This window comes from Humulus lupulus, chromosome 2, assembly GCF_963169125.1.
Source record: "Humulus lupulus chromosome 2, drHumLupu1.1, whole genome shotgun sequence".
Classification (NCBI taxonomy): Eukaryota; Viridiplantae; Streptophyta; class Magnoliopsida; order Rosales; family Cannabaceae; genus Humulus; species Humulus lupulus.
The window spans coordinates 47138389-47210477 of record NC_084794.1 but is presented as its reverse complement, the minus strand read 5'-3'; the positions used below and the strand labels follow the sequence as shown (position 1 = coordinate 47210477).

Genomic DNA, 72089 nt, shown 5'->3' with positions numbered 1-72089 from the left:
GAGGATTAACGATGTATGTAATGATTATATCAATGGATAGTTTATTCTTAATAAAGTACTCAGTAAATATATGTTTATACTTATCAAGAGTTCAATCTCATATTTTTAGTGAAGTAATCATGAGATTAATAAATATGATTATTTAATCAAAGAGCTTTGATTAATAATGTAATATTTATTGGAGCTTGATATTATAGGTCCATAGGCCCCCTGGGTGGCTCTATCAACACTATATCATGGTAAGAGTTGATACAAGAGTATAACTATAATTTCTGAATTTGAGAAGTATTTTATTCTTCGAGTCAAGTATGCAATTATATGATAATTGAGGTTGAATAATTAATTTAGAATTAATTATTAATTTTGAAAATATATTTATTAATTTAAATATATAAATTTTTGAATTTCATAAATATAAATAAATAAAATTTTGAAATTAATTATTTTATGTGAGTGGAAGAAAATAAAATTGGTAAGTCAAAAATAGTTTTTGATTTATTGAATTTTAAAAGATGATGATAATGATGATCATCAATTTGAATTTTGAATTTAGAATTTACATTTTGAAATATGGTTGTCATCTTTTCCTTAAAAATATTAACACCTTATTTTGTGGGAGATTGATTTTAATTAAATAGTTAAATAAAATAAAAATGCAAAATTCCTGAAAAGGGAATAGCAGTACACGCCTGACACAGTCCAAGGACTGTGCCATGCGTGTACCACTCTACAGATATTGTATTTGTATAGTTTTTTATTTTATTTATTTAATAATTTTTAAATATGGTAAGTTAGATAATTACCTAAGATCAAATCTTATCATCATTATTATATTATTATTATTATTATTATTATTATTATTTGGAATAATAATGTAATATAAATATCTCTATATATATGATATAGAAGAAGAAGAAAAATGTAGTACAACACACTACAACAAACATCAGATACAACAATACACAATTCATAATAGTTCTCAGAGTTTTTGTTAGACAAAACCTTTCTCTATTTCTTCTTCTTTATTCTAGCCATTCTCAGACCATAATCCAGGTTCTCATTCGTTAAGAAATACTTGTGATTCCTAAAATACAAACCTACGTTCTCTATGTGCGCACACACATCTTGAGGTGTGGAGAACACTCTAGAAGATCATGGTTTGAGTGCTCAAAGCTTTGGATAGGAAGATCAATAAAAATACGAAAAGACTCAACGACACTTGATAGGCTTCAAGAGGTAAAAGTTTATGTTCTTGATTTTTTGTGTTTATACGTTGTATATATATATATATTTGTTGCATGATTAATAGTATTGTATGATAATGTTTCTGGATTGTTTTCTTAGTCATATAAATTGTTTATATGATTAATGAAATTTTTTTATTGTTGTTGTTCTGTTGTTCAATAATAAACAAGAAAATGGGCCCGCCACGCAAATTTTTCACTGCGTGCTCTGATTGGTTTTCCAACATATGTTATGTTCCAAAGCTATCTTCATAACTGATACATCTCCTCAGTGAACAATATCCCTAATCAAGTGATATTTCCTTTCAATATGATTTCCCCTATTGTGACTTCTCAGTTCCTTTGAGTTAGCTACTGCCCCACTATTGTCACATTATGGGACAAGTGGCTTATTCATATCTGGAATAATTTCCAGATCGGAATAGAACTTCTTTAGCCACATAGCCTCTTTAGCTACTTCACAAGTCGCTGTTGACGGTGAGAACTCGTCAACTAAGTCAAGTTAGAAAAATAGAAACGTAGAGATTATCAAAAGAAAAACTTTAGAAATCTAAGTAGAAACTCCAAGAATAATTGCACAAGAAAAATGGTGAATTCAGTTTGTATTGATTATGGTGCAATGCTACAGTAATTTTTCCAACCCCATTCCGTGTGGAAGTGGGGTTCATTTTATAGTAGGCTCTAATGGCCCTGTATACATGGTGGTCTAGGGGACCAAGTGGTACACAAGTACACTGTCAGGAAAGTGGTCTCAGGGGTAGTGGTGTTGGTTCCAGTACATGGCCAGGTACCATGAAGATGTCTCCACTACTTGATTCGTACGAATGTCAGAGGAGCGGTAACAGGCATAGTGGTGCAGATCGTGGTGGTGTCGACTTTGACATCTGGCCATGGACACACAGGCCATGTCCCTTCTCCCAGCACTCCTACTACTCGACTGGCATGAGCGTCCATAATTGACATATGGGGTCTTAAAGGCCGTACCCCGTACAAGATTGTACCAGCATGATCCTTTTGAATCATACTTGGGCTTTTTCCTCTAAATGCTAGTGTCTTGATAGGCCTTCATAAGGGATATCACATCGAGGTGTAGGGAGTGAGTCACTTGATGTATGTAAGGGTCGTGACGCGAGGTGGGGCTCTCGGGTCCTTGGCGCGAGACGCCCAAAGCACCTCAAGGCCACCCCCAAACATAGGTGATAGGTGTGCGAGATGGTCCCGGGGGCTTGAGACAACGTGGCTTCGCCAGATGGCTGGGTGTGCAAGTCTAGATGCCTCCCTTGCAAGGCCCTTGGTGGTGCATCTCACGTGACACTCGTGCGACTCCTAAGGACACGCGTCTCGCAAGGCCATGGGCGCAAACCTGTGGGGCGCGAGGCCTTGGGGCACGAGGCCATGGGCGCGACGCCATGGGGTGCGACGCCATGGGGCGCGAGGCTGTGGGGCGCGAGGCCGTGGGGCGCGAGGCCATGGGCGCGAGGCCGTGGGGCGCGAGGCCATGGGCGCGAGGCCATGGGTGCGAGGCCGTGGGGCGCAAGGCCATGGGCGTGAGGCCGTGGGGCGCGAGGGCATGTAATTAGGCATTTATGGGAGCTTATCACGCGCTCTTGGCCTTTCTATAACTATTGAATTTTGAGCATCCACACTTGTCCCCAGTCTAGGAGAGGACCTTTAGGTGCTTTGGTAGACTCTTCTTTTTAATCCTTATAAATAGGCCCCCATGCCAAGTCTATTAGTTACACTCAATGTTCTTAGCTTAGTGGAATTTAGATCCTTGCTCCTTTCAAGAGGTAAGGTGTTCAATCCCCCACAACCGCACTTTTGTTATAGTTTCCTCCTTTCTTTTTTTTTTTTACATATTTGGGCTAATTTTTGGTATGTCTATACCCCTTCATATATTTGGAGGCTAACACATATTTTCTATTTATTTTTTCAGACGCGCACTTTCAACCATCGACATCATTCTGAAAATATAAATCGGTGTAGCCTACACGGTTCAAAACACCACCCTTGTAGACTAACATATAATCCATAGTTCACCTTAAATACTTCAGAATATGCTTAACTGCTATCCAATGTTCCGGTCCTGGGTTTGACTGATACCTGCTCACTACTCCCACTACATAGCATATATCTGGTCTAGTACACAACATAGCATACGTGAGACTTCCATCTGGAGATGTGTAAGGGACTTTTCTCATTGCATCTTCCTCTTTAGGAGTCTGGGGAGACTACTTCTTTGACAGATGAATTCCATGGCGGGACGGTAGACGTCCTTTCTTTGAATTTGTCATTGAGAAACGTTCAAGCACTTTATCAATGTAAGCTGCTTGAGATAGAGCTAAGAATTTGTTTTGTCTATCCCTATTGATCTGGATACCTATAACATAACTTGTTTTACCCAAATCCTTCATCTGGAATTAAGTGTTCAGCCAATTCTTCACATCTAACAATTTCTTAACATTGTTTCCAATGAGTAAGATATCATCTACATAAAGAACCAGGAATACCACTATTTGATTTGCCTTCAGTTGGTAAACACAAGGCTCATCAATATTTTGTTCAAAGCCATAGGTTTTGATTATTTCATCAAGCCTAAGATTCCAGGAACGAGAAGCTTGCTTGAGTCCATAGATGGACCTATTCAACTTGCAAATTTTTCCTTCTTGTCCATCTACTTTAAATCCTTCTAGATGATCCATATAAATGACTTCATCAAGCTTTCCATCAAGAAAAGTTGACTTGACATCCATTTTCCAGATCTCATAGTCGAGAGTGACTGCTATGGATAGGAGGATGCGAATGGACTTGAGCGTGGCTACCAGACTAAAAGTTTCCTCATAGACCACACATTCTCTTTGGGTATAACCCTTTGCCACTAATCGAGCTTTATAAGTTTCGATATTTCTATCAACACCTCATTTCTTCTTGTAGATCCACTTGCACCCAATGGCCCTAAAGTCACTAGGTGCTTCCACAAGATCCCAGACGGAATTTGAGTACATGGACTCCATTTCTTGTTTCATGACTTCAAGCCATAGTTCCTTTTTAGGGCTAGCCATTGGCTGTTTGAAAGACAACAAATCATCATCACTAGTGTCACCAACAACCATATTGGTTTCACCACCCAAACCATAGCGAATTGGGTTCCTAGATACCCTCCCACTACGACGAGGCTCCGTGACTTTTTGCTCAGGAACAGTGGTACTTTCTTCATTTAAATCGACATGCGTCGGTTGGACATGAAGAGTGGGAATTTCATCATCACCTTGCGTTGATGACGATGGAACATTGGTTGGAGTCAATTCTTTAACCATCTCCTCTAAAACTACTTTGCTGCGAGGTTTAAAGTTCTAGACATAGTCATTTTCAAGAAAAGTAGCATTTGTAGAAGTAAACACTTTCTTTTCTGAATGACTATAGAAAATTCCACCCCGAGTACCTTTAGGATAGCCAACAAACATGCAAACTTCAGTTCGCGGTTCTAGCTTTCCCTCATTTTTCCTCCGGACGTGAGCGGGACACCCCTAGATTCTATAATGGCGTAAACTAGGTTCACGACCATTCCAGCGTTCTAAAGGTGTTTTGGGGATTGATTTAGACTGCACGACATTGAGAATGTCGTTCGTGGTTTCAATTGCATGTCCCCAGAATGAAGTTGGTAGATTTGAGTAACTAAGCATGCGTCTAACCATTTCCAATAAAATTCTGTTCCGGCATTCCGCTACACCATTTTGTTGCGGAGTACCTGGGGCAGTAAGTTGTGATAAAATCCCAAGTTGAGTTAAATGATCTTGGAACTGGATATCCAAATATTCTCCACCCCTATCAAATCGCAAGATCTTTAACGTTTTACCTAATTAGTTCTGAGCCATTGCTAGGAATTCCTGAAACTTTGAAAATGTTTCTGATTTCATATGCATTAGGTAAAGACATGAGTATCTAGAGTAATCGTCAATGAAAGTGATGAAATACTCAAAACCACCCCTAGCTTGTACATTCAAAGGTCCACAAACATCTAAATGCACAAGACCAAGTGGTTCTTTGGCCCTATCACCCTTTGCAGAGAATGGATGCTTGGTCAGTTTGACTTCTAGACAAGATTAACAGACAGGTAATTCACCTAAGGTGAGTTCCCTCAAAGGTCCATCCTTTGTAAGTCTTTGAATCCTATCATAGCCAATGTGACCTAGTCTCAAGTGCCATAAATACGTCATATTATTGTTATCGGTCTTTTGACGTTTATTGGTCCTAGGTTTAGCTACTTTGAATAAATCATTATTAAGAGCGAGGGATTCGTTAGGTCGTAGAATATAAAGCCCGTTTTCCAAACATGCAATACACAATTGTGATCCATTGAAAGAAATACATATATTAAAACTTGTCAAAGTCATAACAAATCGTTCTAATTGCAACATGGAAACTGAAATTAAATTTCTACTAAAATCTAGAATAAAAAATACATCTTTTAAAATTAAATATTTATTTCCGAACTTCAGACGAGCTATTCCTCTAGCTTGGACCTTAACGAACGCTTTGTTCCCAACTCTAAGCTTTAAGCCGCCTTCATCCACTTCCTCCCACGATTCAAGATGTTGTAAAGAGTTACAAACATGGTTGGTAGATCCATAATCAATAATCCAAACTAATTTATCATTCTCTAAAACACATGTTTCTAAGATAAATGAACTATAATCATTACATTTGTTTTTCGCTGCTAGAAACTTGGGGCAATCTCGTTTCCAATGCCCCTTCTCTTTGCAGTGAAAACACTTATCTTTACCTTTCTTTTTTTTCATGTTCTTCCCCTTAGGCGTCTGTGCACGTGGTTGTTCACTCGTCTTTGCAGGCTTGGGGTTGTTTATTTGTCCACATTTCCTCTTGTTTCCAGCTTTCGAAGACAAAGCTTGGTTAGCTTCAGCCTTAGCTGGATCAGCAGCAACAACAGTAATCTTATTTTCACCTCCTTTACTAGGTCCACCCATGACAGGTTCAATAATATGAATCTCGTTTATGAGATGCGTCAGACCATAGTTGAGTTGAGCACGAACGTGCAGACACGGTGCCATTCGAAAATTTACAGTGCCATCATGAACGTGCAGAGACGGTGCTATCCAAGCATTTACGGTACCATCACGAGCATTGACGGTGCCATCACTAACGTGCGGACACAGTGCTCGTTTTGGGGATTCCTCAATCATGAAAAATTCAGAGTTGTCACCAATCAACTCTATGTTGATATTCTGCTTCTAATTAAGGAAGTTTTCTCCAGTGAGTTTCTCCATCGAAAGTTTAGAAAGGATGGGAGTAGACACAGACACTACTTAGCTTAAAACTACAAATTACCAATAAAATAAAAATCAATCACATTTGCCCAATAAAACTTCTATTCACACAAATTTCAAGAAATAGCACACATATACCAAAAATATGTAAGATATGAGAAAAAATACTAAAAACAATCATATCTCTATTCCTTTAGATTTTTAACTAATCTATGATATCATTGTCCCGGTTGGCGAGAGTCAAAAATATCACTAGCTAAATAGAGTTGTAAACTCATTTAATAATGGACACGACTATTAACAACCTACTATTCGATCAAAATAAGAAAACAAAATCTCTTATTTTATGAGCTAGACCCACGGTTTCAATAATCATAGATTTAGTCCTAGTAGTCACCGTAGGGGTGAGTCTAGTAGAATTTGACCTATAATTATCTATCTTTCGAAATCTAACATTGTCAAAATAACTAATGAACACCTTCCATAGGGGGACGAATCAAAGTGCCTCGAGGCCCCATTAAGCTATTGACTATGTTAAACCAATAGTGGAGATCGAATATAATTCTTAAAATAAGCTCATTATAAAATTTAAAAAAATATTATTTTTATAATTATTTTTTTTAGAAAATTAATGACTATGGTTTTCCAAAAAAAATTAAACAGATTAAATTTTTAAAACCAAAGTCCTATAATTTCTTATTAATTCTAAAGTGTCACATTGAAACAAATTCAATTAATTTGTTGCTAATCAATATTTAGGTTTAACTAATATAATGAACCTATACAATTAAGTCCAACTCAAGCAAATGGGCATTAACAATTGGGCTTGTATGGAGGAGGGTTGGGCCCAGTATGTCGTTCCCACTACAAAGGCCCCATATCTTCCATATAAGATCCAAAAGACAGGAATTTAAACCTTCGTTTTATTAATTGTTATTAATTGATTAGGCTCACTATAGTCATGCAAAGCAAATGGGTCTTCACAAGTGGAATCACCCACAAGAGAGGAATTTAAACTTTACATATTCTAATGGGCCCAAATAAAACCTATCATTTTATGAATATTTTATTTGGCAAGATACCATATATCTAACAAACATATGGGCCACTATATGCATCTAAGCCCAGTTGCAAAAATACCACATATAGTGCAAACAGACATGTAATAATTGGATGTGCCTAATCATGTTACTATATGAGCAAATCTATGAATTTATGCAAAAATACCACAATTTATTTCATTTGCAAAATTACCACAATTAATTATCTAGAATTTATCAAAATATTCAAATTAATTAAATTTGTACAAAAAATAAGTCAATTTAAATTAAATTTATCAACAATCAACTTGGTTTTAGGTTAATTTGAAAAAAAAATATATTAATTTAATTTAAATAGGATTTATCAACAATTAACCAAAGTTAATTTAAATCTCATTTATTAAAAAATATATTTTATTAATTGGCTGAAAAAAAATGATATTTTTCAAAATTTAACCAATTTTAAATTTTAAAATCAATATCTTAACTATTTTCCAAAAATATCTTGTGTTGTTACAACTATTAGCTAATATTTTAATCATTTAAAAAAATAAAATATAAATAGTTATAACAACCCTAAAATATCTCAAAATAGTTAAACAAATTCAAATATCCATAAATATATCTAACTAACAATGTTCAAATTTCAAATAATTTAAATATTAAAAACTATAGAATAAAAAAGATAGGCTATTTAGGATTTTTACCCCCCGAACTATTACATGTGCATTATCGTGCCCCCCAATTTTTTTAGGCCGTTAAAAAATCTCCCCGATCTATTCACAGTCATGTAAATAAGGACTTCCGTCCAATTCCGTTCATTTTTTGTAACAGGAGGATGATGTTCAAGATTGAAAACTTTGTTTGGGGCATGTGTAATGTTAACTAATCATGTAAACTTTGTTATAAGAGTGAAAATAAATAAATATCTATATAAATTTATATATAGAGAGGGATTGTTAATTAATTATTTAATTATTTTTGTACACTTTAGAGTCTCACGTGTCATCCCAAATTATGTAAAAAAACAGGCCACATCATCCTCCTGTTGCAAAAAATGAACGGAATTGGACGGAAGTCCTAATTTACATGACTGTGAATAGATCGGGGGGATTTTTTAACTGCCTGAAAAATTCGGGGGGCACGATATGCATATGTAATAGTTCGGGGGGTAAAAAACCTAAATAGCCAAAAAGATATTTACATTTTCAAATAAAGATTTGATAAAAAAAATCAAGAATTTAAATGAAAATATCTAAATATCTATATCATAATTCTAATATTTTAATATATTAAAATATTTAAAATTAAGTTGTTAGTCTATTTTTAAATTTGAATTTGAATCTTTGTAGAAAATTTCTAATTATTTAAATCTTAACTAACAAAAATATCTTATTTAAAAAAAACAATTTTAAATGATAAAACAAAACATTTTTGTTTTAATTATAAATAATAAATGTCCACAATTTTAATTTTCTTTAATTTTAAAAAAAAAAATTGGGGATGAATAGTACCTATGGGTACTGTTCACCGTGGCTGGTGCGCGTGGGCGCGCACAGGGGGGTGCGCACGCATGGGGAGCCAGGCCAAAATTTTTCCAAAAAAAAAAAATTTCAGCAATTTTTCAAGCCAAAACCATTTTCTAATTAATTTTTTAACATGTTTTACACAAAATAAAGCATATATAAAAATTAATAGCATAGAAAACACAATAAAATAACCTAAAAATTGCTAAAATTCACATAAAATCAATATGCTTCATAAAAACATGAAAATCATCCAATTATTCAAACATATCAAATAATCCAATTGTAAACATGTTCATGCATGAAAATAAAGATTATCAAAGGCTCTGAGGCCAATTGTTAGTGTTAGATTAGCTTATACAAGATCTTTATTTATTTTCATGTATATCTAATATTAAACAAATTAATACGAGATAGTCTAAAACGTGTTTCTAAAATTGAATTCAAAGAGAAACAAAGAATAGAATACTTACAGTATACGCAGCGGAATGAAACAGTCCTTCCTTCAGTTTCTCTAACTCTTGTATCCTCTCTGTCACAGAGTATTATCAAGAAACTGAACTGATCTTCTATTTTCTTCACAATCTTTCAATGTATCCTTAGAACCACCTAGACAAGTGTGGGCAATTCTCAACACATTAGATAGATATAGAGAGAAGAAGAGAAAATAACAAAGAGGCTTAGAAAATGACTTGTGTTTAGAGAGAATCTAAAACTATTAGAAAACCAGTGATTAAACTTATATTTTGACTTCTCTCTAAGCACTCCTTTTATAGACTCAATTAGGCCATTTAATTTAATTAAAAAATTAATAAAATAACAGCAATTTTGAAGCCCTGAGTTGAAATTATCATGGGCTTTAGGCCCGTGAAATTTCCCATTTGATTATAAGCCCATTGGACTTAAAATAAAGGCATGTATTATTTTATATCAATTTAATTAATTACATAATTATTTAAATCCTTTATCAAATTAATTATTTATAATTTGAACCTTGATTTAAACTTATTTATTAATTTAGATACCAATTTATCTTAATTAATAAATCTGCCATAATTTCTCTTTTCTTCTCACTACTACAAATATAGGTTTTCTCTGCGGTTTTTTTTTAAACAATAAATAAAAAGCGCAGTGAAAATGTTTGAAAGAGTAAAAAAATGTATATTTAATGTCCGCGCCCTGTTTTATTGCGGTTTTTAAAAAAAACGCAGTGAAAGGTTTGAACGGGACACTTTTCTCCGCGGTTTTGGGTATAAAACCGCAGAGAAAAGTGTACCACCTTTCTCCGCGGTTTTATACCCAAAACCGCAGAGAAAAGTGGACATTTCTCTGCGGTTTTGGGTATAAAACCGCGGAGAAAGGTGGTCTCCACCCACTAAAGCCCAAAAACCTATTTTTCCCACTCATTTCCCATCTTCTTCTTTGTTGAAGGTCACGGCCGAAGCTCTCTCCCCACGCTGTCCCTACCCACGGTACCCACATTGTCTATTTCTTTTTGTTTTTTTTCCATTTCCTTGCATATTAAAGCTTGAAATCATGTATATATAGTTAATCTTGAGTTATTTTGAAGTTTTAGGGTAAAAATGAAGAAATATTGTGTGGGTTTAATGGTGGTTTCTATGTATGATCATATGGTTATTTTTTGTAATATTTTTGAAATTTTATATAGGATTGGAGGACATTTTCATTGTTTAAAACGTGTATTGATCACTAAAACTTGATTTCTTTAATGTATATTTCGGTTTAGGGTATTTTTGTATTATTTTATTTAGAATAATGTTGTTTACAGAATCTTTTATATTAAAAATTAGTGCTTGCATAATTTTGTATATTATTTAGGTAATGATTTTTTTAAAGTATATTTTTGTTAATTATATTATTTTAGGATAAATTCAATTACCATATATTTACTAATGTTTAACTTTTTATTGTAGGAAATATTTGTTTGAGTGTGAGCTCCCACTCAAGGTTGAAATATTTGTTCGAGGTTGAAATTGGTGAATATTAATTTTTAAGGTAAGTAGTAATTACTACTTAATTTTTTATTTTTATTTTTTATATTTACAAACTATTGTTAGAGGAGTTTGAATATATTAGATATTCATCCATAGTGAAGTAGGTTCTGAGATAAAATTGTGTGCTGCGGAGATAACAGAAGGTTGAGAACATGTGTGCCTTAGTGAAGTAGGATCAGTGAATTTTCTGTGTGCTGCGGTGACTTATGGTTGAGAACATGCATGTTGTTTGTTATATGTTTTGTTTGATGTGAATTTATAGGTAGATAACTTGGGAGATGCTATAAATACAGAGGAAACTCTGCCCAATTTTTTTTTTATGATATTAGTTGAACATGTTTTATAAGTTACTATATATAATAATAATGTTTTTGTTTTTGTTGAAATTTTAAATACATATGAATTTTGGATATGTCATAGAAATAAATGAAACTCTGTCCATTTCATTTTATAATTTAATAATTGAACATAATTTTAGAGTATTACTATACTAATTTTCTTTTCATTATCAACTTAGGAATTAGGTAGATATTATCATTATGGATAAGTCATGGATTCTTGAGAATAGAGAAACACAACAATTTCAAGACGGATTCAACCAATTTTTAGAATTTTTCCAAACAAATTGTAGTGATCCGGAAAGAATTCATTGTCCATGTATAGATTGTGGTAATGGAACAAAAGGAAATATTACCATGATAAAAAATCATGTATTTTGTCGGGGATTTGATACAAGTTATCGTACATGGTATTGGCATGGGGAATCATTGAAAAATAATAACCCATATCCATTCGGGAGGCGAGGGGTTGATGATTTGGGTTATAGTGATTTTGACGATCATCCTATGGAATTGCTCGATGAAGCACAAGAAGAGTTTGTTGATGATCCTTCAAAATTTGATAAATTGGTTAGAGATGCAGATAAACCATTATTCAATGGTTGTCTGAAACAAAGATTACCAACGATGGTAAAATTTTACAACATAAAAGCAGAAAATGGAGTTAGTGATAAATGTTTTAGTCAATTTTTAGCTGCTTTTAAAGAGATTTTGCCGTTAGATAATTGCTTCCCTGAGTCTACGTATGAAGTGAAGAAAACTTTAAATTTCATAGGCTTGAAGTATGAGAAGATCCATGCATGTCTGAATGATTGTGTGTTATATCGTAAAGAGTATGCAGACATGGACACTTGCCCAGAATGTGATTCACCCCGCTACAAACCTAACAAGAGTAAGGAGATCAGGAAACTTATTCCTCAAAAAGTGATGTGGTACTTGCCCTTGATTCCGCGGCTAAAGCGATTATATCGAAGCGCAGAACACTCTGAAAACTTAATATGGCATGAGACTAGGCGAGTGAAAGATGGTAAACTTCGACATCCTGCAGATTCGCATGCTTGGAAAAAAGTTAATAACTTAAATCCAGAATTTAAAACTGAAGCAAGACATCTTCGTCTAGGTCTAGCTGCCGATGGTGTAAATCCACATAAATCTCTAAGTAGTAGGCATAGTTCGTGGCCTGTCTTCCTTGTTATGTACAATCTTCCTCCGTGGTTAGTGATGAAAAGAAAGTTTTTGATGCTCACGTTAATGATTTCAGGCCCAAAACAACCGGGACACGATATAGATGTTTATTTGGCACCATTAATTGATGATTTGAAAGATTTGTATGAAAATGGTGTTGAGGCATATGACGGTTTTAAGAAAGAAGTCTTTAACTTAAAAGTTGTTTTGTTGTGGACTGTTAATGATTTCCCAGCTTATGGTAATCTATCAGGGTTAAGCACAAAAGGTTACGAGGGATGTCCAATATGTTGCACTAACACAAAGGCTATTCGTCTGTCTAATGGGCACAAAATTTGTTATATGGGTCATAGACGATATTTGCCCCTAAATCATCATTATAGGGACAAAAAAAAAGCATTTGATGGTGATAAAGAACAAGGTGTTGCTCCTTTGCCACTTTCGGGGCAACAAATTCTTAAAGAAGTAGAGAAAATTGATTTCAAGTATGGAAAAATGCAGAAAAATAAGAAAGTAAGTGGATGTTTCCAAAGGAAATCAATTTTTTTTCGTCTCCCTTACTGGAAAGATTTACTTGTTCGACATTGTTTGGATGTCATGCATATAGAAAAAAATGTGTGCGAAAGTATTATAGGTACATTACTTGATATTCCCGGTAAAACTAAGGATGGTTTAACTAGTAGTTTAGATCTTGTTGAAATGGGTATACGAACTGATTTAGCACCTGAACAGAAAGGTAAACGCACATATTTACCTCCTGCTTGTTTCACGTTGTCCAGAGAAGAGAAAAAAGTTGTATGTAAATCATTTGCAGAGATGAAAGTGCCTGATGGCTATTCATCCAACATTCGAAACTTGGTATCCATGGGAGATTTGAGGCTGATGGGTATGAAATCACATGACTGTCATATGTTGATGCAACAATTACTTCCGATTGCTATTCGGTCAGTATTACCGAAAAAAGTTCGAGATTGTTTAACGAATGTTTGCATATTCTTCAATCATTTATGCTGAAAAGAATTAGAATTGAAAAAATTGGATTAATTGCATTATAAGATAGTGGAAACTCTATGCAACCTTGAAATGTTTTTTCCACCATCCTTCTTTGACATTATGATTCATTTAATGGTTCATCTAGTAAGGGAAGCCAAGTTGTGTGGACCAGTTTGGGCGAGATGGATGTATCAATTTGAAAGAAGTATGAAGGTGTTGAAAAGTTATGTGCGTAATCATTATCGTCCTGAAGCTAGTATGGTTGAATGTTATATATCGGAAGAGGCAGTAGAATTTTGCTCAGAATACATGAGTGGGGTTGAAGCAATCGGAATCAGCAAACCACGAAATAACTCAGATGGAGTTGATAAAGGACTACGAGGGAATGGAACAGTGACCACCGTGTCTAGGGCAGAATTAGATCAAGCTCAATTAGTTGTGTTGCAAAATAATCCCGAGATTCAATCATATATAATGTAAGTAGAAAATATATTTCAATCATATATATTAGAGTAGTGATTTTCTTTTTGTTGTTTAAACTTTTTGTTATTTCTTTTATGTTTCAGTGATCACATAGAGTTATTACGGTCGATGATTCCAAACAAGATTAAAAATAAACAAAAATGGGTTATAGATGAGCATAATAAAACATTTTGCCAGTGGCTGAAGAATACAATTTTGACGAAGTTGGGAGAAAAAAATCATGGACTGTCGACTGAGTTAACAGATACCAATGGGACAAAATTGATCTGAGTCTAAAATTTATAGTGAAGGAGTATTATTCCAATAAAGGAATAGATGGGGTTGTACAAGTTCCCGTTGACCCGGAGTTTATAGGAGAACGCGAGGCTATCTTCATCACTTCGGAAGACGTTTATCAAGCAGCCTCCATGGATAATATTGGATCCTCAGCTATGCTGTTTGGTATGAGGTATGTATCAATCCGTTATGTCATTACAAACTATTAGAGGAGTTTGAATATATTAGATATTCATTCGTAGTGAAGTAAGTTCTGCGATGAAATTGTGTGCTGCGGAGATAACAGAAGGTTGAGAACATGTGTGTCTTAGTGAAGTAGGTTCTGCGAATTTTGTGTGCTGCGGTGGCTTATGGTTGAGAACATGCATGTTGTTTTTTGTATGCTTTTTCTGAATTGAATTTATAGGTTCTAATAATTTTGGATATGCTATAGAAACAGAAGAAACTCTGCCCAATTTTTTTTTGATGATATTAATTTATTAATTGAAAATGTAATATGAATGATTGATTCTCTACAGATGCATTTGGGAAAGCATGCACCCAAATTCACGACAATTATATAAATTTTTTGACACCGAACATCTTTCTATTGGCAATGATGAAAGTAAAAACTATACGGTGGATCTTATAGCCAAATGGATGATGACTATGGATAGACAAGGCCAAATATATTTCATTCCTTGGATTGTTGAGTAAGAACGAACTACTTAAACATTATCACTACTATGGTTGAATTTTAATTTTATAATAATCATATTTTATTATTATTTTAGTCGACATTGGATGTTGGTGCTCGTGATGATGCGGGGGATGACCATAATTTTGGACCCTTTAAAAAATCATAAATCTCCACCAATAATTACGGAGGTTATGGAAAAGTAAGTTCTTCATTTGTAATGTATGCATTATTAATTTTTAAAAGTTGAGAGCATAATATGTATTTAATTGATTTTAATTTTTGTAGAGCATACGCACAATGTTTGGAAAATAAATACATCGGCACATTTACAAAATTGGTGAGAGGTTCTTGTCCAAAACAACATGAAAGTCATGAATGTGGTTATTATGTACTAAGATACATTTATGATCTTGTAAATGCACTGAATCCAGCAGAAGTTATCAAGAAGAAAGTATGTTATATTTTAAACTCTTTTTTGCTTAAGAAAAACTAGATATAGTATTTAATTATCTAATCTATATTAACTTTTCAACTTTGCAGTGGTTTGACAAAAAACAATTCAATGTCAAAGAGGATCTACTACCACTACAAAGTGATTGGTTAGCTAGATTAATGCCATTTGTTTATGAAATCTAAATTTTTGTATGTATGTAAGATTAAAGTGCTAACTTATATTGGTTAGAATGATTAAAGTCTTTGATTCATTACTAGCCAATTATTTTTTATTAGATATGAAATGTATATATAATAATTTAACAAATTAGTTATACTATTGAAAATAATTATTTATTAAAATTGAAAATTAATTTTTTTTTATTAAAAATGCTCGGTTATCAACCGAAATTAAATTTTTTTTTTATTGAGAAAGCCCTTTTCTCTGCAGTTGTAGTAAGCCAACCGCGGAGAAAAGAGAGCTTTCTCTGCGGTTCTAATAAACAAACCGCAGAGAAAGCTCTCTTTTCTCCGCGGTTTGCTTATTAGAACCGCAGAGAAAGCTCTCTTTTCTCCGCGGTTGGCTTACTACAACCGCAGAGAAAAGTGTAGCTTTTCTCCGCGGTTTGCATAACACTTTTCTCTGCGGTCGAATACACTGCGCTTTTCAATACTCTCGAAAACCGCAGTGTATTGAGTAAAAAAACCGCAGAGAAAGGCCTTTTTTGTAGTAGTGTCTCAAAATTACACAACTCTGTGAAACTATCCAAAATTGACCTGGTCAACTTTGATAATTCTAATTGATAATTAAATCAATTAATTGAGACTATCTAGATGATTTTATCCAAGGTACAATGGGGACCATGGGCCTATGAAATTAAGCTCCAATAAGTTATCATAAATCTAACAAATAAATTTACTAACTTATTAATTCCTCGTGACTCCACTATAGACTCGGAATTGCACTCTTGAATTCATAAAACGCTCTATAACAAATATAGATACGCTATTAATTATCCATTGTTACAACCATAATTGTTACTCAATCCTCTATAGACGGTCTACAATGAGATAGGACTAAAATATCGTTTTACCCCTCATTGTATTTTATCCTTAAAACACTTAGTTCCTTGTAAATGATATTTCAGTAAACTAATTTAATTACTGAAATGAGATCTCTATCATTTAACACATTGAACCAAACTAAAAGGAAACCATCGTTTCACTTCTTCATCAGAAGCTATAGATGTTCATATCTGATTAACACTCTCACTCAATTATACTACCGAGTTCCCAAGATGTAAGTATGGGCTAGTCCTTAAGGTAAGCTGGTAACGAACAAGTCAAAGAATTTAAATAATACAATCAGTTAGAATACTAATCACTCATAATTGAGATTGAATTGACCTATGGTCAACTATATGATATGACTAGAATAGATAATAACGGTATGTTTACTTATCTTATCAACTGTCAATATCGGTCTTGTCCGATATAACAAATACATCCGATCTTATCTACTTTGCTAATGTTCTGGAAAGAACATAACACTATAATGTTTAAGTAGATCATATCGTAGATTGGCAAGTCAGTGTAAATTTTGTGCACTGACTAATCTTAGGACTAACTTATTTTGAACATGTAATCATATTTATATTCCACTGTGATTACGTCACTATAAATAAGATTAGTTATATGCTCGAGATTTAATAGACGTTTATATTAAACAAATAATCATGAAAATAAAACATGTGAGCAAAGTGATTGACCAAATCAAAAAATTATTTCTATTCTTTTATTGATAATAAAATGAGATTACAAAGAATTTGGGTTTTAATTAGGGCATAAACCCCCAACAGTTAGCTGCCTGCCAATGCTCATACTCATCTCTCACAGACTTGGTGGCTCCTTCAGCTGGAACTTCCAGGGATTCCTCAGTCATGACGAACTTGGAGTTGAAACCAATCAACACAATGTTGATGTTTTGCTTCCATTTAAGGAAGTTTTCTCTAGTGAGTTTCTCCATAGAAAGTTGAGAAATGATGGGAGTAGACACATCCATAATGATACTACAAATTATCAATAAAATAGAAATCAATCACATTTTCTCAATAAAACTCCTATTCACACAAATTTCAAGAAATAGCACAACATATATCATAAATATGTAAGATATGATAAAAAAAATACCAAAAAAATTCATATTTCTATTTCTTTAGGTTTTTAACTAATTATGATATCCTTGTCCCAGTTGGTGAGAGTCAAAAATACCACTAGTTAAATAAAGTTATAAACTTATTTAATAATGGACACCATCATTAACAACCTTCTATTCGATCAAAATAAAAAAACAAAATCTCTTATTTTATGAGCTAAACCCATAGTTTCGATAATCAATAGATTTAGTCCTAGTAGTCACCGTAGGGGTGAGTCTAGTAGAATTTGATCTATAATTATCTATCTTTCCAAATTTAACCTTGTCAAAATAACTAATGAACACATTCCGTAGGGGAACAAATCAAAGCGTCTCAAGACCCCATTAAGCTATTGACATTGTCAAACCAACAGTGGAGATCGAATATAATTCTTAAAATAAGCTCATTATAAAAATAGTATTTTTATTATTAATTTTCAAAAATTAATGACTATTGTTCTCCCAAAATTATAAGAGTAGACTTTTAAAACCAAAGTCCTATAATTTTCTGTTAATTCTAAAGTGTCACATTGAAACAAATTTAATTAAATTAGAATTAATTTTTTGCTAATCAATATTTAGGTTTAACTATTATAATGAACTTATACAATTAAGTCCAACTCAGGCAAATGGGCATTAACAATTGAGCTTCCATGGAGAAGGGTTGAGTCCAGTATGTTGTTCCCACTACTAAGGCCCTCATACTTTCATACAAGGTCCAAACGATAGAAATTTAAACCTTCGTTTTATTAATTGTTATTAAATGATTAGGCTCACTATAGTCATGCAAAGCAAATGGGCATTCACAAGTGGAATTACCCACAAGAGAGGAATTTAAAGTTTACATTTTCTAATGGGCCTAAATAAAACATATCATTTTATGAATATTTTATTTGGAAAAATCCATGTATAAAGCAAACATATGGGTCACTATATGCATCTAAGCCCAATTGCAAAAATACCACATATAATGCAAACAAACATGTTATAATTGGATGGGGCTAATCATGTTACTGTTAGGAAAACTTATACAAGATCTTTATTTATTTTCATGTATATCTAATATTAAACAAATTAATATGAGATAGCCTAGAACATGTTTCTAAAATTGAATTCAAAGAGAAACAAAGATAAGAATACTTACAGTATACGCAGCGGAAAGAAACAGTCATTCCTTCAGTTTCTCCAACTATTGTATCATTTCTATCGCAAAGTATTATCAAGAAATTGAACTATTCTTCTAGTTTCTTCACAGTCTTCCAATGTATCATTAGAATCTTCTAGACTAGTGTGGGCAATTCTCAACACATGAGATAGATACAGAGAGAAGAAGAGAAAATAACAAAGAGGCTTAGAAAATGACTTGTGTTTAGAGAGAATTTAAAACTATCAGAAAACCAGTGATTAAACTTATGTTTGGACTTATGTTTTCAACTCTCTCTAAGCACTCATTTTATAGACTCAATTAGGCCATTTAATTTAATTAAAAAAAATCAATAAAATAATTTCCAATTAGAAGCCCTAGGTCAAAATTATCATGGGCTTTAGGCCCATAAAATTTCTCATTTGATTATAAGCCCATTGGACTTAAAATCAAGGCTTGTATTATTTTTTATTGATTTAGTTAATTAAATAATTATTTAAATCCTTTATAAAATTAATTATTTATAATTTTAACCTTGATTTAAATTTATTTATTAATTTAGATACCAATTTATCTTAATTAATAAATTTTCCCTAATTTCTTTTTTCCTCTCAAAATTACATAACTCTGTGAAACTATCCAAAATTGACCGAGTCAACTTCGATAATTCTAATTGATAATTAAGACTATCTAGATGATTTTATCCAAGGTAAAATGGGGACCATGGGCCTATGATATCAAACTCCAATAAGTTATCATAAATCTAACAAATAAATTTACTAACTTATTAATTCCTCGTGACTCCACTATAGACTCGAAATTGCACTCTTGAATTCATAAAACGCTCTATAACAAATATAGATACGCTATTAATTATCTATTGTTACAACCACAATTGTCACTCAATCCTCTATAAATGGTCTACAATGAGATAGGACTAAAATACTGTTTTACCCTTCATTGTATTTTTTCTTAAAACACTTAGTTCCTTGTAAATTATATTTTAGCAAACTAATTTAATTACTAAAATGAGATCTCTATCATTTAACACATTGAACCAAACTAAAAGGAAACCATTGTTTCACTTCTTCATCAGAAGCTATAGATTGTCATATCTATGATTAACACTCCCAATCAATTATACTACAGAGTTCCCAAGATGTAAGTATGGGCTAGCCCGTAGGGTAAGCTGGTAACGAACAAATCAAAGAACTCAAATAATACAATCAGTTAGAATACTAACCACTCATAATTTAGATTGAATTTACCTATGGTCAACTTTATGATATGACTAGAATAGATAATAACGGTATGTTTACTTATCTTATCAACTGTCAATATCGGTCCTGTCCGATGTAACAAATACATCCGATCTTATCTACTTTGCTAATGTTCTGGAAAGAACATAACACTGTAATGTGTAAGTAGATCATATCGTAGATTGGCAAGTCAATATAAATCTTGTGCACTGACTAATCTTAGGACTAACTTATTTTTAACATATAATCATATTTATATTCTACTGTGATTACGTCACTATAAATACGATTAGCTATATGCTTGAGATTTAATAAAAGTTTATATTAAACAAATAATCATGAAAATAAAACATGTGAGCAAAGTGATTGACCAAGTCAAAAAATGATTTATATTCTTTTATTGATAATAAAATGTGATTACAAAGAATTTAAGTTTTAATTAGGGCATAAAACCCCAACAGTTACTATATGAGCAAGTCTATGAATTTTATGCAAAAATACCACAATTTATTTCATTTTCAAAAATACCACAATTAATTTTCTATAATTTATCAAAAATTCTAATTAATTAAGTTTTTACCTAAAATAAGTCAATTTAAATAAAATTTATCAACAATTAACAATAGTTAATTCAAATATCATTTATCAACAATCAACTTGGTTTAGGATAATTTGAAAAAAAAATTAATTTAATTTAAATCCCATTAAAAAAATATTTTAATAATTGGTTGAAAAAAAATGATATTTTTCAAAATTAACCAATTTTAAATTTTAAAATCAATATCTTAACTGTTTTTCAAAAAATGTATTGTGTTGTTACAACTATAAGCAAATATTTTAACCACTTTAAAACAAAAATATTAATAGTTATAACAACCCTAAAATATCTTAAAACAGTTAAAAAAATTCAAATATCCATAAAAATATCTAACAAATTTCAAATTTCAAATAATTTAAATATTAAAAACTATAGAATAAATAGATATTAATATTTTCAAATAAAGATTTAATAAAAATAACAAGTATTCAAAATAAAATATCTTTAATATCTGATATCTGATATCTTAATTCTAATATTTTAATATATTAAAAGATTTAAAATTAAGTTGTTAGCCTATTTTTTAAATTTTAATTTGAATCTTTGTAGAAAATATATAATTTTTAAATATAAAACAACAAAAATATCTTATTTCAAAAAAAAATTTTAAATGATAAAATAAATCTGATATTTTTGGGTTTGTTACAAAAAAATCAATTTCAAATTTTTTATTTTCTTTAAAAAAAATATTGGGATGAACAATACCTGTTTCGGGTACTGTTCACTGTGGCTTGGCTACAGGGAGGCGCGCGCAGTTTGGTCTAGCTATCGAGGGTGATGCGCTGGTGCGCGCGCGGGTGATAGGTGACGCATGCTGGGGCGCATGCGCGAGTCGGAAGCCAAAGTAAAAAATTTTGATAAATAAATTTGTGCAATTTTTCAAACCAAAACCATTTTCTAATTAATTTTTACCACATTTTACACAAAATAAAGCATATATAAAAATTAATATCATAGAAAACACAACAAAATAACCTAAAATTGCTAATAATCACATAGAATTCAATATGCTTCATAAAAATATGAAATCCATCAATTACTCAAACACATCAAATAATTCAATTTTTAACATGTTCATGCATGAAATAAAGATTACCAAAAGCTCTACGGTCACTTGTTGGAAACTTAGACAATATCTTGTTTATTTTCATGTAGATCTTATATTAAACGAATTAATATAAGAAAGCCTAAAACATGTTTCTAAAATTGAATTCTAACAAAAATAACGATAAGAATACTTACATTATACGTAGTGGAATGATAGAGTCATTCCTTCAGTTTCTCTAACCCTTGTATCATTTATGTCATAAAGTATTACCAAGAAACTGAACCATTCTTCAATTTTCTTCACAACCTTCCAAAGTATCCTTAGAATCACCTAGACTAGGGTGGACAATTCTCAACACATGAGATAGATACAAAGAGAAGAAGAGAAAATAAGAATGAGGCTTAGAAAAGGACTTATTGTAACGCCCTGGTTAGCCAGGACTGCTACACTGTGTGTTTATAAAGTGCCAGACTCGCTAATCAAGTCATTAAAGTAAAAACGTGTTATTGAATTAGTAGAGAAACGGGCCCAGCAAGAACACATATCAATAATAAAACATGCACATTTAGCTGTCAAGTCAATCTCACATATGGCATCTCATAAACTTCAAGTATATCAATAGTCAAGTATTTCATATACAAAGCTTATCAATGGTCAAGTATTTCATATACAAAGCATATCAGCTCATATAACACAATGCACAGATGATAACCAGGGCTAGCGCTCTCAAGCTGCTCCCTCTGTTATCTTTCGTTTCTGGCTCCCAGTGGCCAATTCGCGTCCCATGCGCTAAATTCATGAACGGTACTCTTAGACCGCTTACACGTGTCCCTTGGCATAATACCAACGATGACACAAAACAATTCTCGGGAGCACTTAGTCCCATCACAATCATATATTTCGGGTGCAGTGTTCTTACCTTTCAATTTACTGGTTTCCGATGCCACGTAGCCACAAGCACGGTCCTCTACCCCGAGCCTCTCCAAATTCCTAATCACAACATAAATATAATATTCTTTGTCATTAACCAATCCAAAACTACCTTCCCGGTACCTAATCCACACTCTCGGAACCCCCAAAACCTTAGAACAACACCCCGGAGGCATCCCCCGAACCCCCAGAGCAAAGACCAAAAATTGCAAAATATCACTCCCTGAAATTTGCCTTGTGCCGCGGCACCCACCTCCAGAGACCCCTAGGCCGCGGCAAGCAAAAGCTGTGTCGCGGCACACCATCGCAGACCCAGATTTCTGGGTTTTCCTTCGCATTTTTCCCGAACCTAACTCATTCCAAATCATCCCAAACTCTATCCTAAGCCCCAAAACCAACTCTAAACCCCTAACAAACCTCACAACAACCCAAAGACATCATGCCCAAGCTCACTCACACCTTCAATCCTAAAATTCACTCTTGAATTTCCCACTTGACAACTCCAACCAGAGAAATTATGAACTGTTTGAACTCAAGCACAACCCACACTTCAAACTCCCTAAACCTTAACAAAACAAACCTAATAAACATACAGAGACCTTACCTTAAGCAGAAATTCGACCTGAGCTTCCTCCAATTCAAGCTTGAGCTAAATTCCACCTTAACAAACCAGCTGAATCCCACACAAGAAAAACCATGGCTATTTCTCAATTCTTTCAAAAACCAAATTCAAAACTTAACAAAACAGAGATCAATCCCTTACCTCAGTATAAACCTTGATATAAGCTTGATTCCACACCCTTAAGCCCTTCTTTAGCCTCAAAGAATTCAGTTCAGCTCCTCTCCCACCTTGCTTCCTAAGTTCTTGATTCCCCCTTTCCTTCTTGCCCTTTCTAGTCTTCCAAAAGCTTAACTTCAGTTATACTTTGCATAAACAAATCGTACCTATCTTTTTCTTTCAGCCAAAGACTCTATAACACTGCCAAAAGACCTTCTTAACCCTCTCCAAATATCATTTTCTAACTAAACCTCAAGGGTACACTTGTCTTTTCACCAGTTTTGCAATTCTACCACTTTCCCCTTAAAGCTTGTTACTCTCTAAGGTTACTAATGGTTACACAGGTTACCAAACCACCAGTTACCTTTATCTAGTTTCCTAGGACCGTCTTGGCACGTGCATCACGTTTGTTTCACAGCACCCACGCAGTACAATTCACAAATCATTATTATCACATAATATAATTCACATAGTCATATAACATGCTTAAAATCATAATCATACGTCTTAATCATAATAATCACACATAATTCCCATCATGCCCTCCCGGCATACTAATCAAGGCCCTTAAGCCTTATTAGTGAATTTGGGTCGTTACACTTATGTTTGTAAAGAGAATCTAAAACCTAATAGATCTTCTGATATTCTCATAAACTTGTGTCTGTCATTCCTCACTTAGCACTCCTTTTATAGGCTCAATTAGGTAATTTATTTAATTAAAAAATCAATAAAATAATAGATAATATCAACCATTAGGTCGAAATTCTCATGGGCTTTAGGCCCGTGAAATTTCTTATTTGATTATAAGCTCGTTGGACTTAAAATCAAGGCTTGTATTATTTTCTATTTATTAATTAATTAAATAATTATTCAAATCATTTATCAAATTAATTATTTATAATTTAAACTTATTTATTAATTTAGATATCAATTTATCTTAATTAATAAATCTGTCATAATTTCTCTTTTCTTCTCTAAATTACATAATTCTGTGAAACTATCCAAAATTGACTTGGTCAACTTTGATAATTAAATCAATTAATTGAGACTATCTAGATGATTTTATCCAATGTACAGTCGGGACCATGGGCCTATGGAATCAAGCTCCAATAAGTTATCATAAATCTAACAAATATATTTACTAACTTATTAATTCCTCGTGACTCCACTAAAGACTCGAAATTGCACTCTTGAATTCATAAAACACTCTATAAGCAATATAGATATGTTATTAATTATCCATTGTTACAACCATAATTGTCACTCAATCCTCTATAGACGGTCTACAATGAGATGGGACTAAAATACATTTTTACCCTTTATTGTATTTTATCCTTAAAACACTTAGTTCCTTATAAATGGTATTTCAGTAAACGAATATTAATTACTAAAATGAGATTTCTATCATTTAGCACCTTAAACCAAACTAAAAGGAAACTATCGTTTCACTAGTTCATCAGAAGCTATAGATGTTCATATCTATGATTAACACTCCCAGTCAATTATACTACCGAGTTCCCAAGATGTAAGTATGGGATAATCTGTAGGGTAAGCTAGTAACGAACAAGTCAAAGAACTCAAATAATACAATCAGTTAGAATACTAACCACTCAGAATTGAGATTGAATTAACATATGGTCAACTATATGATATGAATAGAATAGATAATAACCGTATGTTTACTTATCCTATCTACTGTGAATATCGGTCCAGTCCAATGTAACAAATACATCCGATCTTATCTACTTTGCTACTTTTCTGGAAAGAACATAACACTGCGATGTGTAAGTAGATCATATCGTAGATTGGCAAGTCAGTGTAAATCATGTGCACTGACTAATGTTATAACTAACTTATTTTGAACATATAATCAAATTTACATTCCATTGTGACTACATCACCATAAATATGATTAGATATATGCTCAGGATTTAATAGAATTTTATATTAAACAAATAATCATGAAAATAAAACATGTGAGCAAAGTAATTGACCAAGTCAAAAAAATGATTTCTATTCTTTTATTGATAATAAATGAGATTACAAAGAAATTGAGTTTTAATTAGGGCATAAAACCCCAACATGTACTACTGTCGGCACCACCACAGGTGGCACCTTTGGCTGAACGTTCCCTGTAGGAACTTATTGCTATTTCAGGAGGCGGTTCTCTTCTTCCTGTCTCTGTAATATGGCTTACATATCAGCAAGCACTTGTTGCTAGTTCTTAGGAGCTAGCGGAGGGGTCTGACCATGATTGTCATTATCGGCATGTTAATCCTTGGCCGGCTTGCAGATCTGACTGCACTGGAAGCATACTTCCAAGCTGGTACCTCGCTGCAATAATCAATTCATCTAGTTAGGTAGTAATAACTATACCTCTTACCGCCCTATGGTCCAAGACCGAATAAACAAGCATTTACACTCAACAATCATACTAATAAGCATGTCGATTCCTATTCATACCCAAACATGGTGCTAATAAGCACTCCCTGACATTCATAAACAAATAACAATGTTAATAAGCATTTTTTGACATTTATAGACTAATAGCGATGCTAATAAGCATTTCTTTAACATTTACCAGTATTAACAGTGCTAATAAGCATGTCTTTATCAATCATTCAACAGTCAAGGGCCAGACCTTATCAGAATATATCATGCTCCCTAATAAGGTAGGCAAATAAGGCATTTATATCCAATTTAAGCAGTTAAACACATAACCAAATAAATAGTTACCAAACCCTAAGTCGAACTTGTCTTTAGTGGCGAGTGTACATGCCCAGCCAGTCTTCAGGAACCCTTAACATTGGCATGCTCTGATACCAAGTTGTAACGACCTAGATAGCCAAGATTGTTACACTGTGTGTTTTAAATAGTGTTCGATTCTCTAAACGAGTCCTTTGGTCATAAATGTGTAACTAAAGGTGATTAACGGTTTAGGGTTAAATTTTTGGTCAAAAGGAATAACCATTTCATTAAAATATTTACGTTCATACATAGGATCCCAAAATAATGTTTAAAAGGGCTAATTACAATTCAAAAGTTACAACCAACCAACTTAAGCGACAAAATAGGGTTTGACCCTAGTTTCCTTGAGAAATGCCGACCGTGGTGGTCGAGCAGCCGCATATGTACACGTCGCCACCGAAGCTCTCCAACTCATGGCTGGTCCAGCTTCCCTTTCCCCTTACTTGCACCACAAAGCACCCATGAGCCGAGACTCAGCAAGAAAACTTAAACATGCTCATAAGCAATTAATGACATATGAAATAATCATAATAAGCATGCCTAGCAGTAATAACCTTACGCATGCATGAATTATATTCAGATAAGGGACTGTAGTGTCACACTAGGGCCCGTTGCCCTAAATAAATGAATAATAAGTCATACCGGGGCCCAGTGCCCAAGGATATGGGACTATGGAGTCACCCCAGGCCCATTACCCTATCCTCTGTATAACCAGTCTTGTAGGTAGCCTAGCGTACATGGCGCTTTAATTTTCTAACGACCACTGAGTCGGTCAAGCGTATGTCACGCTCCTGATTAGGCCTAACTATATCGATCAGCACTCCACACATGCCTAATCAAGCAATCACAGGAATAATCATAATCATGCTCATTCACAGGGGCTTGAGCCCTAATCAATCTATATTTAACAACCGGGCCAAGCCCTAATCACATATATCACGTGTTGGGTGCAATTTTCTTACCTCTGTTCCAAGCGCAAGTTAATCAACAACGACCCTAAGCACAATCCCATCCCTAGCTCTAGTGGTACCTTAGTCACAACCATAATATACGATATCTATCAATATTGAGTAAATAAAGACATCTGAACCGAGTCCTAGTCTCCGAGAGATTGAATTGTACTAAACCGGGTAGTAGAACCCTTCCCGATCCCTTAGGTTTGAGTTCCCACCACCCAAAACCTAATTTGGGCAAAATTTCCATTTTGAGCTGTAGCGCTCCTCTCAAGCGACGCGGCTCTCCTCAAGTCAGAGAGCCCAGCCCTCAATATACTGGACACGGGCCGCAGCGCAGCCCACCAGGCACTGCGACGCGATGGCAGTTCAAGGAAACGCCTTGGCTTCTTGGTTCGTGAGGACTACAGCGCCCTAATAACAGGACCGCGGCACGACCCTGCGAACCCAGTTTTCAAACATTTTCTCCGAGCCAATTCCTTCAAAACTCACCCCAAAATGGTACCAAATCCATAATTGAGTCCCAAAATATCATCAGTACATCACAAGTAGCAAATCCCAACTCAAAATCGAATCAAACACTCACTAAGATCATAAAATTCAATCAAAGCTTAAGAAACTTAAAAAGACAAAACTCAGAAACTTGAAAGCCCAAATTACCTCTGATAAATTCATTTTCCAGCTAAATCCCCAGGCTATAAAGCTTCTAATCTTCCCTAGAATCGCTAACGAGCGTAGAGAGAGAAAGGGGGAGAGAATGATAGAGAGATTTTGTGTTTTTCTGAGTTAATGAACTCAGCCGTAACCTTATATTCGAACGGTCTCAATGACCAAAATACCCCCACTCGACCCGCTTCTCTCTCAACACCCCATTAGGGTAAAAATGTCATTTTCACTTTCTAATCCCTCTCTATATCCAAATATCCCCAAATAATTCCTCTATACCCGGAATATTGCTATTTCTCCCAAAATATGACTCACGCTACAATGAGTCCCGGTGACTCTCCATATCACCCAAAATGCCCCTTGGCTTGCCCCGAGCCGGATATTTCTCCCCGTTGTGACTAAACCACTAACTTGCTCCATAGGATCGTCTCGTTCCGAATAACTCAAATATATCTACATAATAATGTGGTCTCAATCAATATGCACATATATATACAAATATATCATCAACGGGCCAAAATTACAAAAATATCATTCTAATAAGAAACAGGCGCACATGCATGTTTTATACACCTAAACATACCAATATGGTCATAGTATAATATAACTCACATAATAATTCAATTAAATCAATTATTGCCCTCCTGACTCCCTAATCAAGGTACTATGCCTTATTAGGAAAATTGAGACGTTACAATTATATTATGATAATAATATATAATCCTAATTTTTTACTAATTATATTAATATGAATTCAAATATTATAAAATATTATTATAATAATATTTAATACAAAAATATATATTTAATAATTATATTAATATATATTAAAATATAATAAAATATCATTTATGTTTAAAATGGTTCCACCAGTTCTCACCTCTCTTCTGCTACATAGTATCTATACATTATTATTTATTATATGTTGCAGCTTTTTGAAGAAAATCAGTACTTCTTAAAAGAAATTGTATAGACCTTGGTCCCACAACAAAATAAATTAAAGAATTTATTACCTGTTACAACGGGTTTTACATACTGGTTAAGTTTATTTTATTAAAATATTATATGAAAGTGAGGTTATATTTGTAAATGTAAACGATTCTTGATAGTTTATCTATTATTTTGAAACTCTAACCAACTATATTCACGCAAAAGAAACACATTAACTCGTACCAAAAACACATTTTCTTTAAAAGAATACACATTTATTCATTCAAAAGTAAAGACAAAAAAAGAATTATGATAGAAATAGTTTTTAAGCCCAGGTAAAGATGTAAATTCCAAATCGAAGAATACAAAAAAATATATATACATCGCTAATTGAAGAATCCATATATGCACAGTTTTTATATGAATTGAAGTTGAATCATCACTAACAATACCAAAAGGAGTAATTGAGCGAGGGGATGTATACAAATCAACCAATAATCCCAGTCACTTTTTTCATATACACACAACTTAAAAAATTGTGCTGCTTATAACATGATGACATATTTCATACAAGAACATATTAAAATAACAAGCCCATATATGGTCACGCCAAGCATAATATAATTAATTAAGAAAAACAATTGGCATTCTCCGTTTCTTGTATATATGCCAATGCATCAGGTTAATCATAAGTATTATGAACATGCAACCAGCCAAAGTCATATGCCTATATAAAAGTTACATGAAACACAAGACTGCCAAACTTACTTAAGTCTAGTCTTTACAACCTACTGTGCTAACATGAAAATATACCATGGAGTTGGAAGATTAACAGAGTGCAATTAAGTCAAGTAATAAAGTGCGATCGAACCCGGAAACCAAATCGAAATTGAGCTTGAACAGAATGTTCTCATCAGAAACTTGTAGGGAAGGGTTATAACTGATAAGGACGTAATTGTGCCACTAATATTCTTATGTATTATGACGGAGACACTCGTTAAAGCTTGAAGAAAATTGAGAAATTTGAGAAGGAAAGCTAAATATTTGTAGCAACAGTTTGGGTGCCCAATGTTTACTTCTACAAATTGAGAAGAAGAAGAAAATCCTAAAGTTGATGCTAGTGGAGAGATCCGAATTTGTAAATTAGTGTTACCAAAGAAATAAATATTTTTGAGGATCCAAGAACACTATCATCTAAACAAATTAGAAGCTAACAAATAAAAAAAACTTAGCTCTCTTTCTTTGGTGGAGAAGTTAATAAACTTTTTTTTACTTTCTTAGTCACCAATAATAAATGGTATCAAAAATTGTGTACATTATAGCTACCTCTATTTTATTGTCGTAAATTGTCTGACAATGTCAGTATTGCACTTTTCAAAGCTTTTTTCTAACCACACGATCTCTATAAAATGATTCATCAGTTGTGATTGCACAACTAAGTTTACATTGTCACCATTGGATTATAAATAAAACATTGGACGCCTAAGATTAAAATGAGACACAAATCTCGCCGCTTCCATAGTTAGCTGGACTATATATCCATGCACTTAAAAAGTTATCATATTATATATATTAAAAAAAATTATAATTAATATTTTAGTTTAATTTTTTATTTAATAGGGTTATGTCATTTTTTTATATATATATTATTTATATATTTAAAATTTATATAACAATAATACAAATTTAATTAAATATTAATAAATTTATAAATAAAGCTAAATAAACGTACATTGTTACTTGTATCTAGTATACATATAAGATATTAATTTAAGTAGAAAAGAAAAAATTGAATAAAAATGACAAAAGTAATAATTTATACATGATACTAGAAAACATAACCGCGCTTCGCGCAATCTTTTATAATTATTAAATAATATACATATTTTAAAATATTTTTTGGAAGATTATAGGATAGGGATTCATTTTCACCCTACTCTTACAACATACCATTTATATGGATACGTGAGGGTGTTTTGACCACAATTTTTTTTTCATAATGGTGTTCATTGTATAGCAAACCTCTTGCGGGTTTTTGAAAAATTCTGAATAATTAAAGTGTCAAAAACAGTACATGTGCTTTTATTTTTTATTATTATTATCATTATTATATGCTTAGTGTGATTTTTTTTTTTATAAAAAGTCTAAATTATGTATAAGAAAAATTATGTTTTGTGTAAGACTTATTTTGGCCGATTACTCTTTTGAACCATTTATTTTTAAAAATTAACTTTTAGACCTCGTGTTTTGTCAAAAAATTAAATATAGGAATGGATAGATCGATTATTTGAACATTGTATTTTGGTCGATTACTCGTTTTGACCCTTTGTTTTTAAAAATTAACCTTTGGACCATGTATTTATTCAAAATGTTCAAAATTCTTTATAAAAAGTAAATAATATAAATATACGATTATCTATATAATTTATGATTTCTATAAGGGTTCATACCACTTTGAACTTTGTATTTTAGCCAATTACTCGTTTGAACCTTTATTTTTTAAAATTAACTTGTGGACTTTGTGTTTTGTCAAAATATTGATTACCCGTTTGGATTCTTTATTGTTAAAAATTAACATCTGGATCTCATGTTTTGTCAAAAAGTTAAAAATACAAATAGATAGATTATTTATTTATTTATTATTATTATTATATGGATATTTTTAATTGACATCTATTATTATTATTAAAATAAAAATGAGAAAAAAGAGAAAATAGATAGAATTTTTTTCCCTAATTAATTAATAGCCATAAATTAGAAAAGTAAAATAAAAAATGAGAAATGCTAACAGTTATTTATATTTATAATTTAATTTAACAGTTGGCGTAATTAAATATCTAATCAAATTTGAATTCAAATTAAAAAATGTGAAAATAGAAAGAGTGTTTGTAGCAATTTTAAAGTGCCACATCATATAAATTGTTACATCCAAATTTCGAGATTAAATAAATAGTCTCAAATTGTAGGCTCGTAAAGAGTAAGCTCGAGAATAACAAGTGTTAGCAATACACTTGTATAAATTGACAAACAAATCTAGATCTGCGATCAGCGTTCGAGCATGAGTTGCAAGCTCGAAGATACCAACTTTCTCCGAGGAATGAGTTTGACTGAATTAGTGAATGAGGAGGAGGCAACAACTGGAATGATGAGCTCGAAGCGTGGTTAGTCTCGAAAACACGTTAACACAACGTTTGAGCTCAATCACGCGTTTACCACACAAAAAAGTTGCTAGGAAATCCTTATTTCATAGGGATTCGTTAGAACTGTGTATTAAATCCCTATTTTCATGGGATATTACTTAATTAGCGCATTTAATTTGTATTATTCATGTGGATATTTATTTAAATTTAAACATTTTATTGTAACTGCCCTGAATTGGGGGGAAGATATTCCAACAACCAAGTCTATAAATAGTCTGGACTGGGTCATTTGTATTCACACACAAATTTGTACTGAGAAGAAACTCTGCCAAATTGCTTTCATTTGAAACTTTGAGAGAGTGTTCCTAATAACAGTGACTCGTGAACGCAGACATATTTTAATTGCTGAACCATGTTAAAATCTCTGATTTCTTCTGTTCTTTCTAAATCATTACTTATTGCTCTACATAATTTAGTTGACGACAACATTTTGGTGCTTTCGTTGAGAGCATTAAGCAATTAATTATATTGTCTAGTAAAAACCTCCTGCATGACATCCTCGGAACTAGTGGGCAACCATTACCTCAAATCCTTCAGGAGTGTACTCCTCATACTGAGAACCACCCTTGAAGGCCTGGAAAGCAACCCGTAGTGGATCAGAGCCCCGATGAGGGGAGTGCATCATCAACTTCTAGGGGACGTCCTGATTAGACCCCCAGGCCTAATGAAGACTTATATTATAATCCTTAAAGGTACATACCGATCGTGGAATTGGAAAATCGCAGATTGTACGAAAAGCTAGCCGAGGCTACACGGCGAAACGAGGAGTTAGCGAGGCAAGCCGCTAAAGTATAGGTATCACCCCAGAGGACGACCCCAAGGGAGTACGGCTACCAGGATGGCCGAGCAAAGGGCCCAGCAAGCTCAACCGAGGCCAAGGAAAAATACTGACAATGGTCAACCTGGAGAAAACGCTCAAAACTCTGTCAAGAGCAATCCTACGAGAGGCGTCTCTGTTAGGAATAATCCTACAGGAAACGTCCTTGCTAGAACTGGGAATAACCGAGCTACTTCAATAGCTCGAAATGATAACCCAGAACTTGTCAAGAACAACCCGGAACCTGCCCAGGCTAACTCTGGACCTTCCAGACCAAATAACGGGAGGCCACCACCATTGCCAATAAGGCATCCACCCTTTCCAATAAGACATCCCTCTCCAGCGCATGAGGTACCCTAGCCAGTTCCTAGTGGGAACCGGGCAGGGGATTGAGCACCTTTGAGGCCCTCTCGGAGCGCTCGAAGTGGGAGCCAAGACAAAAGCCATAGGTCTCGACCTGAGCACTAGGGTGAATGTGAGGCCCCACGAGAGGCTCATCGAGGACATAGAGCACCTCAACCATCTGGAAGTCGTATGTCGAGGTCACAAATAGAGAGGGTGTGGGTGCAAGTAGAGAACCCACCTCGTAATAATCAAGTCGCGCAGCAACAACAACCAGAGAGGAATGTCAGCTTCCTTAGTGGAAGTCAAGACTATAGCCGGTCGGTGAGTGTGTATAACACCGAGCCCGGAAATAACAAAAAATTACAAGAACAATTATCCTGATCTTCGAGATCATCTAAATCAGAACCGAGGGCAATCTAATCTGCCAAACCCGGACTTACGGACACACATAAACAACCGGAGAGAGCCTTTGCAGCCATTATATGGGAATCAATATAACCCTATACTGAGGCAAGGAGCTGGAATTCTTATGAACAATAACAAGCTACCACTAGTGCAAGCTGCCCCTTTGGTGGATTCGGTCCAAGAAAGGATCAACAAACTTTAAGAGGCATTCAGGCTTCTTCAAGAAGGAAAAAATAAGGACAAGGCTTACGATTTTGATGAGTAGCTCGAGCCTTTTGCTCCCCATATCTCAAATACCCCATTTCCTCATGGCTTTAAAATACCCCATGTGGCACCCTACGATGGAACTTCTGACCTAGACAGCCACATGAGTATGTTTAATATAGTAATGTGAGCCAGCAATGTCAGATACGAGCTAAGATGTATGCTCTTTCCGACCACACTCACTGGACCAGCGAAAAACTAGTTTGACAAGTTCTGAAGATACTCGATCTTGTCATGGGAACAACTGTCTCAGGAATTCAAGAAGCAATTCTAGGCCGTGAAGAGTATCAAGCTCGTGGCCTCAACATTGACTAATGTTAGGCAGCAGCCAGGTGAGTCATTAAAAAGTTACCTGGCGAGATTCAACATAGAAATGGCACGAGCTCGAAATGTTGATGACAGTGGTCATCTCATGGCAGTATGAGCTGGAGTATTGCCAGGGAGTCCCCTTTGGGACGACATGCAAAGAAAACCCGTGAGGACGATAACCAAGTTCAATATTCGGGCTCAAAGGTTTGTCAATATAGAAGAGACGAGGTCAACACTCAAGCTGACTCCTCAGCTCGTAATGACTACAATGACAAACGTTAACTCAGCCACCACCTCGACTACGCCCTCCACGTCGCGACCTTCAGGGGATAACCCTTCCAAGCGAAAGAAGAATGAAGGGAATAGCTCGGACACTAACGGGGGTAAGAAGAAAAAAATGAGAAAAACACTTCTCCATTTACACAGTTTATACCAAGCTCATAGATACTCGGGAGAACATTTTTATCGCAAACGAAAAGCAATTCCCTTTCAGACAACCTAATCCGATGCGAAACTAGAAGTCCAAGAGGGATGCCAACAAATTCTGCAGATTTCACAGGGACATTGGTCATACCACTGATGAATGTAGACAATTAAAGGACAAGATCGAAGGTTTAATCTCGAAAGGATATTTCAGGCAGTATGTCTGAAACAAAAATCTGGCCCAAGCCTCGCTTGGACAGAAGGTAGCTCCTACATAGCCTGCCCAACAAACTATGGCCCCATATGTGAGGGAGGATAACCGACCTCCCCCAATCGATGGAGAAGATGTAATAACCATCGCAGGGGGACCGCATATCGCGAGGTCAGGTAGAAATGCCAAAAAGAAGTATGTTAATGAGCTCTAGACGAGGATGCATCTCACTATGAACCTGAACCCCAAGCTTCAAAACAACGGAAGGTTGAGTCCCAACCCATTACATTCACCGAAGAAGACGCCTCGCACGTCCAATTCCCCCATAATGATCACTTGGTCATTACCTTTCAGCTCGCCAATAAGAGGGTGCGCCGAGTCCTGATCGATAACGGGAGCTCGGTCAACATCCTCTATAAGGCCACTATAGAAAAAATGGGACTCTCTGTTTGAGACCTAAAGGCATGTGCGATAACGTTATATGTGTTTTCAAGAGAAGGAATAGTCAGTACGGGATCTATCGAGCTCCCCGTAACCTTGGGAGACTATCCGATCTCAATAACCAAGATAATTGAGTTTATCGTAGTAGACACCCCATCTGCCTACAATGTATTGGTCGGGAGACCAACCCTAATTGGGCTAGGGGCAATTACATCTGTGAGGCACCCGGCTATAAAGTTCCCAACCCCCAGTGGCATTAGGATGCTGAAAGGAGACCAACTGGTCGCTTTAGAATGCTACAACATCTCGATGAGGGGAAAGAACCAAACAAGTGCGCATGCACTTATTGTCATCCAAGAGATAAGCGAGATAGTATATGAGGTCGACCCAAGAGTAGATGAGGACAAGGCTGATCTTGGGCCAATTGAAGAGCTCGAAGACATTGAGCTCGATGATAAGGACACTGCTAGGGTGGTAAAAATATGGAAGAACCTTTCAAAGGATGCGAGATAGCAATTAATCCGCTTCCTGAGGGAAAACCAGGATGTGTTCACATGGTCGCACTCGGATATGATTGGGATCAGCCCAAACATTATAAGACATGTGCTGAACATAGACAAAAGCTTCCTACCTAAGCAACAAAAAATGAGGCTCCTAGATGATGAGAGGAAGAAGCCTTAAAAGATGAGGTCGAAAGACTAAAGGCAAATCTGTTTATCCAAGATGCTTTCTATCAGGATTGGATAGCCAATCCAGTGTTGTGAACTTGCATTGAATATTCAAACCTCAACAAGGCGTGTCCAACGGATTGCTTCCCCTACATCGAATCCATCAGCTCGTGGATGTTACCGCAGGTCACGGCATCATGTCATTCATGGACGCATATTCTGGAAATAACCAGATTGCCATGCATGCACCCAATCAGGAGCATACGAGCTTCATGATCGATAAAGGGTTATACTGCTACAATGTGATGCCCTTCAGACTCAAGAACGTCGGAGCCACATATCAAAGGCTGGTAAATAGGATGTTTGTTGAACAAATAGGGAACAACATGGAAGTATATGTGGACAATATGCTGGTTAAGTCCAAACACGATTGTAACCATGTTGACGATCTCGCTGAACGCTTTGCTACTCTGAAAGTACAACATGAGACTCAACCCACAAAAGTGCTCATTCGGAGTATCTTCGGGAAAGTTTCTCAGATTCATAGTAAATGCTTGGGGCATAGAGGCAAACCCGGATAAGATAAAGGCACTAATTGATATGCCTTCGCCTTGAAAGCATAAAGACGTCCAGAGTTTAACCAGATGAATGGCAACCTTAAGTAGGCTCATACCAAAATTTATAGACAGATGCATTTCGTTCTTTAATCTTCTGAGGGGAGGCAAGAAATTTGAATGGTCAGACGAGTGCGAGCTTGCTTTTCAAGCCCTTAAAAAGCACCTCACTGAACCACCAGTCTTATCCAAACCTGTGATAGGGGAAATATTGTACTTTTACCTCGCTACAACCGAGCATGAAATTAGCGCAGTACTTGTTCGGGAAGACAAGAAAGTACAAAAACATGTTTATTATGTCAGTAAAAGGTTATTGGGGGCAGAGTCAAGATATCCATTAATGGAAAAGCTAGCCTTATGCTTGATACATGCATCTCGAAAACTCCAACCTTACTTCCAGGCGTATCCTATACACGTATTGACCGATCAACCATTGAGACAGGTGTTGTCGAAACCTGAGGCATCCAGGAGACTGTTAAAATGGGTGGTCAAACTCGGACAGTTTGAGATCACATATCACCCGCGAATGACGATCAAAGGACAAGCCTTAGCAGATTTCATAGTTGAATGTACAGGAATTACCAACGAAGAAGTCATAACCCCAGCCCATGAGCTGTGGAGACTTTATGTCGATGGGTCTTCGAATGAAAATGGATCGGGGGCAGGAATTATCTTAATCACTCCGACAAGAAATTGTTTTCACTCAGCCTTACAGTTTGGCTTCGAGGCATCAAATAACGAGGCTCAATACGAAGCACTATTAGCAGGACTTCAGATAGCTTCCGAGCTTTAAACAAAAGTCATCCACTACTACAGTGATTCTTAGTTGGTTGTCAACCATGTTTTAAGAGAATATCAGGCTCGTGGAATCAAAATGGCAGCTTACTTGGAGAAGGTCAAAACAGCAGTCGGGCAATTCGACTTTTACGCTATTGAACAAGTTCCACGAAAGAAAAATTCGAATGCAGATGCTTTGGCTCGACTCGCCACGACCAAGGAAGCCGATACACTCAATGTGGTGTCAGTCGAATTTCTACCAGTACTGAGCATAGCCAAGCCTAAAGAATATGACATCAACATGATAGACTCGTAGCCTACCTGGATGACTCTCATTATAGACTACCTCGAAACCAGGAGCCTCCCAGCAGACCGGAATGAGGCAAGAAAATGTATGTACAAGATACCAAGGTACACTATCTTGGAGGGAATATTGTACAGAATGGGATATTCTATGCCATTGTTAAGGTGTGTAACTCCACCCGAAGCTAGAACTTTTTTAGAGGAAATCCATGAAGGATTTTGCGGAGACCACACTGGGGGGCATAGTCTATCAAAAAAAGATAATTAGGCAAGGATACTTATGGCCTACAGTTAAAGCAAAATTGTTCGAATATGTCAAGTGTTGTGACAAGTGTCAGTGGTTCGCTTCAATCCTGCGAGCACCACCAACCGAACTCACCATGATGAGCTCCCCGTGGCCATTCGCAGTATGGGGAATCGACCTCATAGGATCCCTACCAACAGAAAAAGGGGGAGTAAAATGTGTCGTAGTCGTTGTTGATTACTTCACTAAGTGGACACAGGCCGAACCTTTGGCCAACATCACCTCGAAGAAAGTCTTGGACTTCGTGGTAAAAAATATAATCTGCAGATACGGGGTACCAAGGAAAATAATATCAGACAACGTAACCCAGTTCGATAGCGAACTATTTACACAGTTCTGCGAAAAGAATGGGATAATCAAGAGTTTTTCCTCAGTAGCCCATCCACAAGAAAATGGGTAGGTTGAAGTTGTGAACAAGACTCTGAAGAGCTCCATTAAGAAAAGGCTTGAAGAGGCTAAAGGAAAATGGCCAGAAGAATTACGACAAGTCCTATGGGCTTATAGGACAACAACTCAAAGCTCGACAGGCCACACCCCCTTCTCCCTGGCTTACGGTTGCAAATCTATGTTGCCCATTGAGGTCGAAATCCCAACAATCAGACGCGAAGCATACTACCAGACCTCAAACCAATCCCAACTCAAAGAAACTCTGGACCTAACTGAAGAAAAACAAGATGAAGCTCAACTTAAAAATGCCACATACCATCAAAGGGCTACAAGGTATTTCAATAAGAGGGTTCAAGGTAGACACTTTGGATTGGGAGATCTGGTGCTTAGGTGCGTGTTTTTGGCCATACGAGACCCCTTAGTTGGCGTGCTCGAGCCTAATTGGGAGGGACCCTACCAAATTGAATCCATTATTCGACCTGGTGTTTATAAACTAGCAAGATTAAATGGAGAATTGGTCCCACGAGCTTGAAATGGTGAACATCTACGACCTTATTACCAGTATTGTAGGAATGATGTTTATTCAGTTGTAACCAAACTTGTACTTAATTCTTGCCTTTCATTAATAAAGCACTGATTTTTATTCCAATTTTATATTTTTAATCGTTATATTTTTTGCATACTCTCAAAATTCAATAACCTAAGATTACAATCATAGGATATTAAGGGGGCATAAGTGGTATATAATCATACCATAAGCTTGAAAATATAACATCAATAAAAACAAAGTCAATAGCGGTGTATGGATTATTAACCAAGCACGAATTAAACAATAGCAGTGTATGGATTATCAACCAAACACGAAGTAAAAATAACAATGTATGGATCATTAACCAAACTTGAATTAAATAAGTCTGGAACAAACCAGCAAACTCTAATCAGCACAATTAATAGTTGGAATTCTACATGAACCAACAAAATTCACGAGTCGAGACAGAGCTGGACATTTTTTGCAAATAAGTTTCGATCTCGTAACCTCGAGACCATACTTGAGGATGAGGAAAAGTTACTATAGTTAAGAAAGAAATAACTAGACTAACGAGGTTACACGCCAATAAGTATTTTCTAACAAAAATATGTGATAAAAGTAACATTCGACCTTGATATTAACGAAGTCGAAAAAGTGCAATCAAATATAAATGCAAGTACTTTGTAGTATGCTCAAAATATTTCGAACTACAAATATGACGTATGTTATCAAGGAAAAATAAAGGTAGATGATATGCATAAATATTTCGAGAAAGAGGTTTAAGAATAAAAAACTACCATTAAAATATAAACTTGTCAAATAACTCAAACTTAGAGTTATAATTGTATTTGCCCCAAGGGCATCAAAAAGGATAGTTATAGAGGAAATAAAAATTTATGGGTCACAACCCATGTGTTGGCCTTCAAGGATTGGCAGGTCCGTCAACCACCGTCCTGATTTTCTCGGTGGCCTCCGCCGCTTCTTGAGCTTCGAGCCTGGCCTCTTCCTTCTCCAGTTGAGCTTTCCATTTGTTGACATACTCAGTCTCCTTGACGGACAGGAAGTTGGTGTCAAGGTTGGGATTGGTGGCCCAAATGCGATACATCGCCATGTCGACGGCGTGGTCTTTCTTAGCCCTAAATTTCTCAAGAAGACGAGCCTTCTCACTCTCAATGAACTCGAAAGTCATCTTCTTGTCCTCCTCCAGCTTGGCATTCAGCTCTTGGACCCTCTTGATCTTCGTGTCCTTAGCCTCCACTTCCCGCTGAATCATTTCCAGCTCTCGCCGAGTCGCTTCCTGCTCATGCCAAGCCTTTTTAAGGTCGTCTTTATTCCTGAGTTGTGCATCCCTGGCATCTTGGACGTGCACCTTGCTCGTCACAACCTCGTGATTCAGGACATAATTGTGCTAAATGAAGGTCGGAAGGGCCTGCAATTAAAAACTGATGTTAGAGGTAAAGAAAAAAAGAGTTGGCATGGAAACGTGAAGCCTATTAATTCTTAAAGAATAACTTACCGAAGAAAGCAACTCTCCACTCTTATCGAAAAGAGTGTTGGCACTCTGGCATGTTGTCAAGAACTCCCACTGGGGAGCCCCAAGGTTGGTGAGGCAATGGCCCACTCAAGTCAATGCATCAAAATCGAGCTGAACTCTGGGAGTACCGGCGGCATTGTCGACCACAAACTCAGGAACGTAGGTCGAAATGGTGAGTTTGCGGTCTCGGATTGGAGGTTGGGCAGGGCAAAATTGCTTTCGATTGCTCATAGAGGGAGGGGCCACAACCTCTAGAAGTGTTGGAGGGTCGATGACAAGGCCTAGGTCGGGTTGCTTCGAGACCAACGAGGGTAGCTCGGATCTTTTGGTGAGCTTAGAAGGGCGATCCCCCTTTCGAGCTTGGGTTCATAAATTTATCACTTAGTATTCCAAGTTCGTTTTCTTGCACCATCTAAAATAAAAGGAATGAGCCTAATGCCCAGCAAGGAAAATTTACTAAAAACATATATCATAAATCATAAGACTATATCATAAAAAATATACTATAAAACATATGACATAAAAACGTATATCATATAGGACTACAATATTAATGGCCATTAACTCATTACCGTAGCATGTGATAAAACCATCTAGGTCCTCAGTCTACTAATCGAGGTAGGTTAGATCACAAGGTAGTATATGATAACCCATCTAGGTCCTCAGTCTACTAATCGAGGTAGGGTAAATCATAACTCTAAACCACGATAATGATAAAAATCTAGGGGTTTGCTATATAAGCAACTAGAAGCCCCAAGTGACTACAAAACATATTCATATACATATATCCATAACACATACTATAACATATAAACATATCATATAAACAAATATAATCTAACCTATTTTCCTTACCAAAGACTGGGATATGGAGACAAGAACTGGATTGGAACACTCCTAAAACCAACAGTAAAAACCATGAGTTTCTAAAGAAAAGAAGATGAAAAAGAGAACTAAACCATCAAAGTAGAAACTTATCGAAAACCTTAATGTTTCAAGGAACTTAAACACCTAACCAAAAGTCATAATAATGAGTTGAAAATGGAAGAAAATAAAAGAACTACGAGGAACTGAACTTGAGGATAAGAATACCTTGAATGAACTAGGACTTCGATCTATACCTCGACACCAACATATCACTCTATCTTACTTCCCAAGTGTTTATAAAGCTTAGATTGAAAAAGCTTTTAACCAAAAACCCAAGTGTTTTCTCTCTAGAGTAATCTTAGCAGCTTGGATGCTCTGATGAATGCTTGAATGATGAGTGAAATGGCTGAGTACTAGGTCCTATTTATAGAGTTCAAGGAGTGAAACTAACCCCTTTTAAAATGAATAAATAAATTAATATAAATTGAAAAGATTTGAATCTTCATTTCAACAGATGCCCAGAACCTGGTAAAAAACGTTCAAGAGCAAGTCCAAGTGGTTGAGGGCTATTTCTAGCTTGGATTCCACAAAGTTTCAAAAACTGACCCAAGGGTCGATATATCGCCCTACCCTAGGCGATATATCGCCTAAGCCTATGCCCTGAGTCTTCATGGTTTCGTTCGTGCAAAGTTGAAGTGTTTTCTGTATCTTCCATAGGTGATATATCGACCCCTATAACTGCGATATATCAAACACGTTTTTGCACTCTTTCAACATATTTTAAAATGATTAAACAACTTTGACTGAGTAAAACGTAATCCTAACAGCTGCTGGAAGGTTCTAAAGCTTCTAGATTCATCCATTATTAAATTATTCATCCAAAATGCTTAAATCCTTAATAAACATGCTTGTGACAAGCTATATTAATCTAAACCTTGGGTTATAATAAATAATATTTCTAGGACCAGCTATATTAATCAAACCTTATGTAATAATTAATATTTCTAAATTATAGGTTAAACTTATAAAATCTATAAAACTTATAAAATCTCTAACCAACTAACTCCCGGCTTGAACCAATATCCACGAAAACTAAAACTACAAGCTACTACTACTACTACTACTACTACTACTACTACTACTACTACTACTATCTAGCCAGCTAAGTAAAATTTCGAGACGCTACAATTATATTTTACAATATATGATTGAGACTTCTAGGTGAAAGAAACCTAATTGGAAGATTATGTTGAGCTTGAGCTCGGGGACCAGGAAATCCCTCTGCCTTCAGATGATTCTAAAGGGGTTCCCTCTCTATAAGTAGGGGACATCCTAGACGGTCCCTATAATCATTGGTCCCGTACTGGACAACTATCCCATCCCAAACTTCATTTAAACTATACATAATTTGGTATTTTCCTAACCAACTATCGAACCTATGCACCTTAAGATCTACCCTGGAACAGACCATAAAATTATTCCTAGGATCGTTAAAAAGGACTACAACATTAGGCTCTCGTCTAAGAAGACTGGGAGACCACTTGGACAAATCTAACACGGCTTTACCTCCGTCGGATGAGCTCGGTGAAGCCTCATCCAGAGCTTCAGTTCTCGAGCATGGAGGCTCAGCTAATCTAAGAATAAAGGTCCGGGTGTGTGAGCTCGAGGGTCTTTTTTTGGAGGGAAGCTTGGCGGACGAGATAGGGACATCTTCCCATCTCGCAAACTTGTGGATTCCCGAGTCATCTGTGGACTCGCCCTCACGAAGGAGACCGCATAGTCAGAGCTTATCCTCATGAAGAAGCTAATTGAGGGATCTCCGACCATAAGGGAGCTTGAGAATTGCCTCCTTGTGGTCCTTCATAGCCTTTGTGGGCTATGGGAGGTGATAGTTGGCTGCGTGAAAAGATTGAATGAGTGTTTTGAGCTCGAAAAGAAAAAAGAAAAATCAAAGAAAACTATGACGAGATACTTACGAATATGTTGAAAATAGTATAATCGACAAGGAGCAAGACTGTCTGTTAAAAAAAAAGATAGTTTTGAAGTTGGGAGGATGGTTAGGAATGTCCTCAAACAACCGCCTCTCCTTTGGGTAGCTCAAGAGGTAATAAAAGCCATCCCCGCCATGAGCTCGAAAAGGATTTCTTTTAAGGCAGAAGAGGTATAGAATCTCATGTGTCGAAGCTCCCTCTCACTTTATCTCGTGGTATAACGACCTCAGAGCGGCCAGGACTCTGTATAAATTGAATTGGAGCTGGAACAGGGTGATACTGGCGTAATTAGTGGAGCTCTGAAAATAGTCCTTCGGGGGCAGTAATGCCCCAGCTTGCATATGTTCGCAACTCCAGGCCTCGAGTTTGACCTTCCTTTCAGAGTCGTGTTCACCTGGAGCGAAGCAACTCCTCTCGTAGGAGCTTGCGCGCCGACACACCAGTTTTCCAGATAACTTTAACCCATGGCAGGACAGCAATTCTGAAATCTGCCTAGTGGAAGTGACGGAGCTTTGATAATGTTCAGCCTCAAAGAAAGAACTCTCTGAGACTGGTATGGATAGGGCTTTGGAGGCGGTGTGTGCGATTGGCTAGTTCGAAGTGCTCTCCATGAATTTAAAAGAGAGTTCGCCTGGGGAAAAGGCTATTGTGACCTTACACTTGGGATCTAATGGAATCGGTCGAATTTCGAGGTCTGGGTCAAGATACACGAAAAATCGAAGCTTCTTTCTTTTTTTTCTCTTCAACCTCATCGATCTGACGTCGAAAGTGGGCATGGATATCTTCCCGTTCGAGACATTCCTTGTGTTCCTGGATCAGTCGCTTGTTTCGAGAAAATGGTGACTCAGGTTGAGGAGGCGGTGGGTGATAAGGGATCGCAAGCTCGGGCCCCCACCGATTCTCTGAAGACTACGACATCTAACAAGAAAGAAAAAGGTGAGGGCCCATTATTTAAAAGAATGGAAAGAATTAAGGCTCAATAACTCGAGTTTGCAAGCTTGAAATAACGAGATCGCATTAATCGAGCCTGAAGGTTTGAAATAGTGAGATTAACTCAAATGCCAAAATCAAGCTATTAAAAGTTCAAGGCATCGAGAGTGGACCCACGCGAGAGTGGGGCGGTTACTGTCAGTTTGGAGTATCCCAAATTTCTAGGAAAAAATGGGTAGTTACCCAAAAAAGAGATATTATCGGGATACATCCATTAAAACCCTAATCCAAAGCCCTTTTTTCTTAAGCTACACGAAACGTATAACCTATTATCCCATAACCTAAAGAAAGGTTCCATTTTTATCTGTTTTTAGCAAACCTTTTTGCCTAAACATATTTCTGATCACTACAAATCTACACAAATCAAAAACTACATCTTGGAAAGAAAATTTCAAGAATGTCGAACCAGCTTTCTTACGTACAGACGCACAAAAAAAACATGTAAGAAATACATGATAAAGTCTGGTGAACTTACACAAGGTTGATCTTGGGAATGTAGAGATTATAGACTATAAAATGGGAAGTAGAAACGATCCCACGAAGTCGAAGGTGGTGAGATTACGTTGCTTCTTTGGCTTGGAGAACATGCGAAGAGTTGAGAGCTCTAGTTCGTGTTTTTTATTCTAAAAATTAAAAAGCAAAATGAAGAGGTAGAGGATGGTCAATGGATTTAAATAGGCAAAAATGTGCTGCTCAAAGGGGAGTCTGAGCCCTTGATTTGGGTTAAAACGTGATCTGAGGGACCACGTTCGATTTCAAAAAATTGGCGGCAAAAAGGGAATAGGAAAGGACGTGTGCAAAGAAAAGAGTACTCGAGAACTCTTAGTATGCAATTCCCTAATCACACATGTCCACACTCGAGTGTAGTAGGTGGGCACGTTTTTCGAAAGTGAAGTTCAAAAGTTTCCTTCTTAGAGGATTCGAACCAATTCTTTTGAGGGGGCAAAATGTTACACCCAAATTTTGAGATTAAATAAATAGTCTTGAAATGTAGGCTCATAAAGAGTAAGCTCAAGAATAACAAGTGTTAGCAATACACTTGTATAAATTGACAAACGGTTCCAGATCTGCTATCAGCGTTCAAGCATGAGTTGCAGGCTCAAACATACCAACTTTCTCTGAGGAATGAGTTTGACTGAATTAGTGAATGAGGAGGAGGCAACAACTGGAGTGATGAGCTCAAATCGTGGTTAGTCTCAAAAGTGCATTAACACAACGTTTGAGCTCAATGACGCGTTTACCACACGAAAAAGTTGTTAGGAAATCCCTATTTCATAGGGATTCATTAAAACTGTGTATTGAATCCCTATTTTCATGAGATATTACTTAATTAACGCATTTAATTTGTATTATTAATGTGGATATTTATTTGAATTTAAACATTTGATTGTAACTTCCCTGAATTGGGGGGAAGATATTCCTACAACCAAGTCTATAAATAGTCTGGACTAGGTCATTTGTATTCGCGCACAATTTTGTACTGAGAAGAAACTCTAGCGAATTGCTTTCATTCGAAGCTTTGAGGGAGTGTTCATAATAATAGTGACTCGTGGACGTAGGCAGATTTTAACTGCTGAACCACGTTAAAATCTCTTAATTCTTCTGTTCTTTGTAAATCATTACTTATTGCTCTACATAATTAAGTTGACGAAAAACGACGTCAACATAAACATATTAGAAAATATACATGCCTTCGCATAATTTTTTTTATAATAATTTTAATTATATATTTAAGGTAATTTTATATTTGTTTGATAAATATTATAATTTGAATTTATACATTTTGTAATTCAACTATATATATTTAACGCAATTCTATATTTATTTGATTAATTTTATAATTTGTATAATGTGAGTGAGAAATTTATACTTTTTCTAATTCCTCAATTTTTTTTTTAAGTTATGCTCTAATAGTAAAATTGTATTAAAAGTATCTAATTAATCAATTATTTGTTTCTCTCTCCTTTCAAGAAATGGATAGAATGTATAATAGCATTTGAAAAGCAAGAGATGTGAAAAAATTAAGCTAACAAACAATATTAACATCAATTTTCATAATTATATACTTTTTAATTCATCATATGTTCTTTGTTTCTAAAAAAGAATTTTTGTGCTTCACATCAACCTCTGCATCTTTTATTGCTGCTGGAATGTCTACTAAATTACAATTTAGAAAACAGTTATTAACTATAGTGAAAACAAATCACAAATCAAACAATATCATTAATAATATTGTTTTGTTACAAGCATGAGAAAATATCAAATGAGAGAAAAATACAATTATTAATATTGATAATTAATGATAATAATTATAATATTTTGTACAACTATTCACTTTTGAATAAAAAATATAATTATATTATAATAAGAAAATAGATATATAGAGAACCAAAATTCAAACAATATTAATACTAATACCAATACTTGGTCAGCTAATTAAATTCGAAGATACAAATATACTTTTTTCAATACATATAGTAAACAATATCATAGCACCATGGTCCACGTTCAATGTAATGCCCTGGGTAGCCAAGACCGTTCCACTGTGTGTTATAAAGGTGCAAGACTTGCTAATCAAGTAAATTAGTTGAAAACGTGTCGCTAAGATCATTAGTGAACTAGGATTAAAGGTTTTGGTCATAAAAGATACATCTCATATAAATAAACGTTTTGTACATGGGATCCCAAAAGAAATAACGTTTAAATGACAGTTTACAAAATTTTCCAGAGTATATACATCAATTAACCACTCTAAGGGCAAAACAGACATGTAAGGTTCTCCCATTCCTGTCCAACCCACGACCGTGGCGGCTGGGCAGCTGACTATGTACATTCCGCCTCTAGAGCTCTTTAAGTCAAGGCTGATCAAGTTTACCCTTGCCTTTACCTGCACCACGTAGCACTCGTGAGCCAAGGCCCGGCAAGAAAATATAACATCATAGCACAAACAATGATAATAATCAAATAACTCTTTAAGCATGTTCACAAACTTAGCAATCCATATTAATCACATAATCCATAGACATAACCAGAAAATCCACAAACTAATACTCAACTATTCAGCATGTCACATTCATCAGTTTAACAATGATAACCAAATCACATATCGATCAGGGTCGACGCCCTTAGGTCGCACCCTCTGTTTACCCCACTGACTCCGACCCGCTTAAACCGAGCTCAGTGAATATTAAGCTGTCCTCAGCTACCAGTGGCTGAGTCGCGCCCTGTGCACCAACAACACTCTTAGGTCGTTTGTTTAATATTCGCATGTCATAATACCACCTTACATAACGCATACAAGAATAGGGAACCCTTAGTCCCGTCATAAACTCACAACCGGATGCAGTTTTCTTACTTTTAATTCCAAGTGTTCTGATTACGAGAGATGACCCTTGAGCACGATCCGTTTCCTGAGCCCTAGCTTACACCTAATCACAACCAAGATAAGGGATTCCATCAATAATAATTGTATAAAGGTTTCCAGACCAAGTTCTAGCCTCCGGAACATCGAATTCCACCAAACACGGTAGTGGAATCGATCCCGAGCATCCTAGGTTAGGTTCCCTCGCCTAAAACCTCCTTTAGGCCAAATATGCCCTTAAGAGCTGCAGCCCAAGCTTTCTATGCTGCGGCCTGTCCTTATCCAGAGGCCCAGCTATACCAAATAACAGACACAGGTCGCGGCCCAACACTCCCCATGCCACGATCTGCCCCTCTTCCTCAGCTCCCATCTGCTCTAGAGGGCCGCGGCACACCGAGAACCGAGCCGCAGCCCGACCCCTTCGAACCCAGAAAACCCACCATCTTTAACAATCAAACCTCACTCAAATCAACCCAAAACCATCCTAATGATACAATTCAACTATCATAAACATCCTAACATATTTCTAGCAGCATAACCCAAGAAAAACCTAGCTTAGAAACTCATAAAAATCTCACTTTAATCCTTAAAACCCATAAGCTCATAAACATCAAAACCCAACTAAGAAAATACAGAATTCAGATGCTAAACTATAAATTAGAGCTTACCTTCACTGAAGAACCAATCCACCAAGCATTTGCTGAGCTAATAACTCCCAAGTCCTTAGCCTCAATTCAGTCTTCAATTTCAAAACCCAAAAACTCTTAGAACCCAACCCAAAGCTACATAATTAAATGACCAAGAATGTGATTCAAGACTTACCACAACTCATGATTGGAGTCCTTAGCTAATACTGAGTTAATCTTCCAAGTTTCAGCTCAAACTTCTGAGTTTCCAGCCAAGTTTTCCTTTGGTTTCACTAGCTTCCTTGAGAGAGTGTTTGAGATGATAGGAATGAGCTGAGAGGAAAATGAAAGGGTCGGTTTGGCCATTTTCTACTGCTTTCTTAATTTAGTTTTATCCACCCCTAGTTAATTAAGTTAATCCCAAAGCTCGGGTACCAAAAACGTCCCCCAGAGCAAAATGGTAAATTTCTCCAATATTTCATCCTAAGATTTCTAACCTCAAATATATCTCCAATTATTTATTTCCATAACCCGATAACTCAAATAACTGTCTAATACCCAAAATACCCCTTGACTCGCCCCGAGGCAAGGATTAGGTCCCGTTGTGACTTTCCTGCTAACTGGCTCCCTAGGATCGCCTCAAATCGCATGCTGCAGATAGATCCACATAATAATGTGGTCTTCACAATTATAACATATAATCACATTTATGCCCTCAACGGGCTAAAATTACAAATATATCCCTTTAAGCTAAACATGGCTTACATGCATACTAATACTCTTAGACATGCATCTCATATATCCATATAATCATATAAGCATGCTTATCACGGAATCATGCATTAAATTATTTAATTCACACATAAACCAATTATGCCATCCCGGCATACTAATCAAGACCCTTAAGCCTTATTAGTGATTTTTGGGTCGTTACATTCAATTTCTTCTCCTTCCAAAAACATAAGAAAAATACCAAAATCTAAAATCAACCATAAATAAATATACATATATTGCACCATCGGTGAGTTCTCAATCGGTGAGTTCTCTCTATATTTGTCAGGTCCACAAAACTTACTTGAAAATACTTTTTGAGATATATTGTAGTGTCAACATAGTTTGATATTCATTTGTGTATGAAAATATGCATGGTATACATTGAAAGTCATGTACGTGTGTATGATACACGAAAAACTTAAGGAAATGCTGGTACACTTGGAAATGATACTTATAGGATATACACAAACCAACAATTTTAGATATACAATCTCTATATATTTATACACACATATATTCATGGATATTTATAGAGATTTTTACTTTGAAACTTAAATTATTGATTTATACTATTTTGATAGTCAAGTCATGAAGCTAAATAAATTATGATATACAAAAACTTATAGAAATGTTGGTACACTTGGAAATGGTACTAATATGATATACACAAACTAATAATTTTAGATATACAATTTGTATATTTACACATATATTCATATATAGAGAGAAAGACTGAATACATTGAAACTTGAATTATTGATTATTACTCACTTGAGTAATTGAGAGCCAAGCCATGAAACTAAATAAATTCTTAATCAAATTAATATTATATGCATATATATATTTAATTGTTAAGATATTTTGGTTTTGAATTTGAAATTTTTTACGTTTTAATAACTATTTAAATAAATTTTTAATCAAATTAATATTATGTGTATATATAGTGATGTGTACATATATTGATATTTTTAATTGTTAAGATATTTTGGTTTGGAATTTGAAATTTTTTACCTTTTTATTTTTTATTTTTTTTAAAAGCTAGATATTTAAGTATTAATTAATAGTTCTTTACGATTTTTTTTTTATCTATAGATAGATGTTATTTTTAAACTACATTTTTTAAAACATATATATCTAAAATAAAACAACATTTACGTAAAATACATTACTACATTAATTTATAAAATATATTTTTGAATGTATTAATTTATATATAGGCGTAATTAGTAGTTACATTTTTTTATTACTACATTTTTTAAACGTGTAAAATAGATAGAGTAAATATTAATATCTTGTAAATATATCATTTAAATTTAACAAGCATGTATCTACTTACATTTTTTTTTAAATTACTATATTATTACAATCTATAAAATGAATAAAAAAATTAGATTAAAGGAGAAAATAAATACAGGCTGGACTTTCTAGCACGACACGAAATTAGCATGAGCACGACAAGACACGACACGAAAAAATATGGGCTTGGGCCAGGCACAACACAAATTGAAAATTGGTACGGCATGACATGAGCCTGAGCACGACACTGCATGACAAGCCCGAAGGCATGACAGGAAAGCACGAACAAACTAGTCCGAAAGTACGACATGATCAAAAGCCCGATATTTTGACATTAATAATTATAATAAATTTTTATTTGTCAATTATATATAAATTAAAATGATAATAAAAATCTATTATTTTTCTCAATGTTTATAATTTTATTAATTTATTTTAAGATTTGTGAGTTAAATTTTTTTGTATTTTTTAGTAGGTATTCAAATTCTAATAATTATTTTTGATATAATTTTGTGTAAAGTATTATTAAAAAGTATATAAAAATATCTCAAACTATAATTTAAACAAAGAAATGTATTTTGATTGATGGTAAGTCCATTAATTGTTAAAAAGGAATATTCACATTTTTTTGCAATAATAAAATAGGCCTAAAAGTGGGCCCAAATTTGGGCCCAAATAAAGAAAGTTGACCGGTCCGACTTGGGCCCGACACAACTTGGATCGGACCGGGCCGGTCCATATTTATAGTTCTAATTAAAAGTGTTTTAAAACAATTTTAGGGCATCACATCATTCTCTTAAAAATCATATTTGTATAATATATAGATATTATATATATAAAAAAAAAACTTACGTAATAGTAATGATTTAACTATTAATTTAGGTATTTAAAAAATTATTAAAAGGGGAGGTACTCTTTTTAAGTCATTTTAAAATTAAAAGTACGACATGAGTATTATACATAACATCGGGTACCATATTTCATCTTTTAATGTCATTTCCCATGAGATGGGAGAACCACAATGTTATTTTTAAAAAAAATTAAGGAAATTTACAATGTAAGTTTGGTATGAATTGGCAAAAAAAAATTATGATTTTGTAAAGAATCGAAATTAAATTAATAAAAATCTAGTGATGAATTTTTTGTTTCCTAAAAAAAATACAATAATGAATTGAATAACATAACAAAAGCAAGTGGCAAAAGCCGCCAAAGTTAATGCCGAAAATAATAGTGCATGATTATATATAGGGCCTCTTTCATAAAATAATCAAGAATTTTAATTAATTTTTTTAAATAAAAAGAAAAGAGTCAAAGCATATCTTGTTGAGAATTGGGCAGTGAGGTAAGAGAAGAACGGAAAAGAAACCTAGGGAACGTACCCTACGCCGCATTGCAGGCTATCCTTGTCTCCTCTCTCTCCTCTCCCTTCCAAGAAGAGCTGAGCGACACAAGGAAAAGGAGATCTATTGCTTATCTTTCCTTAATCTGATTGGCTTCGACGATTCAGCTTCTCATCTCTTTTCATTAAAACCCTAATCCCTCCCTATTTCGAAGTATAATACGAATTTGAATTAGATCTTCTCCCCCAATTGTTCTTTTCTTTCCCAGCTACCAAACAGGTTCATTTCTCACTTCATTGTCTCTTTTTTTTTTTTTTTTTAATTTCAAGCATATTCTTTGTTTCAGAATTTAATTGATTTGATTAGCTATGGTGTAGTCTTGTGACTTTATGCTGGAGTGTGTTGTCAATGTATTATCAGGCCATGGTTTTGCTTTTTTATTTTATTATTGTTTTGAAATTCTGAAAGAGCGCAAAATAGTTGAGTCAACCGTGAAAAGTAGATTTACTAAGCTTGAGATAGTTGGCTTAATTAATAAAAAAATTGTGTCAAATAAGTGAATTAGTTAACTTTCTGTGATGTTGTGTCGATTTCGAGAGTTTGTGATTCATTTCTTCTTCTACAAGTTCACATAATCTATTTGCTTAAGTATGGTTTATGGTCATTGTACCTATAATCTGCACTCAAATGGGTTATCGTTTTTTATTTAGTTGACTTGAATGTAACACTACGTCAATGCAATGTTTTGTGTTTTAGATATGCTTTGGAGGTGAATTTAGAATCATTCCCCCATTTCCAGCATTTTTGCATTGCTTCAAAATGTATATACACACAACACACAAATACATTCTTTATTATATTGTTTTGTGGCTGATATGGTGCTTTATTTTCTGCAGAGTAATTTCCGTAGCTTATTTAGAAGACCTGTTCGAAAAATCATCATAGTTCTATATGGATAATGAAAATATGATTGCCCTCCATGCTTCTGGTGAATCTGCCCGTGAGAGTGAGAATGATGATGAAGATAATTTTGAGAATGGTCCAAGTGAGATTGATTCTCAACAAACTAGTTCCAAGGATGAAGAACATAAACTCAACAGTGTAGAGAAGGGGCACAAGAGTGTTGTTCAATGTGAAAATGGTGATCAGCTTCCAGAATCAAACCCTCAAAAGGATTTGATTGACAGCGATTCGGATATGGAAATTGAGGATTTGAATAGTGTCCCTGCATCAACAGGGGTTCACAATGAGGATGGTGCTCAATGTGAAGATAGTCATTGCTTACCAGAACCAAACCTTGAAAAGGATGTCGTTGATAACTCATCTTTCTTACAAGTGAATGTCAAATTGACTGAAAATGTTTTAGTTGCTGTGGCACCAAATAGTGGGGCAAATGCTGAGATTGGTCGTCTTGCCTTCCAAGAAGAGAACTCCATTGGGATAAAAAAGATGGGTGGCAGTTGTATCCTTCTTTTCATATAATATACCAAGTTTTTTTTATTTATTTTCATTAATAATATCTACCTCCATTCCACTTAGAATTTGGAGGCTAATACAGATGGGTTTAAAGGATAATATTACAGTTTAAATAGTACCCTACAACATAGAACCAAGGATTTCTAAATTATTTATTATCTGATTTTGAGTTGTTCTGTTATAAGTGAATTTGGCTTTTTCCATAATTCAAAATTACCAGCTATTTCAGGTATCAAGAGAGCCCGGGTAATGTTTGATGAACAGCAGCAACCGTCAGTGTGTGTCAAATATACTTCCTTAACAAGGTTGGTGGGAAATTGGGAATATTCAGTATCATAAATAAATATATTCTTAAATTATTCATGTGTGATCTTTAATTTAGTGGTCTTTGGAAACTCTGGTTACTTCTCCAATGGTTGATTTTTAAGCAGATCTCTTTCTTTTCCAGAGCTAGTAAACATAAGCTTGAAGAGCTATTACAGCAATGGTCAGAATGGCATGCTCAACATGTTTCCAAAACCCAAGTGAGATACTTATTAATTGTATATTTTTAAGTTTTAACATGTTACCCCATGGTGGCAACATGGTTGTTTTATTACACTGTTGCGAAGTCCTATTAAAGGACTAAAACTATATGAAAAAGTATATGATTAACCTTACCTTTGAAGTTGGAATGAAAACTATTTCCTTCTGGTAAACTAAGATTGTCTGAACAATTACATTCTTCCTGAATGCTTTCATTTTTTTTTTTTGGCTGAGTACTTGGCTTGATTAATCTAATAAAGGTTCTTCCTTCTCTTTCCTTTATCTTTTCTTTGCACCTAGAATATAGAAAGGCTTAAAAGTTAGCCGGTGTTGTAGTGACTTTATGGCTATCAAATTGATAGAATAATATGTAACCTGAATTTTTTGTTTAAGAAATTATCTTCACTGGTGGAAAAAATAAAACATCACTTTTGTTTTTTGATTGACCGACTTCACTTAGTGTTTTTCTATGCAATCAATGCAGTTTCTTTTTGTTAATTTCCTGTATTAATTTTTGAACTCTGATTGAACTATTTGAAACATGTTTTTTAGGATCCAGTTGAAGTATTAGAATCTGGAGAAGAGACATTCTTTCCTGCTTTACATGTTGGCTTGGAGAAAACGTCATCTGTGGTGAGCTTCCACTATCTGTGCTTGGTCCTCCTTGTGTAGCGGAGGCAGGTTTTTTAACATTTAGGTTACTTGCTTTGAGAATGTGCCCTTGTGATCGATTTCTATTCTTTTGGTGGGAAAATAATAAGCTACATTAACTCTTTGTAGAACATATTCTGGTCAGAACCTTTCCCCAGTCGCATACACTTTTCTGCTTTAAACTTGTTCATGAGCTTATATTGATACATGTATAATGCCATCAATCCTTCTCAAGTGTCTTTTACTTTGTATTTGTAGTCTTTCTGGATGGACAAGCAAACAAGGAAAGAACAGAACAAGGAATTTGTTGAATTGGATTGTAACTCTGTGCCTCTATATGATCGTGGTTTTGCATTGGGTTTGACATCAGATGATGGTACAAATAACATTGAGGGGTAAACACCGTTATACTATTATTACTCATTGGAATTTTACCCAAGTAGAAGTTATATTAAATTATTATACTTTATTTAAAAAAAAAAAAATTGTATCTTGCCTTAGTAAAAAAAAAAGATATAGAAGATTCATTTCCAAATCCTTTTGCTTCACATTGAATGTATGGGCTGCATGTTCAGTGATTTATCAACAAAATATTTTGACTCCATTAAAGTTGAAATTCTTGTTAAGAAAAATGATTCCTTTGATTAATCTGGCTGCTTGTTTACATGTTTGGTGTTATTAGTTGCTTTTTTGCTTTATTAAGTGATTGGGTGGGTGGGTGTGCTCCATGTTTCCAAAAAAAAGAGTTGTCTTTTTCTTTATAGATTCTTTTGTTGCTAAATTGAATTTATTTTCTTGAATTTGTTTAGAGGTGTGGAGATTATTGATGACGCTGCCCGTTGTTTCAATTGTGGTTCCTATAATCATTCTTTGAAGGAATGTCCAAAACCTCGTGATAGAGTTGCTGTCAACAATGCTCGCAAACAGCACAAGTCCAAGCGTAACCAGAATAGTGCTTCACGCAACTCAACTCGGTATTATCAGAATTCTCCAGCTGGAAAGTATGATGGTTTAAGGCCAGGAGCTCTTGATGCTGAAACACGGCAGCTTTTGGGTCTCTCGGTAATTTGGCCTTTTCTTTGTCATATAGTTGATATGTTATTTTATTGGTTGATTTTGTTCACTTTAAATTAATGTCAAAGATATAATCTGAGTTCTTGTTAAATATGTCAAGTATATAATGCATAGTTTTGCTTGAAATCAGTACATTTATTATGAATTTACATAACAATGCTTTGGGTTTGAGTCGTGCGTTTAATGATCATTCAACCATATGTTCAAAATCTTGTGTGTTCGCGGTATATGTTTTAGAGAATGGATTTAAATTTGAGACCAGACATTGTTGCTGTTGACTGTCAAACATGTGGGTGGACCTATGAACTTAAAAATGATTACACCATTGAACAAACAAATTGAAAATGAGGACATTTATTGAGTTAAAAATGGGAAGGGACTTGTCATTATTATGCTTAATTTCCAACAATTGGCCGGTTGCTTTTATTTTATTGTATTTGAATGAATTATAGTTATTAGGTGTAGTAATTTTTATTGTACACAATATAGTGATGAATATCTCCTGGTTACTGTAAATTTTGTTCTTTTGAGGAGATTGATTTTAATTTACATTTGTTATCTACACACCTATACTTATTTGTTTGATAATTTTGTTTCTTTTTGCCTTGAATTGTGGATTATGCAGGAGCTTGATCCACCTCCTTGGCTAAGTAGAATGCGTGAAATTGGATACCCTCCAGGATACCTTGGTAGTTTAAATTATTTCTTTATATTGTCGTCCTGTGCTTCCTGTTCCCCTCATGTTGTGAGATTACATGTAATTAATTTTTCTAATATACAAATATAGCAAGTTTCTGTGAGTCAGAGTTCGGTTTTCATGAGTAAAATTATTATGTTTATACATCACAACTTGATCCCACAAACAGAATTTCATTATTTTCAAATTTTGTTCATAATCCTTACCTCTTACCTATTCACGCAATAGCCTATTGGGAAAAATTATTTTCTATTTAAATTACATGTAATTAATGATGAGTCCTCACTATTGTTACTGTAAAAATTTATTGAATATTTGTTGTATGTACGTTAAAAAATAATAACGTACATTAACTTTTTGCATAGCCTAAATTTCTAAATAAAAAAAAATGAAATAGTAACCAGGAGACTTTTCAAACTTGATGCTAATTCATTTCATGACACTTTTTTCTTGGCATTTCACAGATCCTGATGACGAGGATCAACCATCAGGTATTATAATATTCGGTGATGGCGATATTATGAAGGATGAGCAGGAGGATGGAGAAATTATTGAAACACCAAGTGAAGCAAAGAGGAAAAAGAGTGTAGAGTTTCCAGGGATAAACGGGCCTATTCCAGAAAATGCCGATGAGAGACTCTGGGCAGCTTCACCATCATCTTCAGATATTTATAGGAACCGAACACACCGCAGATCCAGTCATCTATCAGAACAAGTCAGCAGAGGACATCAGCGTGAGGAAAGGTGGTCCAGGGAATTAAGAGAAGATGGACCACCTGGTGTTGACGATAGTTTTACCTCAGCAACTTACCTTCCCAGATATGGTAATTATGAATCTAACTACAACTCTCACAGTCCAAGAGCTAATCCAATAGGAAGGTTTGAACCAGACAGAGGTAGACGAAGCCGTTTTCTTGATGAAGGATTTTCAAACCATGGCTCTGTTGCTTCATCCTATCCACCACGTCTCTCACCAATAGATTATGGCTCCAGTCGATACGAAAATTGGGTTGATGAAAGCAGGAATGGTTACGATCCTGATAATTTGATGCATAGTAGTAGGGACAGGCATCGCCATCACGGTAGAAGGTAAATGGAGTTATGGGATTGTTTGTTGTAGCCATAAAAGATCTGTAGAAGAGTTTTTTCCTTAGTTAAGAACTGAGGAGGGACTTGTACAAAAGAATTAGAAGCATCTTTGTTAGATGGTTTTTGACCAGTTAAGCAGCTTATAATTTTTTAGGTTAGTATACAGATCGATTGTATTGACACATATGGGAATGTAGTTGTTATATTACACATTTGCTGTGATCACCTTTGGTGGCATTTAGACCCTTTTAATTAGTCTTGTTTGATGTAGCTGTCTGGATTTAATTTGATTATATCTCACCTAGTAACTAAATCAATAATGTAACATGGGAATCTGGTGGAAGAATTAATATTATTTTCACTAACAAAATACTGTTCCGAGCTTTTGAAAATTACAAAAATAAATAAATAAAATACCCAGTTTTTTTTAATTTCTTTTGCAAGAAAATATCTCTGGTTCTAATATGGTGCAAATTGAAAATCTCATGTTTTTTTTTTCTTGAAAATTTTAAAAATCTACGAATTCTGTTAAAGCTTTTTTTTATTCCATGTGAAATTTAATCAAGCACTAATAGCAGTACAATTTACAAACATGAGAATCCCTTGATAACTCATCCTGTTCACCGCATTCTGAGTTGAACTCCTATTTTAGTGGCTTTTTTTTAACTTCGTTAATTATTGCTTATCTTTTGTGTTATCTGTTTGAACCTATCTGGCTTGGCGTTACTTGTTTGCTTTGATTCCTGGTGTTGCCACAGGAAAATGAATAGCCAACCTTGTTGTCATCGTTCATGATCGATGTTTTCTCCAGCTTGAAGCAAGGTTAAACTTCGAGATGCTTCAAGGCCCGAGTGGCTCTGAGATCCGAGCGTCCTCAAGATCTAAGGGCTAAAATCTGGGATGCTCCAAGACCCAAGCGGCTCCAAGATCCGAGTCATCGGCAAGTGTCCCTTCCTCTCCTTTTTACTCTTGAAATTGATTGTGGAGATTCGATTATTTTTGCTTGCTGATATTAGATTTGTTCTAAGTTGGAGGCTGAGAAATTATTAAAATAGATTCATTGATGTGGGATCGAATTGGGGGCTGTGTATTTTTCCCATTTTAATTGTCATCCTTCCTCCACGGATGATTGTTCCAAATGTTGTTGGAAGAATTTTGTTACAACACCAAAATATGTGAGTAGCCGAATAGAGCTTCGAGTACTCAAAGAAATAATGTGAGTGTAAATAATTGATAGAAGCAGCACAAAAGGTTCAAGCCTACATCCACTTTGACAAAAGAGTATGCTTGTTTTTCAGTACTTTAATAAAGTTTTCTTTTTTTGAATTAGGTTATTCTTTGACCATTTACAATTTAATGACATTAAAGACATTGATTACAATAAATACACTAAATGCAAAACCTGCTCACAACAATTACAATAAATGTATTAAGTGCAGAATTCATTTATATTTGAAAAGTCTACATTGATTGTGCTTAAATGTTTGATCTTTCTTTATTTTATTTGTTGTGTTCACATTTTTCCATTGATATTGTGAACTCAGTTTTCTGAGATGAGTGAACTAGTTCTTGTACCATTGTGAGCATTTACTCGCGAGGGAGGGTAAATTTACCCTACAACATTTTTGTTATTTGGCCTCTCTCTAAGCTTGCTAAATCATATAACAATGAAGTTACTTACCTTCATTTAAGCTTTTTTTTTTTTTTAACCAGAATTGTTATCTTGATCTGATTTCTTAAAAGACTACCCTTTAGAAGAAGATGATTATATATTATGTTGTTGTCATCAAGAGACAAAAAAAACACTCGAGTCAAATCAGCAGAGGCAATGGAATTTGACTATTGTCTCACTAGCATGGACGTACACATGTGTGCATGGATCAGTCAATAATGCTAGGAAAACCATCCAATGAACATTGATTGTAGTGGATTCTTCCAACTTATTTGTTTGTACCAGCTTCTTTTCTTTTTATTTTGGAATATTGTGACGATGATTATTAGATACACCATAACATTTAAGTATAGGCCTAAATTGTAGAGCTCTTGTCAGAAATAATATTATTACCAAATTGACACGCTTGTGCATTCGACAATAATGATTCATACCTTACTACTATGTCCTAGTAAACTATCAATAATAACAGAATGCATGAAATTGGATACCAACTACCAAGGCAAACCACTAAGTATCCTCGAACTAATCATAGTCAACAGCGGTTCCAACTTGAAAAATCATTAGGCTTTGTTTGGTAAAAATAAGAGAAACATGGAGAGTATTATAGCTATCATTTATGTTGTTTTATATTCATTATTTTTTAAAAGATAATTATAATATTTAATATATTTTATTTTGTCTTTTTCTTGAATCCTCAACCTTCATTTCTCTCCTCCCTACCAAACATAAGAGTTTAATTTCCTACAATTGCTTCTGGATGGTGAGAGAATTTAGAGAGCTCAGAGTTTGAATTTGACTTGGGTTTGAAAAGATATTAGCTTGTGCTTCAATATAGATATCCTTAACCTGGATTATTAAACTCAAAGAGCAGGGACCCGTTAAAAAGATGGAACTAGTTGATTTATTTAAATGACAGTGACATAAACCAAAACTTTCTTTTTCAATAAAGATTTCAAAATGTAATGGTTGAATCACAATTTGCTGTCTCTCAACTTTAGCTAAGATAACATCAGCCGCCACCCACACAAGGAGCGTTCCTAATAATAAATAATAACTGAATAAAAGCAATGTTTGCTAACAATAAGTCAATAACAACCAGAACCAGATACACGAACTACTAACTAGCTTTTCCATTTCTGTGGTTCTCCACCACTGTTGCACAGCTATACCGGAAAATTCCGATACCCTTAAAGAGGCTCATGACATCATTATATATATATAAATAAATAAATATATATATATATATAGAGAGAGAGAGATCATCAAGTTCAAGCAATCATTCCAGAACAAAAGAGATACAAAACATTTGATACAAACAATGTGGGAAGGAGAGGAAGACGCGTTCCAGTGACAAATATGCACCGGTTTACTGCTTACATAAAATGTCTAATTTTTACGAAGAAAAAAAAATCATAAAATAACCCAATACTCCTAACTCCTACAGAAGATATGGAGGGGCAAAGAAAAACCCAATTACCCCTGCCTCAAATATTCCCATGGTTCTAGCGCTAAATCAAAATGTTAATACACACTACTACACATAAGGTAGGCTCCTAAAAAGCATACATGCCTAAAAAAGTTGACTCAGTCAAGATTCGTACTTATCGGCAACCAAAGCTCTGCGGCTATGTGGTAAGAAAAGTCCACAGCTTCTTTCCAATTGAGGCTTCACCAGGACGTAAGGGCTCTTCATCTTCGTCCTCGTCCTCGTCTTCGACATGACTAGCATCTTCCCCGTGGGATTCACTCTGGCACTCGTCTCTGTTGGAATACTTCTCCGCTCTTTCAGGTGTTCCATTCACCTCTTCACTCAAAGCTCTAGTCTCAGCCACGTTTTTTATTATATCCCCAGTGTCTCCAACATTCGTACACTGCCAGCATAAAATAAAACAGAAGAAAACAAGTTAGAAAGAATAAAATCAGAAGTCTTTGATTAAAACTATTAAATTGGCAGACAACAAGATCGATGACCATAAGAATGGAAGGTAGAAGAAATCACTTCCCAACAACTTAATATTACTACCAAAACAGATATTTGAACTCAAAAATAAAAATAATAGCAATAAACAATAAAAGGTTACAAAAATATATAACTAAAAACATGTAGATAAAAAAAGCCCTTTGATATACTAACCCGCAACAGGCGCATACTTCCACCATTCTCACTGGCAACTCCTGCTGAAGAAGCTGGGGCAGCTTTAGAAGAAACACCTGCTTCTTCCGTACCCCCAACAACATCTTCTTCCTGGTTTTCTTTGCTATGGTCAACTGAAGCTCTAGCTGGTGGAGTTGTAAATTGACTGATGACAATAAGCAAAAACACGAGTAAATTTATCGTGATAAGTAACTAATAGCACACCGCATTATATTTTTATATATATATAAATAAAAGTGATTTCAATTTTGTTATATTTTGGGACAAATCCAATTATATACTTTGGACTTACTTTTATGTAGTTAGGTTTGAACTTAATTGTATGTACTTAAGCTTCTAATACTTAATAGCCATCCAATCAGTCTAATTTGTGGGCTGAACGGGATTTATCCCCAAGCGAATGTAAAACCCAGGCCATATATATCAAAACAATGTAAAATGGCCCATTTAGCTGGTTGTGAGACAGCAAGCTGGACACACCTATGAAGATCTAAAATGTTAAAAGACTTACTTTTTCGATCCGCGAAGATTATAACGCCGTCCAGCTGGAGCTTGCTCAACTGGTGGAACTTTGTCTCGCCTTCTCTTCCGCCGCCCTCCCATGACACTTTCTGAACGTCCTTCACTGTCAATCCTGTCATGCTCACTGACTGTGATTTGAGATGTCTGATGACGACCTCGCTTTCGTACATTAGTTTTCTTATCATCAACACTGAGCCCACCCTGGTTTTCAGCATTTGTATTGGAGGAATCCTCAGCAGTCCCATTTTGATACCCACTCTCATTTAGTTCTGAATCTTCTCCAAGTATAGCCTTAGCATCTTCAACAACTGCTTTCACAGATCGTGTTCTGGCAACTCTAGCTGCCTTCCCTCTTCCCCGAGACTTGTTTGGACCACCTTTCAAATCAGAAGGCTGAGAATCTTCTTGAGTTTCTAGCCCCTTACTATTGATGTTGCTCTCATGATCAGCGGACAGATCTTGTCCAGCTTCCAACTCTCTTAAGCTGTTGTCAGATTCTTTCCTCTGGACATCAAAAGATTCACTTGCAGCAGCAAAAGAGAGCTCTGCCTCAATCTCAGTGGCCTGTAATTTTTTGGATGGCTCTTCCATAATCTCCTCTCCATCAAATGTTTCCTCAGCCAAATTTCGACCAGAGATAGACTCATTTTGTTTACCGGGGGAGAACTTAAAAATCTTAGTTGTGCATTTACGAAGCCAAGAAATAGTCCCACCAGATATTGGAGATTTTGAATCAACATTTGGAGATAAATCATTGTTCTGCCTCTTAGAAGGAACCAGATCATCAATTACACCTCCCTTTGTATAATCACCCAGTTTTGGAAGGAGGGGTACTTCCGCATTCTGAATTTCAGCAAAAGGCTGTAAATCAGAGAGCATGAATTCAGAAATAATCTCATTGCAATTACTGCAATTCTTGAGTTTATCAATAAATGAAAGGAAGCGTTCTCTCTCCTGGATAAATAGTTCACGCTGGTCCTTAAGCTTCTTGCTAAGGTCGAAAAGCTCATCAATGTCTTTTCGTATCTCAACTCTCTGCCGTTCAAGATGCTCTTTATTTGCGTCAGCTTCTAGTTTTTCTTTCTCAATTTTGTGCCTTTCAAATTTCAACTCTTCCATCTCTCTTCTGGCTACTTCTCTCAAGTAATTAATATTATCTAGTTCTCCTTTCTTCTCTTCCTCAAAAGAATTTTCCTTTTCACGTAATGGCTTTTCCATCTCCTCAAGTCGATTCTGCATATCAGTTTCGAGTTCTCTTTTCCGCATCTCATAATCATGAAGCATTTGGCTTCTCTCACTCTGTTCTTTCTCAGCTATTAAGGACTTCTCATGCTCCATGTTGGCTGCAAATGATTCCTTTGCCAACTTGAGATCCTCCTGCTCCCTTCTTATGTAGTCTTGTACAGCAGCTTTTTCATTTTTCAACCTCTCTTCTTCAACTTGTTTCAGTTTTTCTAACTCTTCCTTCTGTTCACTCACATTTTTCAGTGCTTTATCAATCTCTGCTCTTCTTTCATCCAGTTCTTCCCACTCCCTCTCAAAACTTTCCTTTTGCTGCTTTAGATCCTCAGCTTCCTTCAGAAGCAATTCTTTCTGAAACATGTACTTGTCAATTTCCTGCTTCAATTCTGATTGCAAACGCCCATATTCTGACCTCTCTTCTTTGCTCACTTTAAGCTTTTCTTTCTCTTCAATGATATTCCGCAGTTGTTCTTCATTTTCCGTCCTTATCTTCTCAACTTCTGACGTGAGCCTAAGCAATTCCTCCTTGTCAGCAAGCAATTCCTTCTTCTCCTTCTCTAAGTTCTTTTCCTCAGATTTAACAGTCTTCTCCCTTTCCTTCAGGGTTTTCAACTTTGTTTCATGATCCTTTTCTTTCTCCCTAAACTTCTCCCATCTCTTTTCCAAAGCCTGCTCCCGTTTTGCAAGTTTCTCCTCCATGTGATTAATTTCAGCTTCCTTTTTCTCTACATCAACCACCTTGCTTTTCAATTCCTCATCTAGCGATTTTCTCTTTTGTTCTACTTCCAATTCAAATGCATGTTTCTTTTCTTCCAAAATTGCATTATGCTCATCAGTAAGCTTCTGAATTTCATCCTGCATTTGTGTCATGCATATTGCAGTATTTTTCAGTCAGACAGTCTTCCATTTACATTGTAATACAAAACCAAACTTATTTTAAGAAAGAATAATAATATAAGCACAAAAACATTACACCAACTGAAGTGGCCTGTTTTTTAAAATAGTGGGTCCTGTCTGAAATAAATGTGATTGGTTAAAAGAAACTACCACATCAGTTGATGTAATGTTTTGGTGCATAAATTTGGTGCACATATCATTACGCTTTAAGAAATGTAGTTTATCAAATATATGTAGTTTATCAAATATATATATATATATATACATATATATAAAAGGACAGAAAGAGAGGGAAGAACACAAATATGGGAGTGAAACATAAAGAGATATTCAGTGGGTGAGTCCCAATAAAACTATCTCATTACCCTAATAACCAAGTCTTGTATCTCTTCTATAAAAAATAAAAGGTGCAAAAGCTTACTCTTTCCCTAGCATTCAGCTTTTCCTCTAAAAGGGAAAATTCCTTCTCTTTCATCTCTAGGTTTATTCGCAAAGCTTCATATTCCTGCATCCCCCCCAAAAAAAAAGTTATTAACATTTCAGCTGTAGACAATTTAAAGACAGCTCAATATTTAAGGGTTCTTGCCTTCTCTTTTATGGTTAGACTTCCTATTCTACTGCTAAAATCATCTTCTTTCCCCTTCAAAGTTGCATTGGCATCATCAATCTTCCTCTGAGCATCTTCAAGGTCCTTCTGTTTCTGCTTCAAAATCCTATCACTCTCATTTGCTCTGTCCTCTCTTTGGTTAAGAAGTCTCTGTCCCTTGGCTAGCCTTTCCTCTCCCTCCTGAAGTTTTCTTTCCCATTCTCGCAAATCCTCCTTCTGCTTCGATAGATTACTTTCATGTGCCTTTTGCCTGTAAAATTCAAACCAACAAGTTTATATTGATAGAAGATAGTTATAAAACATGTCAGAACGCTTTTGCAGATTGAAATAGAAACCTTAAGCACACTGAATGAGCAGATAGAATCTATAATATAAAAATAAAACAAGTTAAAAGCCTTAATCATACTCCTCAACAAATGATAAACGCTCCCTTCGAACTGTGCTTTCTCGAGCCTCGAAGTCTTGTGATTTCCTCTCTATCTCTGAACTCTTTCTGTTAACCTCAGCAAGCTTGGCATCGGCTGCACGCAACTTAACTTCTAGCTCTAGAGATTTCTCCTCTATGCTAGTAACTAAAGCATTTGCCTCAGACAACTTAGATTCAGCCGTATACTTAATTTCTGCATTTTCTGCACGAATCTCACGCAAAGCCTTCTCTAACTGCAGAATTAAACGTGCTATAGATATTAGCAAATAATAGGAGCAAGTTGATTTTATACAACAATACCACCAAGACACCAGCCCCAAAGTACATATTCATTAACAATCTCAACGAATATAAATATGTATATTTAATCAAAGAAAGCGAGATAAAAGAAAATATTCATTCTTACATCACGGACACACTGTTTCTCAACCCCCAGGGCCTTCCTTAAATTCTCCTCCCGCTTCTCAACATCAGACATTGCAATTAAATGTGCTGCTTGCTCTCTTTTAAGAGCATCCTTAGCTTCTGCCAATGACTGTCTAAGTTCTTCATACTTAGAATTCCACTCCTTCTTCTCAATCAGGAGTAGGCCCATATTATATTGATATTCAAAAAGCTGGCAACAACAACAGTCAGTTCAGTTAAGATTAATGCACATAAAACACTTCAACCCAGGAAGACAAAAATCCATTTTTACAGCAAAGTCAACATAAAACATAAAAAAGCAAACAGCAAACAAACAAACAAACAGCCCACCAACCTCATTTTCGATTTGGGAAATTCTCTGAGCCATGCCATCCCGGTCCGTGGCAGCTTCGCCCGAACCCATCAGCGTATTTCCTCCATCCTGAACTACCAATCCCGAAGGCGGAGACCCAGACTCAAGAAAAGCAATACCTTTGCCCTTCGCCGCATCTCCGGAGTTCAGGTTCGACCCTGACCCAGTTCCACTCTTACGTCCCCCAGTTCTTGGCGAGAGAGACCAAGCCGACCACACCTTCTGCGGTGTAAACATTACGAAACTTCCCAGAGTAAGCCTTTTTTACAACCCAAAATCACAGATCGAAAATTCAACTTCATAAGCCCACGGAAACCCCTTTTCAGAAATTTTCATAGACTACTCCTTTCTCTCCCCCCAAAAAAAAACCCTAAGTTGAACAGCGAATCTACGTAACAGTGAAAACTCCTGCCCCGTACTAGGCCAGGAGTACCAATCTCCGGTTAATCGAATTTTTCAAATCCGAAATTTTCAAGAAGACAAAAACTCTTACTCAGTAACGGTTATCTTTTTTCTCTCTGTATTATTCAAAAAAAGAAACCCTAACCGGACGTGAACGGAGTTCCCAAACTCCGGCCAAATAGAAATTTGAAATCCGATACCGATAACGTCTCGAAACAGGGAAAAAAAAAACTCTCTCTCTCTCTCCTCTTTCTCTCTCTTTTCACAGCCACCTTTTGTGTTTCGAGTGTTATGCGCGGATCACTCACGTTCTTTCTTTTTTTTTTCAATTTATTATGGGCCCGACAGCAATACTGAAGTTCAAAGTACGAAAATACCCTTATGTTGAACAAACATACAAGCCCCCGCATCCAGGGTGTTTTGGGGATTTGGTAAAGGCGCCTCATAGGAGACAACGTGGGCAGTCGCGTGTGTTTCACTCTGTGACGAAATTGCCCATGGGAAGTGGGGACGCCGCATAGTGTTTGGTTGACAGCAGCCAGAGGGGTATAATGGTCATTTGAAGGAGCGGTTCTGGGTTTCCGAGAAGTGAGAGAGAGAATAAACTCTTTGTATGCGAATGCCACGGTGTTCAGGAGCTGTTAAGTTAGGTTGTAGCATTACATTCATTTAGATTTGGTTTTTTCTTAATATATATTATTTATTTTAATTTAGTTTTGGGCTAATTAGAGAGAGCATGAAGATAAGCATCTCTTTTGTCCCACGTGGCTTTACTGGCCATCTTTGTGGACTACTAGCAAGCTAGCCAGCCAGCCAAGCCAAACTCTCTCTCTCTCTCTCTCCTTCCCTCCCTCTTTCTATTATTCTCTCTCTTTATAAAGTGAAAATTTGTAAGCAAAGTTGATGCATTTAACCGTTAAAGCAATATACTAATTACTTTACAGCAAAAAAATTAAAAAGAAAATAAAAAAAAAATATCATAGAGCTTTCTTATGGGCATGGGTTTTTGTGGAGGGGCCACCACTCCTTTTGTGGAAAATGTACTTTAAGGAGAATTGATTTTATGTGACACTTGTGAAAATCATGGATGAGATATATGAATTTGGATAAAGTTTTTACTATTGTATCAATAAATCACCTACTTGTGCTTATATCGCTTATATCTAATACTAATAGGGTGCAACCATATATTCTATTCAATGATCTTGCTTGATTCATTATTCAAATTTATGTAGAATCTTATTATGGTGTGATCCAATTGTTTGTTGAGCATTGAGTGAATGATGGTATAAATAAGCAATGTGAGTTGAAACCAAATGATTTTTTTTTAAAAATTATTTAATATTTAAGTGGGATCATATCATAATTTACAACGCATTATTTCCACAACTAATTAATATTCATCGAAATTTAATTCTTAATTTTAATCTTGTATTATTCACTTAAAAGTCAGATTTGAGCTTGTTTGGTAACTCAGTTAGACTCTCTATTGTTTCTTTATTTATTGTTTTTCTGTGCCTTCTTGGGGTGATATTATGACGTGTTTTGTGGTTTATGTTGTGCCATTTTTATCCAATTTGATGCCATGTTATGTGGTTTTTCTTATGCCTATTGAGGCTAGTTTTGTATCGTAGATGGTGGCATGACTTGTGCTTTCTAAGGCTAGTTTTATGCTAAAATATGTGTCTTGTTTGTGTGCCTTTTGAGGCTAGTGTTGTGCCATCGTCTTATCATCCTCCTCTCCCTCGTTGACTCATACTACTTTTGTGCCTTCTCAGGCTAACGATGACACATTCATATTCAAAGATTTCAAAGATAAGTTTTATTTTATTACAACAATAAATAGTTTCCTTTTGTCTAAGATTCTTCTTCTATAAATATATATAGATACTCTAAAATCCAAAATACTTCTTTCTACCCTTACTATTTTAAAAAAATTACTTATGTTTGTTGGTTTGTGGTATATGTATCTTATTAGCCTAATGAACATAGTAAATAATGGTGACACTTTCAACTTTGGAGACTTCCGAGATAAGTTCTAGCTTCTTCAATATAAAACTATTTTGGAAGATATTTCTTCCAATATAAAAATTTTCAGATCATTAAGATTCTCATTATCATTATTGAAGATTCGATACTATTCCACTTTTATTTATTTTGTAGGTGTTCTTTTGATGGGACGAAATTGAGCTTAAACTAGAGAAGCTATTTTCTAATATTAAAGTTCTGTTGTCTAAATTATGAGGGGCATCTTTTTCTCATGTGTTTGGTTAAAATTTATATATTGCGACCCATGGATGGACTTAGCATGCCCTTAGGCTAGACAATGAGCTTTCTTGGATGAAAGAAGTCCCGTCTCTAGGTTGCAATATTTTTGCTTAACTGTAATCTTGATCTATTAAAGTATCTTCTAACAAAAAAATAAAGAGCAAATTACCTTATATTTTACCTAATTCATAAACATATATTTATGTTTGTATTTGTAGGTTGCAAAAGTATGCCACACAAGACAAAATCATTGTATTATGTATAAGAAATGTGAGCTAATATGTCTCAAACTCATGGTTGGTCCAACTTCCATTTACCCTTACCTGCACCATATAGCACCCGTGGGCCAATACTCAACAAGAAAACTTAAATTAACATATACAAAAAAATCAACAGATCACAAATAACATGCTTAGTAGTAATAACCATTCAAACAGACATTCAACTCAATTACGTGACCATAGTGTCATATGAGTGCATACCGCACTTCCAAAGTGGGCCAGCCATAACGGCATGCATTCCACATGCTTATGCTGACCATGGTTTATAAGTTGAGCTTTTCAATCAAATTCAATCAAGTATGCAGTTCATACATAACACAGTCATTCATTTAAAAAGATATTCGAAGGCATCTAAAGTTACGAAAATTTTATTTAATTATCTAAATAACAACCTAATCCACAAATATCCTAACTAACCATAAAATAACAAACTCTAATTCTCTAGCCTGATTTTGAATTTACTAAGCCCAAAATCTTATTGGGTTTTAGGGCTTTATGTAGACTCGATCCATAACAATTCTTAATAATACCATAATTAATTTATTCTTACACAATCACCTATTTTCCCACAAACAAGGCTACTAATACCATAAATCTATACTATGCTATAATAATTATAACCACTAAATATTTAAAAAAAAACTAAACCTTATTCTATCACCACAACTCAAGTTAAATATATTCTATAAAATAAAGACAACCTATAATCACATAAATAAATAGGTATAAGATAAAGGTAACATCGGTTACTACAAACAAGTTGTAATACATGAATCAAATGATCAAATGACATATATATGAGTTCATAGTAACTTCAAGATTAAGATCAGTTTGTATATGATCATCAGTTGATGTGTTTTATAATACTACAAAAAAGTATTAAAACAAGTATTATTAAATCACATCTGGTCCAGTTCTACATACTCCCAGTATGCAAAGTACCTTCACTAAAGTGTCTTACCACACTAGTAACTCGGATCTAGGTTACATGTATGACGTCCCCAAGGTATGGTATGTCTGCCACATACTCATAATTCCAAGGTTCACGAGTATGTTAAGCACTTGAACAAATGAATTAAATAAAATGATACTAAGAAATACAGAAAAATTTAAAACTTTTATATAAACTTATTAATAGAAATGATTACACGTATGAATACTTTAAATTTAAATGTAGCAATATGAAAAACCTTAAACCACTATTGGATTGCTACTGAGTACGTGCTCCATAAGTTGCTCAACATCTAAAGCCACACCTGGAAATTTTTTGGAAAATAACATAATGAGCTAACACTCAGTAAGTAAATCTCATGCATACACATACACATGAATGTCGTGAGTTTGAAGTGCACATATACTCATATGTTGACTTATAATACCTATGCATTTTATTTATTGATCAAGCACTTTCAAACTTTACTTTTGTGTTTTTTCTCTTTTTACTTTCACATTGTTATGGGTCAATTATCTTATGTGCACACTATTCGATTTAGTCAATGCTTGTAGGGCTTGTTACACATATAATATGAAATCTCATGGGTTCTCCTCCGGTTAGCCATCATCGCAGCTGGGCTCGTCGTATTACTCATTTCATCATTTCCATAGCTGTCATAATTATTCCACATATATATGGAGGAGAAAGACGGGAAATGGCAAACATATCTGAATGGTCAACTCTGACCTAGCCCACACTAGTGGGCAACCACTATAAGCCTTGTAGACATCCGTTTTCTTTACTAAACTTACTTAATTGCTTCATCGAAACAGTGACACCCTTTTTAAACATCTTATTATCACTTTGCTTAAGCCTTATTGTCATTAAAATTTTTAACTTCACATAAGACTTTTCAAGGCATTTCACAACATTTATCATATTCTTATGCATGGTCTTATATCACATAATAATGTATCACATAACTGTACATGCCATGCATACATGCTGATGTTGAAATGCCAATGTTCATGTTCATGATTCATGTTTGATGGTATTCAATCAAGGCATTGTATCACATCTCATATAACTCAAAACATCTTTAGTCAGAATACATGAAGCTTTGGGTTGGTGGTGTTGTTATACCTTAACGTAGAGCTATGGCTCAGGTCTAAGGTTTCCAGCCTAAAACTTAAAGGCTTCCTATATCATAACATGTAACAAAATCATGAATATAGAAGGTAATCCACATACTCATCAACATGAGAACACATACTTGCACATAACTCAGATCAAACTTAACTAATTAAGACAACTTTCACATACCACGAAATTCATCTATTATATGTCATATAATCCATTATGATATACATACCACACATAACTCATATAACTATTCATCACATATGCATCATCATCCCATACTTAACACAACAAACATACACAATCAATGTAGTCATCCATATCATAAAATGTGAAATTTACTTACCTTAGGTCCTTAGCTTATTTTAAAACTGCTCACCAAGAGTCAATCAATCCAATCCATAGAAATCATATTCAAGGTACATCATTTATTAAATTCTATCAAAATCGTAAATATACACTATTGATGGTATATATTAACAATACCAGAAACCACATAAATGATAATAATAATTATTATCATCATAATGTTAATATTCTTCATGCATCATAATCATCTTTACAAAACACTACTTTAAACCTTACTCATAATAATATGTACTTGATACATTAATAATAATAATAATAATAATAATAATAATAATAATAATAATAATAATAATAATAATAATAATAATCTTTGTCTATAAATAAACTTATTTTAATACTAAAAGAATTTTAAACATTGATAATCTTAATAACAAAATACATGAATAACAATATGTGTGTGAATGTATATATTCGAATAATCATTTTATAAAAAAAATCATATTTTTAACATAAAATTGTAATAATCGATATTATGATAATAATATAAATATAAATATTTATATTACTATTAATTGGCCATAAAATCGACCACATTGATAAAATAAATATAATTTCTACAAAATTCAATGTTCTTACAAATATCAATAACTTTATGAAAATAGTCTTTTTTTTAATATTATCTTAGGATTCAAATATAACCAAAATATTAATACAACATAATAAATGTTAAATAATAGTTGAACCACAATCACACTTTACATATAAAAATTATATTCTTGATTTACCAAACAAAATAACAAAAATAAATTATAAAAATTAACTATTTATTATAATTTTCATATTAATAGAAAATCAATTAAATATGCCTTTTTATAATTTTTTTAATGTCTAATATTTTCTAGAAAATTGGACTGCACAACAGCTATAAAATGGACAATCCCAAAATAAAACACATGTATCAGAAATACATATAATCACAGACAGCTAGTATAATTACAGAAAAATATTTAGTATATCAAGAATATATAAATATATACTATATGTACACATAATAAAAATTACTCTAATCAATCACAATTAAATCACAATATATATGTCAAAGAAATTATACCACAATGATCGGGATTTCAAAACGAGTTAAATGATGATTTCTGAAGCTCAAAACGAACACCGAAACCTCGAAACTAAGTTTTGACCGTCGGTCTACGATGGATCACGGTGGCTCGTAGTGGGCCCGCCACCCAACTATAGTAGATGTGGGAACAATTTATTGGGTTTTAAAGCCCACAACACGAGGAACACGATGGTGGTGATGGATCAGCTAACAGATGCTCGAGGTGGTCGGATCGCAAGTTTGAAGTTGCGCGGTTGCCGAACTTAAATCGACCGGTTGAGGTGCTTAACCGGCAAGTGAGTTCTA

General features: G+C 34.9%; 2 protein-coding genes across 2 annotated transcripts; one reads left to right on the top strand and one right to left on the bottom strand.

The window, feature by feature from the left end:
* The first annotated feature begins 51518 nt into the window (after positions 1–51518).
* Positions 51519–57302, top strand: LOC133817761 (uncharacterized). The gene is made up of 9 exons (XM_062250361.1): positions 51519–51799; positions 52417–52982; positions 53217–53301; positions 53445–53520; positions 54074–54154; positions 54431–54567; positions 54982–55234; positions 55872–55935; positions 56408–57302. The coding sequence occupies exons 2-9, from the start codon at positions 52472–52474 to the stop codon at positions 57034–57036; spliced, it is 1836 nt and encodes a 611-aa protein (XP_062106345.1). The 5' UTR covers positions 51519–51799; positions 52417–52471; the 3' UTR covers positions 57037–57302.
* Positions 57303–59964: 2662 nt separating this feature from the next.
* Positions 59965–66027, bottom strand: LOC133817760 (protein CROWDED NUCLEI 1). Its single transcript, XM_062250360.1, has 8 exons — positions 65318–66027; positions 64964–65173; positions 64537–64790; positions 64110–64380; positions 63945–64028; positions 61374–63481; positions 60842–61007; positions 59965–60578 (listed from the first exon to the last, which is right to left on the bottom strand). Exons 1-8 carry the CDS (start codon positions 65570–65572, stop codon positions 60333–60335), a joined length of 3594 nt encoding a protein of 1197 aa, XP_062106344.1. The 5' UTR covers positions 65573–66027; the 3' UTR covers positions 59965–60332.
* Positions 66028–72089: the final 6062 nt, after the last annotated feature.

What these genes read in the sequence shown, in the direction of transcription:
- LOC133817761 (XM_062250361.1), top strand. Translation starts at nt 52,472, where the DNA reads ATGGATAATGAAAATATGATTGCCCTCCATGCTTCTGGTGAATCTGCC. An exon ending in AAAAAAGATGGGTGGCAGTT is followed by an intron (nt 52,983 to 53,216) that starts GTATCCTTCTTT and finishes CAAAATTACCAG; the next exon opens with CTATTTCAGGTATCAAGAGA. An exon ending in ATACCCTCCAGGATACCTTG is followed by an intron (nt 55,936 to 56,407) that starts GTAGTTTAAATT and finishes GGCATTTCACAG; the next exon opens with ATCCTGATGACGAGGATCAA.
- LOC133817760 (XM_062250360.1), bottom strand. Translation starts at nt 65,572, where the DNA reads ATGTTTACACCGCAGAAGGTGTGGTCGGCTTGGTCTCTCTCGCCAAGA. An exon ending in AGAAACAGTGTGTCCGTGAT is followed by an intron (nt 64,791 to 64,963) that starts GTAAGAATGAAT and finishes TTAATTCTGCAG; the next exon opens with TTAGAGAAGGCTTTGCGTGA. An exon ending in GTCTAACCATAAAAGAGAAG is followed by an intron (nt 64,029 to 64,109) that starts GCAAGAACCCTT and finishes GGGGGGATGCAG; the next exon opens with GAATATGAAGCTTTGCGAAT.